This window comes from Anser cygnoides, chromosome 9 (genome assembly GCF_040182565.1).
Source record: "Anser cygnoides isolate HZ-2024a breed goose chromosome 9, Taihu_goose_T2T_genome, whole genome shotgun sequence".
In the NCBI taxonomy this organism is placed as follows: Eukaryota; Metazoa; Chordata; class Aves; order Anseriformes; family Anatidae; genus Anser; species Anser cygnoides.
In genome coordinates this window covers 8,967,960-9,040,048 of record NC_089881.1, presented here as the reverse complement: position 1 = coordinate 9,040,048, position 72,089 = coordinate 8,967,960, and the positions used below count along the sequence as shown (strand labels likewise).

General features: G+C 38.8%; 1 long non-coding RNA gene across 1 annotated transcript; it reads right to left on the bottom strand.

Annotated features, from left to right (window-relative positions):
• Positions 1 to 13,554: 13,554 nt before the first annotated feature.
• Positions 13,555 to 49,626, bottom strand: LOC106040276 (uncharacterized). Its single transcript, XR_007163092.2, has 4 exons — positions 49,488 to 49,626; positions 48,005 to 48,112; positions 16,872 to 17,000; positions 13,555 to 13,899 (listed from the first exon to the last, which is right to left on the bottom strand). It is a non-coding gene; the product is annotated as an uncharacterized lncRNA (long non-coding RNA).
• Between the last annotated feature and the right edge of the window lie 22,463 nt (positions 49,627 to 72,089).

Sequence of the window (72,089 nt, the reverse complement as noted above, 5' to 3'; positions counted from 1 at the left end):
CCTGCTGCATTCTTACAATGTTTGCAATAATATCCTACCTCATCTAGCATCCTTTTTATTCCTTACACTTGGATTCTACAGAACTTTTTTTTTTTTCTAAAACAAAATAGTAAAAATAGGTTTTAAGTATTCTGTTTTGGCTGATTCTATATTCCTGATACAAGTCCCACCAGCTAAGTTGATTATTCTCCTTCTCCCCAACTGTTATAAGTAAAACATGTATCTAAGCCTTTCCTGCCTTTGTCTTTTATTTCCATTTTAGTTATGCTTAGGTACTTCTAACTCCAACAAGAAACTCATTATTTAACATAAAGTCATGTTAATGTCAATGAGCTTTAGATCAAACATCTAATATTAACAAAACAATCAAAAAATGATAATTTTACCCTGATTTTTTAAAAGTTAAATGTCAAATAATTTTTAGCTGATTTAAAAAGTCAAAATTTTGGTGTAGTGCCAAGTGTATCATACCATTTGATTTAAGCATCTATGAAAACATGCTCTTTTAAAGAAGAACTCCCCACTGAAACCCCAAAACCAAATCCATAGACTTCAGTGAAAACTTTCCCACTGACTTTAATAGTCTTTGGAAAAAGGCCTTATAGTTTACAGAAGCTCTGTTGCAAGTGGTTCTAGCCAGGGCTATCTGCTGACATAATTCAGGTGTGAAAGAGGCTGCAGCCTAAGAAAACTGACCTTGTTCATTGGCTAAGCCTGAGAGGATGTAGTGGGTTTATGTGGAAAGGTTTTGGTAGCCAGGGGCCATAGGGGCGGTTTCTGTGAGAAGAATCCAGAAGCTGCCCCATGTTAGGTAAGGGTCCTGCTGCTGACCAGAGCTGAGCCAGTAAGCGATGTTGGTTGCGCCTCTGTGAGAGCAGATTTACAAAAGGGAGAGAAAAAACAAACAAACAAACAAAAAACCAACAAAAACTGCTGTAACACACAGCAGCCAGGAGAGAGAGGAGTGAGAAACAGCCTTGCAAGCACCAAGGTCAGTGAAGAAGGAGGGGGAGAGGTGCTCCAGGTGCTGGAGCACAAGTCCCCTGCGGCCTGTGGAGAGGCCCCTGGTGGAGCAGGCTGTCCCCCTGCAGCCCATGGAGTACCACGGTGGAGCAGGGTTCCACGCTGCAGCCCGCGGAGGAGCCCCCGGTGGAGCAGGTGGACCTGCACTGATGGGGGCTGCAGCCTGTGGAAGACCCCTGCTGGAGCAGATTCTGGGCTGGAGCTGTAGCCTGTGGAGAGGAGCCCAGGAGCAGGGGATCTGGGGGAGCTGCTGCCTGTGGGGGACCCAGGTTGGAGCAGTTTGCTCCTGAGGGATGGACCCTGTGGTACGGAGCCATGTGGGAGCAGTTCTTGAGGAGCTGCTGCCTGTGAGAAGCCCACACAGGATCAGTTTGGGAAGGACGGCATCCCGTGGGAGGGACCCCACGTGGAGCAGGGGATGAGAGTGACCGAGAAGGAGCGGTGGAGACGAAGTGCTGTAAACTGACCACAGCTCCCATTCCCCTGTACCACTTGGGGGGAGGAGGTGGAAGAGGGTAGATGGGGGGAAGGTGCTTTTGGTTTCTTTCCTTTGTTCCTCACTTCTCTAGCTTGTTACTAATCGGCAACAAATCTTACTATCTCCCTACTCTGAGTCTGTTTTGCCTGTTATGATAATTGTTGAGCAATCTCCCCATGCTTATCTCAACTCTTGAGCCCGTTGCATCGTATTTTCTCCCCCTTCCCCTTTGAGGAGAGGGAGTGAGAGAGCAGCCATGGTGGAACTCGGCTGCCCACCCGAGTAAAACCACCACAGAGGAATTGCTCTAAAGAAGGAAAATAGTAGTGTTTTGTGCCTTTAGTCTTGCTTCTTGCAGGAGAACGAAAAGTAGACATTGGTAAGAGGAATTTGGTTGGCCCAAATCCAGCTAATTCCTTTTATTTTTTGTCTGATGTACAATTTAAATGCAACTTCCTCCGCTTTTTGAAAGGCTCTAGGTCAATGTTTGTGTGTATGTAGTAACAGGCTACTCCGATCTATTTCCTAATTATACCTGAGACTAGTGGATGCAAACAGGTATGAAAAATTAACATGCTGCCAAGGCTAATAAAAGAAAGTCCTATTACTTTCTGCCTAGAGCCCACGGTTGCATAGAACACGAGCTCAACTCACTTATGTGGAATAGTCAAAATTCAGAAGACATACATACTGTTTTTAGTGTACTATTACTGCCTCATTATGGTAGCAGCCCTATAAACAATACACCTGGAAAAAGATTTCTTCAAGGTGAGTACTAAGGATAGAGCAGTAGAAACAGAAATATTTAGCCCATTTTGTACAAGCTGGAAATCATTTGCAGTTCATCTAGGTCTTGTCTTCATCCAGAACTTTACAGAACCGTATGATTTGTTTTTAAAAAACAAACTGGTGCATCCTTTTTCCTTCCTTTTTTTTTATTTAAGTCAGACTGGGTTAGATTGATTTTGACATAATCTTTATGAGGCATGGGAAATTGAGGGGCATTAGTTACTGACCACAGTATACCATGTTATAAACATAACAAAACCAGGTTATATTCTTGGTACTTCAGTGATACTACAGAGTTTAATGTTCCAACACTTGTTGCCAAAATTACTTGCAGTTAGAGTTTCTGGTGGTGACAGTTACATCCCTAGGGATATTTCAGCATGAATATAAATCTCAGGTTGAAGAGCTGGATATATGACAAGTTAATACTATTACTCTGAAAATACAGTTTTATATCAGTAATTTTAATACAGTGGTATGTAAGTTGCATTTGACTTGCAACGGTCTCATCAGCAAGGAAAGTTTTCAGTCTGCGTGCACAGCCTCTTTCTGTAAATACTGGAAATTACACATTATTTGTATCATCACTTCTTTTCCCTGATGTGTTGAGTATGCGACAACAATTCTTTCCAGTTCACATGCACCATTCAACCTAGCTTTTCTTGGCCTTTCAGACCTCTGCTTAGCAGCAATGTTGCATTAAAATAGTTCAGTTGCTTAAAATAGTTCAGTTGCTTAAAAATGGCCACAGTTATTTTTGTGGGCCTTTCCAGGTGTTTTTTCTTTCATAAAGGAGGAAAACAGAGAATCTAGCATATAGTTCAAGCATGTTTGTTCTAGTAGTTGGCTGATGCAATGAGCTTTTAGGAAATTCACTGGTGAGCATTTCAGGGTGGTCAAGTAGATTTTCTGTAGCTGCCTGCTAGAATATGGAAAAGGACAGATCTTCACCCATGCAACTGGTAAAGCAATGGCTGACACCTCAGATTGAATTTCACAAAAATTAGCTAGTTACATCCATTGTTTTTAAAACAAATTGCTACTCATCTTGTGTTTGAAGGCAACTCATTCCAGAGATTGCAGTATGGACAAAAGGCTTATTCTGGAAGATTTTCTACGGTTTAACTTCCCTTTTAACATCTCCTTCTCTGCTATAACAGTCTGCAAACCTCCATTTTTTCCTCTTGTGAGAATAGATGCTTGCCTTTCGCAGTATTTGGGAGTGTAAAAAATATTTCAGCTACTCATTTGTACTGTGGAAGACTTGATACTTTATTCTACTAAAGGCTGAGATGCAATGAGAGCAAGTCTGGTGGATAACCTGGTGGTAAGACCCTTCTGTCATCCATGCTTGAAAGTAAAGGTCAAATATCATCCATCTGAATGCAAAACTTGCCTGCAAGTATGTTTTCTGTACTTCCCCCCCCCTAATAAACAGGTCCAACAAAACACCCAATATAAGACAATGTCATCTACAAACTGTAATCGATGCATCATCATTATCAGTGTTTCACAGCATTTCCCTTAAACCTGCAACAAGCAGCTCTCCGCCAGCCCCTGGTTGCCACTACACCAGGAGTCACTTGGACTTAAGTATTTTCTTGGAGATTGGTTAAAGACTAATTGTTCTAAAAAATTTATCTCCTCATTTGATGGCACAGAATGAGAAAAGCAGTAATAATAGTTATACAGGAAACAACTCCTAAGAGCACTCAAATTATATCATTAATTAACAGTATTTGGTCCATTTCAATTTCCTAATTCTGCTTCTGCTTACATCACCTTCCTAATTCTGCTTACATAACCTAAAATGATGAGGTACCTACCAAAAAACATTGAAAGGTTTCGGTAACGTTGGCCAAATTATCTAAAAGGTTTGAAGGAAATAGCTCAGACGTGAAGCACTAAATACATATTGCTTATTATAGAGTTTTGTGAAATACGATATAGTGTTGTACCACAAGAGAAAAGGAAGTCCTCAGGATCTACAACGTGAGAGAAGCAATGCATGGTTATTGCCATAGCCTATTCCAGATATCTCCTAATATTCAGAAAGAAAGGTAAAATACTGAAACCTAGGGTATTATATGTTAAACCTTGAAAACTGCTGCTTGCATGGCTTCCTTTCCCGAGTCAGATTTCTACTTAAAAAGTCATTTCATAATTAAAATGTTCCCTGTCTATTTTTGACCAAGTCAAAATTCCTACAGAAATTTATTTTTAGTGAAAACTGGACATAAAGTTGCCATTACACATTTATTAGACTAGGACTCCAAAATGGGTGTTCCAAAAGGGGCTGTTCTAGGGAATACTGTAAAACCTAACATAAATGTAATTAAAATACAAATATTTTGAATTAAACACCTTCCAATTATTCTTCCTAAAGGATAAAAAGCCTGACTGCAAAAGCAGTTCAAATATGCTGTAATTACAAGCCCTTCCATTAAAAGAAAAAACTCTAAACATATGCAGAGTATTGCATTTGATCCAGCAACTCAGTTCCTGGAGTTATGCTTATTTAGCCAGCAACCAGAAGCTTTTCTGATCTTTCCTGTGGATTTGTGGGCATAGGATATTTAGTACAGCAGCTTAAAGAATGAAATTGAGAAATTAGGACATGCCATTTTATTACATAGGATGAAACATTTGTAAGTGATCTAAATTCTTCTGCTTGAGCATATAAAGCAAATATTAACAGCCTGTGGGTTAGAGAAAGTCTATCCTGTGGCAAGACATTCAGTAATGCGTGAATAGACATTCACTTACCTGCCTCTCAAAAGACTAACTTTGGCTTCTGAGCACTATCTTTAAATGGGCACGCAGGCTGACTGTATACATCAAGGTGTTCCATATCCAGCTTCATGTACTCACCATAATTCTAAAAGCAAAAAAAAAAAAAAAAAAAAAAAAAAACCAACAAAACAGCAGAAATCTCTTTTCAACTTTTAAAATAATAATATTAAAAAAATTACTTCCACTTGACGCTATTTGCAACAAGAACTGGGCAGTCAGAGTGCAGTGAATATCTGTTCCCTGGACTAATTGTGATTGGTATGCCCTTTTCCTTTTGTCCTTAGCCTTGTTCATCCCGTTTTAAGCTGTAGCCTTCTGCAGTTCTTTGCAATGTCTGAATACCTCCTGATATAAGAGGAAATACCCACTGAATGCTATCTAGGTGTTACTACAGACCATAACACACTCGGCATTCAGATCACATACAAGAGAACAGGCAACGATTCTCTTCTCTAATGTGCAAGTCATTTTTAAGAACACTGGTTTAGCTTTCTGCTAGTTTCAGTGGAAGCTAAATTCCACTTGCCAAACTTCTCACAGCTACGTCTTTTAACAACAGCATCAAGACAACCTTCAAGAAGAACATTCATCCTGGATCACAGCACTCAAGATCATAGCTTCTACAGTTAGCCAGCACAAACTTTGCCTTGTTATTCAGTTAGAAGATACTATTACAAATAGTGAGCAATAGCTAAGACAGATGGCAAATAACAGCTGTGCAGTTGTGGTATAGTCATTTTGTTAGAACGTAATCATCTAAGCTGTCAATTTAGCACTATAAATTAAAATGGCTGGTCAGCCAATAGCACCAGTGCTACTAGGGTGACTGAAGAGGACCAGAGGTTTTGAAACAGGAGATGCTGCTGCTTGTTTTGGACTCCAATCTTTGTGAGACTAATGACTGGTTTACAGCAAAAGCTGTGCATAGTTGCATTCCAAAAGGAATTATCTTCTAGATATCACTCATGTTGCAGATACTATTTGATACGAATAGTCATGTGATAACATCAGACCTGGAATGTCTCTTCTATGCCAAAGAGGACACTAAGATAAAGAGAAGGAAATGCTATCATCTCCAACAGCATCCGCCTTACCCTGATTCACTGCAGAACTTCAGCTGGAATTCTTCTGGCTTCCAGTTAAGTATTGTAAACCTGTCTCAAGGAGGGAGTTGCCTAAAAAGTCTAAGGATACAATTCTAAAACCCAAGGAAAAAATAGTTCTTCACAGAACATACAAGTCTTCAGACAAGACTAGTCCTCTAATATCTATCAGTTGCAACTGCCTTGCATCTTGCAGTCCTGGTAAGAGTCCAAGCGCTAGGCCCCAGCTTCCACTTTTTTTCAATGACATCATGAAGCAAGACATGATCCTCAGAAATGCTGAGAGCAGACGGATGTCTTCACAACCCACTGCTACAAACTTACCTATTCATAGAAACAGAAGTGAAGCACAGTAAGTTGCCTTTGCAGACAGAGACTAAGAACTTGGTCTGGTAGATGCACGCAGCGGTAGGGAACGGGTAAAGGCCCTTATAAAACTGTAAGAACATTAAATTCAAAAGAGCAAAGAATACTAAAATCAGACTAGGTGGAGCAAGAAAAGCAAAAAAGATTACTTATAAACCAAGATTCTAAGAACATACATTCCATGTTTTGCAGCTGGGAAATATCCAATTCCATGAGTCTTAATAAATCACATACCAGGATTGTAGTCCAAGTCCCAAAGGTATCAGTGGAACCTCAGCCATTTCACAGGTGCTACTCACAGAAGTAACGCTGAAGAATCAAGATTTAAGATACACCAAGACTATGGAAATAACACCTGTGATACCATTCTCCTAAAGTTATACTAGTACCACAACTTCAGTGTTCTACTCAATTTCAGGAGTATGGGCCTTTAACTAAACAAGCGGAAAGTGTCTGGTGTCTGTCTTCTTAGTTACTACAGATAATTCTATTCTATTACCTTTTTATTAGTATTTATAATTCAGTTAATAAATACCGTATTTCTTAACCACTTTCCTTTTTTTTTTTTTTTTTTTTTTGTATCTGAATAAAGTCATAATCTTTGGGAAGAGTAGAAGTAAACATAGTTTCTACTTATGCATTCTACTTTCCTCCTCTGTACTGTCCCCACATAAAGGCATATTAAACAAGATCTGTCCCTATCAAAAATATTCTCGAAGCATGGTTAAAACAAAACTATCCCAGAATGAAAACAGCTCTGACAAATCTACATTACAGTTGCAGCAAAGTCCTTTGGGCATGCTTTACTGCACATTGTGCTGCTTGGATGGTTGAAGGCATGAGAATCGAAACACCCCTGAAGTAGTCTATTATGGAGTAATACGTGCCTTATTGTGTTTTTGTACTCAGATGAACCACACAATTATCAAACTAACACTTCATTCACTTCATCTCATTGAACTTAACCTATACCATTTTACAATTCTACACTTACTTGAGCTACTTCAGCTTAATAGTAAATTAAAAACAGCAGTTTTATGAACTCCTATTTATGCTAAGAACATAACTTGTTTTTGCCTGCTGTAAGATTTGCAGGTTAAACAATCTCATTAATTTTGTGTATGATGTCAGCAGGACCTGTTGAGTTAATTTAAGGATTCAGTATGTAGAGAACAAATCTCCACAATTGTTTCTGGAGCAGTGAAATAACTTTTTTATGACTTTTCTTCCCTTTGTACATGGATCCACTGGATCCTTTATAGCTAATCTTATAAAGGACTGAAACCTAAAAATATAGTGACTTGCAGAATTAAATGCAAAGTTTGGAAAAAGCCTAATTAGGAATAACAACTACACCTAGGAAAATTGAAGTGCTAAATATTTTGACAAAACAGTATTTGGTACCACTGCTTATTTTTAAACTAAAGTTTCTGTAGCTCAAAAGGCTTAATTAACTGGTTAAGAACAGCAACAGCCTTGAAAATCTCCACAAGCAAAATAAACTGTTATAGCTCATTTCAATGAAATTCATGGCATACTAGTCAAGGCAAACACTTTATAAACGCATTGTTTTTACATCCATACGTGAATCACAATCAGTCTTAGCTGCTACTAGGGATTTTGCTCAATTGTGAAGCTGTAATATATTGCATGGCTTTGAGATTTCCCTTTACGTTTTGACTCTTCACTCTTCTTTGTTCAAGTAATAAGTTTTCTTGTCAAAGGGACACAGGAATATCTTGCTGGACATTCCAGTAGATAGTTTTACTTTCTTCAGATAATGAGGAATAAAAAACTATTTGCTAAAACATTTTACTAACACAAATGCTTCTGCATCTGTGCCCAGATAGTCATATAAATCAGAATGACGTCTTTTCCTGGAAAGCATGGCACACTGGACACTTGACAAGACACTTTACATGCTACTTTAAATTTATTAGCTACTTTCCTACTACTGCTGAAAGAGAAAGTCACTGTCCAAAGGTCTGTGTTCTCTCCATATATGCCAAATAGACCTTTTTTTCCTTCCAAAGTGTACCATCCCCAAGGATTAGCTGTTTCCTTATGCAATTGTACAGTAGAAAGCATTTATACTTTATAGTAACCAGAAATTGTTACGATCTTCAGGCAAACACTAACTAAAGGGGGTAACTTCCCAACTATAACAATTTCTGGAAGTGAGTTGTCATCAGCTGAAGCCTTGAATCCAGAGACGGACAAATCCAGAAAGAAAGTGTCTTTAAACAGATGTGTTCTACCTTTCAAATACTTACAATTCATAAAATATTTCCTTAATGTATAAAAATGAATATTTACTGCTTAGATATCAAGTCTGCTGCAAGATCTATGAGCATCATTAGTAACTGTAAATACATCCTCCTGAAAAATAAAGGATTTATTCTTTTAACAAGAGAAGTAGTTATTTGCCCTTGACTTTGGCATATGCAAAAGTTGATTTCCCTTTATGGGTAAAAATTACCGAGGAAAAAAGAAATATAACTGGTTGCACATGCTAAATTTCTCAAGTTTCATCCAGGCTTTGATTCTTCTTCCATACACTGAATGAAGTCCTGAATATACTAGCTGTCAAGCTTACATTAATGATAAAGCCTAATTAGAAGGGAAGACCAAACTGACTGACTTCATTCAAAAACTTACCACCTAATGCTCCAGTAGCACCACTAACTGTATGTGCAAGGACAACCCAATTCACAATCATCAGGTAAGTCAGTAACCACGTTGGAGTCTGCCAATGTCAGTTCTGGTGCCTACACATCCCTGCTGACTCTTCCTTTTTCTTCCATTCGCATATCTGACTTGGTGCCATGCTGCACAAGAGAAGCTTTATCCTTTTCTTCCCAATGTCCAAACTAGAAAGATTTTTAGCTATGAATTTTTGAAAGTTAACAAAGATATTTACTTAGTGAAGATTTTATCAGCTTTACCTTAATTGCTAGAAGGGAATAACTAGCGATAAAAATCATATGCCTTATTAATATATAAATAAATTATGATAGCAGCCTTTCTATCTCTCAGAAGTTGGCTGAAAAGCAGATTGTCATGGCTGGATGGCATTTACTTTTCTATTTGTCAATATTTGTAGAATTTTATTACTTGCCGTGCCAAGTTTAAAATGACTAATGGAAATATTAAAATGGAATTAACCTAACTAAATAAAACTGGTTTAGTGTTATTTCCCTGGAAGTGACTTACTGTGCTTTACGAAACAAAGCACGGGGGAAAAAATGGGTTATATTCAAGCTTACAAGTTGTTCATTTACTTATTCACTTTCAGAAACTTTCTTTTCCAAGCAGAGGCCAGCCATGGTGCTTTATAAGAACTGTACCTCAAATATTTACATTTTTATTTACACAGAAGAGAAGGTTAAAAATGGCCAGAGGGTTCCCAGCCCCACTAACTTATCAAATGTTCTACTTCAATTGCCACTGTAGTACTGCTCTTTTCCTAATGGCCCATGCCAGTAACATCACTGCACTGAAATAAGTCACTGCTACAAAGTTTTGCCAGCCTAACAGTGTTAGCCTTACATGAAAAACACACACCTCTAGTTGATACGAAGGTGCTAACAAAACTCCAGCAGTCAAGAGAAGACCTCTGTCAAAAGAGGAAACCTCTCGTCAAGTTGGTTTTGCTGCCTGCAGTGACAGCATAAGTCATCACAAAAGTCAACACACAAGTCATCTGTGGAATGAATACAGCTCGCATTTCCTATACGGCATTCCACCATCACAGCCACAACAGTTGCTGTTCAGAGACATTAGTAGCTGTAATATTGTTGGGCAATCCATAAAAGAATCAGAATAAAATGATTAATCTCCCTTTACACTTTTCATGCACTAATTTTTAACTTTTTCAAAAGACAGAAACCAGCATATGAAGTAATTCGTTGAGTTACTTGCAATAAAGTGGAAATAAATTCACTTAGGCAAAGAAACAAAGCTTTGAAAGCCCTATAAGAATTGATTGCTGGAAGAAGATAGCCTAACTGAAAAATCAGAAAGGAACCAGAAGCCAGAAAACAAAACACGATCTCACCTTCAAAGAAGTAGCTCTCTAGCCAAAAATATTTAGGGAGCTGTGGGAGGTACAGAGCCAGACACACATCAGGTATCTGCATTACATCTGTTCTATACAGACAACATAGCAGTGCTCTAGCAGATCCCGCAGTCGCTACCAGCAAAGCTCTCTTGTAGCTGTTATCACATGTGCTTAAGTTGTTTCCACGGGGAGCCCAGGCAGAAACATTGACAAGCCAATAACGTACTCAGAACCTGAATAATAGAAACCACCTTTCCTTTTCAGATATCAAAATGTACTGTTAAAACACCTACTCTATATTAAGAGAAAAGGGAGCAGGAAGACAGTATGACTTTAGTTCACTCCTCTTACTCTTGCATTGCTTTGTCCATACAGACAGTTAATTCCAACTCCACTGCCACTTACTTTTGACTTATAGATTCTATATTAGAAGCATGTCATCTTTTTCATTAAACACAGACTCGGTCCTAGGGAAAGCACACCATGGATGTGGGAGTTTTTGGCACCTTAGATTTATGACCCTTGTATTCCTCCTTCTCTTCCAACAGCCTACATGCAATCATATTCACACTTCTTCACTCCAATCTCTTAAGTCACCACTACCAGTATTAACATCTCAAAGTCTTCATTATCACTGCAGGGAGGCTCCTGCAACTATGAAGACACATTTTTAGTCCACATGTGATAGACGCAATCCATCTATTTCTAATTTAACACAGTGAGCCATGTTTAAGTCACTGGAAGAAATTTTCTTGAGGCTGAAGGCAGAGTTTATGAGCCACTCCTCACCTCTTGGCTTCTTTACCTGTTTTTCTTTTATTCTTCCAAATACTTTAAAGATCAAGAGAATAAACGGGAGTTGCAGTACTATACCATAGAAAAGGTGTTCACTGCTGCATTCTGCAGGTTTCCAAGTGCTGGAATAAGAGAACAATTGCTGACATAGAACTTAATGCATTTCTTAATTCACTTTTACCTGGTTAAATAATAAGCTGTTATTCTCACTTCATAGATAGGAATACGAACAGACTAACATGGCTTTATCCAAGGTCCTTTGACGCTCACTGGTAGAGCTACCATTAAAACAAGTTGCAACTTTTCCTCGTTTGCTGATTATAGGGCCATATTTCTTCCTGCCTTCATTACCTTCAGTGGCACCCTTCATTCTTTCTTTAGAACCTTCTAAGCACCAGGTCAACTGAAAAACTCAGACTGACTTACTGGAAGATGAGTTGTGTTCTGCAGGCAGTTGTGGTGCCAGTACATTGCCACGAGTTGAAATCCATATAGTTTGTGGTTACTTCACTGTGAAGCAGTGACTAAGATGACTGGCTTTTTCTCATTGTCATCTACGGCAAACACCAGTATTGGCTTTAAGGTCTATAGTATAAATGAGTCAACTTAAGCACAGTAAAAAGATTTGCAGAACATGGATGCAAAAAGCCAAGATGCTCATGCATATCCAAAAACCTGAATCTTTTAATGTCAACTTACATTATATAAGGGTAATAGGATAACATGACCCTTAGTCTAATTCTGCTTTGCAATTGCTTGCAAAATTATGCAGCTCATGACAAATAAAGTTTAGCCATAAACAGTTTTTCTGATTAAATCTCATTGTTAGCAGTGCAGCACTAGCTGGGCAATCTGCTAGCACTGAACACGTTAATGCAGCAGTCTTCCTCTTCATTCCAACTTCATTTTTTCATTTTTTGTACCTTTAATTGGTACGTAAAACATCTCATGCCTACATCGTTCAACAGACTCAACATTCAAGACCGCATAACACAACTGCTCAAAAGTTAAACAAAGGCACTTGAACTTAGAATGAAATGCAATGGTTGGTTTTAGTTTGTCACCACTCTCCCTTGCACATTTCCTTGAACCATCAGCTCTTCCTTATCAGGGATGTTTGGTCAGTCTACTTGCGAAAACACTTGCCACACTACTGTCACAACAAAGGTCACCTCCAAAAATACACATGGCTCTAGGATTAAAACCTTGAATCCCAGCCCTTGTATCAAAGGTATTAGACTGATACATTGCCAAAAATGTAATAGCGTGCAATGATATACTATCTGCAATTAAATGTTATCATTACATGGTCACTGCAAGAGAAAGATCTCAAGTTAACAGAGCCATGCCTCCTGCAGTCTGCAGTTACAAGAAATTACAGGAGTGTTGAGCTTACACTAAGATTTATGTACTGGGTGTGGCTTTCCGTTCAAGAGTAATTCTTCCCAGAAATTTATGAAATGTGTTGACAATAAGTACTTAAACACTTCAATAAACTACAGTTTTGCCTACAGTCTCATAGGCTGTAATTAACTTGTTCATTCTCAATGCTCTGATCTTGCCAACTGCAATGTGGATCTTGGTGTTGTGGTACAGCTTAGGTACGTGCAGGAATAGTTTTGTGTGGATTATCTTCTTCCATAGAAAAAAATATTCAAGTTCCTGCTCTGGACTGGAGGGCTTTTCCCAGATTGTGGCCAAACTAGATGAAAAAAACTCTTCAATCTTACTTTCTATATGCCAGTTCAATATTATAATGGCCTGAAGAAAATACCATGATCTCTTTGAAAAATATTCTGTGGAGTAGGTTTTAATTCTGATGGGACAGCATAATTATCTTTTTGGCTAAACAGTCCATACAATTAGAAAATCTTTAAGTTGATTTCTTTAAATCAGAATCACAGAATCTCTTCACTTAGGAATATTTTCTAATGCTAAAATGATTTTATTACATTTATACATACTGTATCCAAGTAAGATAAACATTAAACTGTACAAGCCAGTGAATTTGCTCCAGGAATTCAAAAGATTAGCTGAACCTTGACATCCATACTGCTGCCAGTGTGGTGGCCCAGGGTCCATGTGTTTTCTCCTTCCAGAAACTGTTCCAAGTACTGAGTTTTTTTGTTTGTTTCTTTTTAAGCATGTAGGCATGTAGGTACCATCAAGATGATTTTGTGGCCTTCATATTTCCTGGGGATTTGATTCGGTGCAGCGCATAGCCTGGAACACTTCTCAAGCTTGTCATTATGAGCCTTCAGGTCTTCCTCCCTCTCATCAACACGGAGGAGATATACTGACAGCAGCTCATTGTCATTCCCATGTGCTTTTCTGATTGCCTGAAGTGATGCTTATGCACTTCCATTATCAAGTCATCCTTATTCATTCTGTTGCTTTGCCATCAAATTCAGAATCTTGTCACTGACACTGATGAGTGATCTCCTTGTTTGCCTGGCCATTCCTTGACAGCTCTAATACTGTTGCACTTGTTCCTGACAGATTGAGGAGGGAAAAAACTGGCTAGTGCCCTTGAAAATTCATCAATTGTTTTCTGTCCACAGGCTTTCACATAATACCATTGTGCACTGTTCCTTTTTCTTACTACTGTGCCAAACTTTATTTTACACTTTTGTAAAGTTATCATCCCAGCCAAGGAAATGGCAAGTGAACTTCACCTTCCAACTATCCAAACATTTTGGTGGTTTGGGAGGGAGATGAGGAAGCAATGAGCAAAGACACCCAATAGAAAGACAGCACAGCAATAAGTGGTATTCTCTGGCCATCTTTCAGCCTGATGCCATGCCACAATACATTATAAAGGTCCAGGTATCAGAATCAGAATGTCTACTTCAGGCACCTAAAATGGAATCCTCTATGACAGAAGTATCTGCATCTTCCTGCAGACTCAAAAAAGAGCAATGGCTGAAGTTCAAAACACTGGCCAAGGGATGTTTGCCTCAATAGAAAATTTCAAAGATTAGATGAAACTGTTATTTACATTTTATGTGATATTCCATCTCAACACCCCAGAAACAGGTAACTCACATAAATAACAAAACCCCTCCTGCATTTGTGATAGGGTAGCTCAAGGAAAGGGTAGTTTGACACGGTGATGAGTGCCCTGAAGTGCGGTTCTACAGTAGCCAAGGCTGGACACGATTACCATTTTCTGAGATGATCTTTTACGTTAATTCCTTAAGCTACCACTTTTACCCTAGAAAAGTTATTTCCCACAGGCCAAAATTTTGCTGTTTCATACATGAAAATGGGAAAGCCAGAAAGACTGCCAAGTGCATGTGGAAGACTCACACAGACAAATAGAGCAGTATGCAGTAACACGTTTGTCTGTGGTTCTTCCAGGTCTACACAAGTGCAAAGTTGCAACACCTAATGTGTGATGACAAATACTGCAATACTTAAACCAGGATAAGTCATTAGACATTCTGATTAAAAAATATAAAAGTAGTCACAAATCACAACTAGTAACTAAGTCTGTCTAATCACAGTATTAAAAAGATCACATTGATAATATTGTTGACATTCATTTCAGAAAGTGGCACTGCAATTCCATCTCTAACAACTTAGCCTTTGCTCACGTGTCAAGGTGAACTGCTACTTTTGATGTAGGTGCTTTAAGTCTACCATGTGTTAATTCTATTTTGCAGTTCATCAGTAAGTAATTTTGCTAATTTCATGTCAATCCAAAGACAGCAACTATATATAAGTTAGCACAAATATGGAAAATGATCTTAACATGAGAATGAGGTGCCCTGCATGCTCAAAGTTTACTGCCAAGAGCTTTTTGTAAGAGGTACCTCAAATACCTGAAGAATCATATATGCTGTTGAATTATGCTTAGCCATGTTGTTCTGCTTACATACTGCAGACATTGCTGTTGAACTCTCCTCTAGGTGTGGAAGATATCTTGACATTTCAAAGGCAAAAGTAATGTGTGTAGCTTGCAAAACGTTTTTAATTATCGTGCAGTTGGTTGGCAAGATTGATACTGAAAGTAAGACAGCTAAGTTATAATCATTTCTGTGCGCATGCAAGACATTCAATGAAAGAAAAATAAAATATGGTTGATTCAAAGAAGACAATCAGGGCATTTTTAAAGAAAACTGAGGCCATAGTTTCTATAAGTACTCAGGCAATGAACTGGTCATATATATTCAAGACTAACTTTAATAGTTAGACTATATTCAATTATTTTATGTCCTGAAAGGGTCTTTTTTTTTTTCCTTCCTATTCTTTAGATTGAGAAACATATCTTGGATTCGCTGTTTTATAGTAAGTAGTGGGGAGGAAGACTGAGCAGCTGACTTGTTGCTGCAAAACTGACACATCAGATCTTTGGGAAAGGTACTTGCTCATCTCATCAGGTATCTCGCGTACTAATTAAATTGATGGATTATTGGACAGGGAGAAATCTTCAAAGCTGTTTTAGGAACGCTGGAGGCATTCTGTAGAAACAGAAATGCAAACAGCTTGATGGTTAATGGGATACAACTAAATGCACAAGTAGTATGTTACAATACTGCCTATGGGCTGTTAGAGAACCTTCGCTCTCCCCTAAAACACGTGTATTAATGGTGATACATTAAGGAACCTTTCAGCACTTCAACGTGCAGCTAGCTTATTCTTTAGGAAAGTCTGTTCTTTAATCACATTTATTTACCATATATTCGCTTGTAAGCAGCACTGACATGACATCTCAGCCAAGTGTTACTTGCATATAGGATCAAATACCAAGTCAGGTATAGTGCAATATATACACAGACAGCAATTATTGTCTCTAGTATTCTATTAAAAAAAGAGAGAGAGAGAGAGAGAGAGAGAGAGAGAGAGAGAGAGATGTATGATTTAACTGAAAAAGAAAAATCCTAGCCAAAATGTTACTTCTGTTCAAGCACACATGCAGTTTGATACCATGGTGCCCAAAAAGCATTTAGTAATACTAGAACTTTATTTTAAGTGTGTGGGAGAATAGAGACCTGTGCATTCTGGCAGGATGCAACTATCTGACGATTTCATCTTTACCACTAATTATTGATTTCATATTTAAAGGCTCCACACAGTTCAGATAAAATAAAACACTTCCAAGTTCTCACAGTGCTTTAGAGCATGAAGTCAGATTTCAGTGTTGACCACCATAGAATGGAATGGGACACCATGCCCTCCCTTCCACCCCCATCCCTCAAACAGGGCCTCAGGTTCTGGGAGGCTTAACCACACCAGCCACTTAGTCCCTAACTTCAGTCTTGCTAACTCTTAGCAAGGAGAACTAAAACAAGAAAATTTTCTGAAGTTGTTATGCAAGAGACTTATTCTGAAATCACAATTCCTACATGAAATCTACAGTCACAAAACTTATGGTATGTAGGGTTACTAAACATCTTCATATTGATGGAAAGAAGTTAGAGGAATGCATAGTATACTTGAGTCTCAAAAGATCATGACTTACTGAATGGTTTTGAATTCACTGACCATAATTGGACATCAGCTTTCTGGTTACCCACATGATACAGAAACTGTTCCTTGCAGCTATGACCTTATGGTGGAGGGGGAGCACTGACCATCAGGATTCTGTTACCTGGGGAAAAAACAGAAGCTAAACTTCACACGTGGCAGTAGAAAAGGGATAAAAGTTGCCAACCCTGCTTTATCTCTGAATGCTGCTAGGACAGACCACCTTCACAGATTCTGAGCAAGGCAGAGGCATGACCAGGTAAGCCAGTGCAGGACACAACTCACATCCCTGCAGAACAATTTCAGTTTATACCACTTAGCAGTTCACCCTTAAAAACTTTACCGCGATGCCACTTGTCACTCATCACTAAAACATTTATTTCTCAAGGATGTAAGCCTTGACACCACAGTGATTTAGACTGAACCGAGAAGCAGCCTAAGGCTACACAGCATTTATGTCACACGACCTCCAACAAACACGTGCTAGGAATGCATTAAGAACAATCATTTCACTAGTATTTTGAAGTTTCTTGCTAGTTTGCGATTGTGATACAACACAGCCACTAGATGATGATAACTGAAAACAAATTTGCTAAACATGCTTTTGCTATCAGTCCTCCTCAGAGGAGAACTAAATGACAAAGACTTAGCTGTCAGCAGATATGCACAGACAAAAAGTTGCAATGGTGTTAGAAATTACATACAATGAAGCTGAGACCTACTTCATGCTTTTGGCTAAAAGCAAAACAATTTCAGATGGTGCTGGCAATTTATTTGAAGTCACTTATTCTCCAGAACAAATTTGAGCCAAATATTTGATGGTATTCAGCAGCTTAGTCTGATTTTTCCAACCTTGTTTATGAACAATGGCAGCACTCCAGTTTTATGAAATAAAGAAAAATGACAAAAAAGCTGCTATATTGGATTCTGCCATTTGTAGGAAATAAAGATAATGTGATTACTCTTAATGGGTTTAAAGTTTGGCAAGTCAGCCCTGTTAAAAAATACACCCATCTAAAATATCAGATCAGCACAGAACCTGTAACTGATCACTGTTCTAGGAACTGAACATATTTCAGAGTTGTTTTTAAAAAACAGAAGGGGAAATATTGCAGAGTATGTTTTTCACTACAATAATTCTTGTAAAGAAAATGTGACAAAGTCTTGGTGTTCCTTGAGTCACTAACACTGATTTTATTCACATACATGAGGCAATACCAGTGCCTGGCTAAATAAGAATGCTCTTAGGTGAAATTCACTTTCCATTTTATAGTGTACAGGAGCAGAAATGATTACAGGAGAGAAAAAATAGCTGCTTCCCAAATGCCTGACCAGCATGACTTCCCTCTGGATGGCTGTAGAGTCCTTGCTACCAGGAAGTTAGAAGTATGCATTGGTGCTTTACCTACATGAAGGGAAACTGCATTCTTCAGGAAAGGCTCATATGACTACACCGGCAATGACCCCAGCAGAGAAAGAACTTATCTGGCAGAAACATTACTTTGACAGTATAGTTAAACTGTGATTTAGAGACCACATGCCTAGCTCTTACTGCTAAAATTTACTGCTCCAAGTGGAAAGGTAGCCTGCTGCTACAGTATTACAGTACTGTGTACTGTAATTGTGCCTATTCCAGCAGGACACAGGCTGGTGACCCTACCGGAGAAAGCTTACATTCGAAGCCTCTGGCTGGCTAGAGAATGGACCTGATATGTTTGCTTTAAAGCAGTATCTAGAACAGCCGAAGGATGATGTTGAACAAATGATTCAGAAAAAGCTTAGATTGCTCTTGGCACCTTGCTTTGGAAATGCGTTTCACACAAACTGTCAGCGCAGGGCTGTGCTGACTTGGGTACCTATATGTAAAGAGGCCCAAGCAGGTATCATCTTCCCTGCTCAGGCCTCTAAAGCAATATAGGTGTTCACAAACCATTGCTGGTGTTTGGCACTTTCTCATTGATCAGAAAGATAGATGACAGGCAGGAACAAAATCAGGACTATTTATGGTCAGGAAACTGTTTAATATTAAACATTTTTTCCCCTTCTCCCCTTGGTAAGGACAAACATTTCTGCTAAAATAACTTCTGGGGGAACCTCGTTCTTTTTAGGCCACTAACAAACTTCCTCCTAGACAGGTGAAATTCTCATTCACAAGGAAACCTTCTTCATGTTCTCCAACAGTATCGAACAAGTAGTCAGGGCCACTCTCAGACAAATACAATATAGAAACTGCTGACGGCATGCTGGAAGAGGAGCTTTCAGCAAAAGGCAGTATGCAGCATCATGCTTCTTCCAAAGTTAAAATCTTCAGCCAAGCAAATTATATTTCTTTAACCCTGTTATTTGATAAATTCTTAAACTGGGTATACATTACAGGACAGCCTGGTGCCTAGAATGAAACCAAAAGGTATCCTTCCTGATTGCTTTTATTTTTAGTTTAATTTGTGATTACATCAATTCCAAGCAGTTTTAACATAAATCATAAAGACATAGAAGTCATTCCATTCACACTGGAAAGAACTGGTCTCTAATACCATCTACTTCAGGATACCGCTTATTAAGAAAAACAAGCTACTGAGGACTTCTCTTGCATTAGTAGTTTTATCACTCTCCTACAAGTAGTAGCAATGGATTTTTACAAAGCCAGATCCTTAAGAACCAGTCCTTAAGAAGTTGGCTTAATTTATAAAGACATTGGTTTTTTTTTTCATGATCTAGAACCTACAAAGCCATCCCAGTGCTTTATGACCCTTATATATGCATTTTGTTACCCTTTACATAGGAGACTACTTTGCATTGACTGTAAGGTAAAAATATACAGTGAAGCAGGTACTGAGAAACAATGAATCCTGCAGTACAAGACACCCAAATGTTAGTTACTTGTTCCTGCTTATCTGAGCCAGCTGAGGCTTTAGGAGAGAAAGTACCCATATTCCATTATCTAGGTACTTCCTTCTTACTATTTTCTGCTAGAGCCTTCTGAAGAATATTTTGCTATTTTTGACCAGGCCCTGGAACCAAGAAAGTTAATATTCCACAAGAAAGTTGGACTGGAGTTTTATTTGTTGATTCTCAATAGGCTTTGCTTATCAAATATTCTCATTTCAGCAACTTCTACAGTTTATGGCAACACAGTTCTGTATTACAATAAACCACTCTTCATGGTTTAAGAGAATATAAAATTAAGGATTAGCCAGTAAATATTACTACAGCTACCAGACAACTGTCAGTACCACATGACTCAGTTTGGAATAATCTTTCCCCCTTCTCCCACCTCCCTGATTTTCATGGAGATTTTGATTTTCAACTCACATTGGAGTTACTTTTTATTAAGTTCTGGGACCTACAGATAAGCAAACTGGGAAATTTCTTTTTACATGTAGCCCTCAGCATGCTTTAACCCATTTTGGACACAAATTATGTTCCTAATGCAGAGTGCTCTGCTGGCTAAATTTATCTGCCATTGTTCACAGAATCAAATACTCAAATGTAGCAGTCTTGCTTTCTCAGCCCTGCACTATTGTACATACCCACTCAGCTTTCACAGGCATCCCACTGAAATGACAAGTAGGGTTGGCTTGTTTGGAGCACAAGGAAACACTTGCCAAGTCATTAGACATCTTCCTTGATACATTTAGCTTTTTTGATCTCACAGGTAATCTGAAAAGTTTTAGAGGATTTTTTTGTGGTTATGTAGAAATTGTGTTACTTAGAGCAAAGAAAGCCCCAGGTAAGCTGAACTGAAATGAAAAACTGAATTGAAACACCTTTTAAAAGACCTCCATCAATCCAAATGTTGTGGATGATGAATCAATTATTTCCACTAATCTATACAGATATATACTGTAAAGGTTAGTAAAATTTCATTTAAGTTTTCTGCAAAATACAAGATAGCTGTTGCTGAAAGTAACTCAGCAACAGAAGATTTTCTTGACTTCATAAACTCTAGTAACTTAAAATTATCTACTTGTTGAATTCATGGCTCAGTCCTTTGTGACCATCTACCTTTTCCAGGGGAACTTCACTAAAGATTTTCTGAATATTTGCCTTATTGTTGGTTTATAAAGCAACTATAGCACATACGTGTCTTTCCAAACCACTCAGCTCCCCCTTTCTCCCTCGAATAGTCTTCCTCTTTGATTTATTCCCATAAGTAGTATTCTCATATGTATATGTACTCTCATAAGTAGTTCAGATTCCTAAAGGTATGCAGGAGACCAAGCACTGAAGAATGCAGCTACACATACCTCATTGAGACAGTTACCTAATATCCTGGTCATCCTTTAAGATCTCTTTAAGGATATACACATTAAAAGATGCTTGTTGCTTTTGTATGACATTTTGGGTAGGGTTGTTGCAGTATGAGATTATGGGAGAGCCTTCTGTGGTTTCTGAACCAGAAAGGTTTGGTAGGTGTGGCTTACCCCTAGTTTAGCCCCCTTGAATTCCCTGCTTTTGATTCTCACAGGGGACTTGCTGAGGCAAGAAAATGAAGTCCTTATTAAAGCACCAGGTATATTTTTTACTTGCTGTTCTTCAAACAAAAAAGTCAGAGGCTCTAATTTTACAGTCTCATTACTCTATCATAAAACAGTATCTGGAATTCATGTGTTGGGAAGTAGGAGAATAGGTGGGAAGATACAGGTATGAATGATTTCTCTAAATCAGAAGAAGTGTCTCAAAGATCTATTACAAGATGCAGCACTCAATAGATTCTTATTCATTATATTGATACTGCATCTGTGGCTATAAGAGCAAACAGTACTTTAAAAAAACTTTTTTCTGACGGCTAGTATTTAAGTCTATATTTGACCAGTAATTCTATATGTTTGCCAAAATATAGTCGATTTACAAGAAAAGTATTGAATTTTAGTATCTTATTAGCAGAGTAGCCTATTCAAAAAAATTACAGCTTGGATTTTTTTTTTTTTTTTAAATATTGAATAACAGTAACTTGTAATATTGACTGTTTTTACAGTATACGTTAGAGAGGTCTTTGTGGACTTCCATAATCCTTCATTAAGTAAGTATATATGTTCAAAATCACTTTGGCATTTCTCATACACTATCATACAGAATCAGGCAAAGAGGTATGAGCTTCATTAAAGAGTTACTAAAAACTGCGAGTATTCACACTCAAAACAGGGACAGTACAGTTACTCAGTTCTTACCGCATTTATCCTGGTTTATGTAACTAACTTGAAGGAATACAGTTTGTCAACAACAAATAGTATGGTCTACACAAAGTCATCTCTCCACTCCTGTCACTGAAGCACTCTCTAGAACAGCCCTGCTCACTGACTGTATGTTGTCTGCTATTAACATTCTGCCCCATCTGTGCCCAAAATTACTTTGCCTCCTACTTTTGAGTATTAAACCAAAAACCACAGTAATAAACATTGTAGCTCAAGCATTAAGACCTTCTATAATTACAATTAGAGCGCTGATTCTTTACAGAGAGGTCTATTGCACAGCTGTGAAGTACAGAAGATACTAACTACAGAATCTTAAGTTTCCGGGTGACAGAGTAGGGATTTCTCAATTATAAGACACTTAGAACTGATTTGTTCAAGTCTTCACAGTGCACAGCTCTTCCTCGTAAGATTGATGCAGACTTGCTGGATAAATGCACAGCTGAAGTCATCTAGCTAGTATTTTTTCCTCATTAGTTTTTCTAATCCTCTCATCCTGAATTACTTTTAACACCGAGTTGAGCCATTTAGGACTAAGCTGGCATCATGCTTTTCTAGGGTAAAATACTACTTTTCCAAGAAGGTCGTAGGCCTTCATTGTGTTAGAGCAGAGGCTCTAGACCACACACAGTCTTCCCTTTCACATAAATGAAAATACCTGCCTTTTTCACAGACCCTCCAGTCTGAAGGTTGTCTTTTTATTGCAGTTATTAAACCTACCCATGGACCAGGCAAGGCAAATATGTTCCATCCGCCTTGTCCACCAGTACATGCACACCCCTCTGCTAAAGTCAGCAGTGAAAGGGGGAAGAACAGGGCTGTTTGTCTTCGGTTGATGTCCTCAAGATGTCATTAAGCCACAGGCCACTGCAGAAGAGAACTGATGGCATGCTGGTTCCTACATGACAAAGCTTTCTGAGAGTGGGGGGGATGTGGAAGTTTACAAGTTCTAACAAGCAAGGCTTTGCTACTGCCCCTTTGCAGTGGTCTCATGGTTGGCCTCCACCGTCATGACTGGAAAAAGGGCAGGAAAAGGGAAAGGCAGAGAAGCCAGCCAGAACTTTGGCCAAAGACACTGAACAAGAGACAGAAACCAAGGCCACAACAGTGTTCTCAAGCTTATAGCCAAAGACCCCACACAGGGTTCCTTCTGCCTTCCAGAAAATTTCAATTTTATGTCAGGGAGTATCACTTAGCTTCATATTAACAGCTCAATAGGATTTTACAGAAGTCAGGAATTTCACTTTCCCATTTGGCATCACTCTGACATTTCAGGGCCAGCTTAACTTGGTTGATTCCGGTCTGACAATACGGAGCCTTTTCCAGCAGTTACTGAAAGGATTGCTATTTTAAAATGCAAAAAACATCAATATTTAAGCAAGCAGAATATATATATGATATAGATTTTAAAATCCAATTTAATTGCCAGTATTCTGCAACACTTCATTATCAAAAAGTGGGAAGATACAGTTCCCAGCAAAAGGTACTATGCTGCACTTAACCTAAAACAAAACCCAAGAAGCTCAACTTTCACATGGATCTAAAATAGCTCCTCCAGAATGGCAAGGGGCAGCATTAACATTTTTGTACTTATGCAACTTAAACTTGTTTCTGTAAACCTACTACAGGTGAAATTAAATGACCAGCCTTTATAACCCAAGCCCATCCTACTAAAGTACAGTAAGTTATATCATCTCAGCATCCAACCTATATCAACTATAGCACTACAGATGCAAAGACAAATGTGATCTCCATAAGAGCCCTGAAGAGTCTGTACATACCTTTCATGCAAGGTATGCAACACTAATGTGTTTAATTTAGGATTTTCTGTTTGTTCTTAAGGAAGTTTTTAACTTATCCCAAGTTACTGGCAAACTCCTGACACTAGACAGTCACTGGGAACTTGCATGGAGTTATACTTTTAATGCATATGTCCTTGAAAAATAAATTTTCTTTGTGGGGTTCCAGCCTTTAAGTTTACTACCTTTGTTAAAGCATTCCCAAATAGCAGCTCTAACTTCAAAGGCCAGTGCTCCCTGAAGGGACTTGGCTCTGTACGTCACCCATCTAAACTACATGGAGTTCTACTAGCTGTGGGAAGCAGAAAACTGAACTTGAGTTTCAAGAAAAACCTTTCCAGCACATGAAGCACAGACCTCTCAAATATCTGACCACAAATCTGATGTGAAGGTATCAAGTCTATTCACATTGCCCAGCTACAAAAGAGTTGGAGGCTTACAATTTTGACTAAAAACAAATTAAATATATTTTAGGGGGCCTGCTTTCTTCAATTCTAATACAGTAAGTAGATACTTTGAGAAAGGAAGAAACTGGAAAAGTCATCTGTAAAACAATAGTAGGTTGAAACAGGAAACAAGTGTTCACTCTTTTCCCCTTTCTCACGCACAGGTAGACAAGGAATGCAGTTACTTCACTGCATAGCATTACTTGGGACAGTTCTCTAATGGGAAAAAAGATCTTATTTCAGTCTCCCAGGAGAGATGGATGCAAACATCTGGTTATGATGTTGGAATCTATATATAATGCTTAATTTTCAATACCTCCAGGCAAACAGCATCCCAATTTTAAGAGTAGTATTTATATTCCATCTTCTTTCATTCTACTTGGTAAACCACTTTTTCACAAATTTTCCTACACTTCACTTTGCAAGTAGATGAGTTTAGGTAATCTTCCTGTCTTTTGGGAATTGTGGTATGTAGTGAAGTGGCAACCAGCCACTTCATATGGTTTTCATCGCCTTCAGTCCAAACGACCCTTCTCCATTCTATTATGTGAACTAAAAGAGCTAGAAGAGAATTTACATAGCACGGATATGAAGATATCACATAAAGTGTAAAAGAGGAAAAAAATTTAAGAGCCATACATTTTTTTTTTTTAAGAGTCCTTATTTGTTTCTTTTAGGTTCCATATAAGGTAGTTATTTATCGTTATGCAGTGACTATTTTTGGTCTGATGAGAAGAGCCCTTGCCAGCCCTCCTGGGTTCTCATTCCGTCTGGGTAGCCTCCCCAGCCAAGTTCTCTGAAACCATGAGTTCATAATAAATATTTTTTCCTAGCTGCTTTACAAATATCATCATCGCTATAATCCCATAGAAACACAAGGTTGGAAAGGACCTACAAGATCATCTAGTCCATAAGACTTCTGAAAAAGCTTCTAACAGTACCATTTGGCATATTACCCATCAATAGAATTTTTCCAAAGCTTCCTGATTATTCATGAGTGGACCCTATGTTTTAACAGTTATGGAGATGTGTACACCAAAAATCTGGGCTGCTGTTTACCTCATAGCACAACTAGGGATAAAAAAACAACCTGCAGCTCTTCCCCAGCTTTTCTATTACTTGACCAGATTATGCACTGCATTCCCAAAAGCTACACTAAGCAAAGGCAAAAGTATGCATGCTTGCATTTGCCATGAATGCTCCCGTAACAATGCTAAAGAAGCAGCACCACTATAGCAATTCTGCAAAGCTGCTACACAGCCAGTGTAATCTTCCTTCCACAGAAGGAAGAGCTCTTCTGCAATACAGAGAATAGTAGTAGATAATAGCATCCAAATGCAAATTAAGATATTTAGTACTATTAACTTTGTCTCTTGGATTTTAAGCAGCAATCTATTAATATAGAGACAGAAAATTCATGCTTGCTTGTTTGCCAAAAACTGGTTTATCCTGATTTTTCTCATTCTTAAAAAGTCTATTAAAGTTAAGGACTTATCTAAAGAGATGGATACTGTAGCTGATGAAGTCTAGTTAAATTGTTCACCAGTAGACATAACTTTGCTGCCTCCAGTTTGATTGAACCAACCCCAATTGCATCCAAAATTCAACTCAGATTTGAGAAGATGCTCCTCCCTTCTATGAATAATGCCTTGAATAAGCTTTCCAAGATATCTTTCAGGCTGTCAGCAGTCGTTATACTTGTCATTTAGTAGCTGTACTGCGAACATGCCGTCAGCTAGAAATGCATTCATCTTATTAACTCACTTCTGAAAGCCCATGGTCCGTTTTCCATTCCAACAGATTCAGAAAATTCAATTAAAAATTACATTCACAACAGAACCATCAAGACATTGACATACCCCCTTCTGCTATGAGTAATAGCCAGTGTTTCAATTTTTCAACTTCAATAGGGACTGGAGTTTTTCAATTTCAGTGAACTCCACTGAGATACAGAAGCCCTTTGCAGCAGATTGGAGATGAAATAATCAAGCCCATATATTTTGCTGATAACACTTCACTTCAGAAGTCTCAGGTGAGTATTAGTTATTTACTAGAAGTCAATCCATTATTTAAGTAAGGCTTTTTCTAGCTATATCGTGTGGTCCTGTAGTTGGAAACATGTAAGTGAAGATTTAAACATTCAGAAAGCCAATCCTCTGAGAGAAATGAGAATCCCAGTTTCCAAGCTCTTAAGGTGACAGCCTAAAAATATATTTCTTTTTAAGTACTAAGAGGAAGATTGCCATGACCTTGTTCTTGTCAGCATGCTATTTAGAAATAAAATCCTGATTTGCAAAGTGTCAGATAAACACAGCTGTGCACATGTGCTCACTTGATTGCAGACTGCATGCACAGCTTTGTTTACATGGGCCAAATCAGCCTCAAATTGCATTTGCAATCTTCCATCTCACCAAGTCAGCAGAGGCTTCACAGGGTCTGCTGGCTATAAACTGCCATCATGGACACATTTAGCTTATTTTTTTATACTTGAATATCCATACTTCTCTTGTGTTGATACTATCCTAATGGTTTCTAACAAAGTTATAAGGGCCATAAATAAAATATTTGAACAGAGATCTAGAAAATGACCCTATAAAAGGCCGGCTGTTGCATCATTGAGAGTTGGTCACAGTTGTGTAGCAAGTCTGTTGCTAAGTTTCTGGTCCAGTTCCCCTTCCACAAAAAAGCCTGTCCAAAGTCAGTTTTTTTTTCTCCTTTCATAGTTTTCATCATTTCAGAACGGGAAACTCAGTAGTAAAAGGATTGCCTCAATAAGTTTATATAAAGCTTCATAACCTACCTTGAGTCTATTTTAACAGGTATTCTTAATTAAATTGATGTGCAGAAGAAACTCATGCAAGCTTAGCTATGTCTGCACAGTGTTCTTTAAAGGGTACAATATGCTTTTGAGCTAAACAGTCACCATACAGCACAGAAATTTCCCTTCTAACGTATGCAACCCCAAATCTATAACAGAAGCAAAGAGCTTCTTCATCATTTAAAACACCTAAAAGCTTTATGACAGTTCAGGTTTTTGCACAGAGTAAAGTTTCCCAGCAAGGTGATGTTCTACTCCAGAAGAATTACAGCTGTTTTATCGTATCATTTTTACAGGAAGAAACAGATCGGATACATAATTTTAGGAAGTGCTACTTGCTGCTATGACTGAAATAACTTTCAGTTAAAAGTATATGCGGGTTTGAGTGAGAAACTTAAGTATCATAAGATTTCAGCTTCAATTTCAAATTTCTTTTGCTTAGCTAGAATTGATCAGATCCCAAGGGAAGGTGAAGACTAGTACACTGGAAAACACTTTCGCTCCCCCAGGAAGGGTGGTAGCAGCAGATACAGCCTAATGAAGACATGGGATTAACTTTGCTTTTACCTCAGAGGCAGTTTGACCAAGTCAAACACGGCTGAGAAGACTGTCAGATAAAGCATTTTGATGCAGAATTTTTAATCAAAGATGCATGTGATAATTTCTTAAGTTTTAAGGCCAACATGAGCCAATAAATCTAACAAGACCACTGAAGCACAGGTCATTAAGGTTTCTGCACACTCCTGCATTCAGTACAGAAATTCAATATATTCAGCCAGTCCTCAGTAGACAGCTTCTGCCACAAGGAAGGATCAAGACAGGCCAATGCTGGGCACAGCCAGGGGAGATTCTACACAGCATCCATATCCTTCTAGCAAGTTAGCCTCCTTATAGCTTATAGAATATATCCTATTTTAATCTGGGCAAAGTTTTCTTCCTGATTGCAAGTTGAATAAAAGGTATGATCTTAAGGATTCATAAAGACAAACCAAACAGACATGTAAGAACAATTAATACTTAAGATCCCTGTCTGATCCATTTTTACCATGTCTTATTGTGCACAGCTATTCCGAATTAAAAGGCAGGCAACTTTCTTGCTTGTGCATAAGCAGTTATATTCAAAACAATCTACTCCAGCCATTGGAGTTGAGGACACCCTGGCACCAGCAGTGATTTCCTAGTTCTCTTCTGCTCAAAAGGTAGTTGTTCACAAGGGTCTGGAATTAAATGAAAACAGGTTTCACAGAAGAATGAGACTAGGAGAGACAACTGAATTTACCAATTGCCAAGGAAGTCTGCTAATTTTATCATGATGCTAAGATGCTTCCCTAAGTTCTCTGAAGGTTACGTGCCCAGTTTCCAACCTGCCTGATAACTCTTGGACAAAGTTACCAAGGAATTTAAGACACAGCACAGAAAAAAGAACATTCAGCCAACTGCTGCGCCCACCTGCCTGGCAGCAAGTCTGCATTCAGCAACATGCACACAAAACTGCTCCTTTTTTCCATGGAAAGGGGTGGGACTATAGCCTTTCTTCATGTTTCATCTTAATTGTGCATCATGCCTGATTTTCAATAGTTTCTGTAAGATGACTCAGTGAGGTCCACAGTCAGGAAGCTACAGCAAAAAGCTTTTATGCATCAAGAGAAACAGATTCTTCAAGATACTTATAATCAAAGGATACTAAAGAAGGTTGTCTCATTTTTATCCTTCCCAAAGTATCTACTTTGGCAAGTTACTGAAGGATTATAGCTGCAGGTCAGCTAGAGACTCCTCGATGTCTGAGAAAGGTCTCTTGTGTAAAAAAAAAATACTACCAAGCTGGGCAAGTGGTCTCAGTAGGTCAAGAAAAATATTGACCTTCTCTTCAAATTCCAGAGACATGAGGGATCTGAGAAGAAATGCAAGTTTTTTCTTCTAATAAAAGTTACACGAAGGCTCCCTTCCTGCAGTGGCCTACACCAGAGATTCCCCAAAGCAACTTCACACTTGGCTGTGGCTCTGTGGAGAACTGTCAGGGCAAAGGAGGCCTACACTAGCTGGTTAGCTTTCAGCTGTTCTGATACATAACTTCTTCTAATACATTTCCATACACACAGCTTTAAATGTATCCAGAAATTACCACTTGAACAAACAAGTCTCAGAGCCAGGGACTCAGTACTGCGAAGGCAGCAGCAGTTTAATCAGCTCAAGCACAGAATGAAATTTGGCTCCCATCCCTTTCACAGCTGCACGACCTTTCCTGCCCAGCTCTTGAGCATGGAGCCTGGGAATGGGGAGAAATGTTGTACGTGAGCAGAACACAATAGGAACATTGTTGTAGCTCCCATGAGGCAACAGCATTTCGGAGTATGCTTATATGCACACTTTGAGCAGACATTAGTGCTCACTACTCTATTTTTTACCATGCTTTTTTCTTTGGAAGATTTTAAGCTAATAACTAGCAATAAAGACAGATTTTGGAGTTAAGATGTGGCAGCTCCCACTTTCAAACAGTAAATTACTCAAATGAGAGTTCACATCAAGAATATTTACTTTTATCCAAGGTACTCATTACAGTGCAGAAATAAGTGAAAGCTTGAGTTATTAATAGAACAGCGAGCTTTCAAGACCCTTCTTCAGCAGGAGGAATAGAAGTTTCAGCACCTTAGTTATTTCAGGAACTGTAAGACCATATATCAATTGAATACCAATAGGTTCACAAGTATTCCAATCTCAGTTTGGAGTATATGGAAGAAGCTGTGTTTAGGGGCAGCTATAGAAGTGATCATTTGCAGTGAATTTACAGCTACAGCAGAAGCCGGTCACCTTTTGCAGAGGATCTCTGCAACACAGTCAGATTGGATATTCACACTTACTGAAGTAGACCCAGTGGTTAACAATCCACTTCAGAAGATATTTTAAAGCAATAGTTATTTTAACGTACTAGTTCACTTAGTTTCCAAGCAGGTTTTTAAGTGAAGCAGCTCCATCTTTTTCCTTCAAAATTTAGGTGAAAACAGAGCATTTCAACCTTTTTCACATTTATGCCCTAGCTCTACCTGAAGGATGCTAACCATTGCTGACAGCAGGATCTAGAACCTAACAGATCAAAGTACTCGGGAAGAAAAAATTAGTATCACAAGCTGAGATGAACAACAGCCCCCCCCCCAATTAAGAATGACAAGACTATTTTACTTTTGTAGCAAGGGAGCAAGGGGAACTGTCTTTTAGACCAGAAATTGACTAGATATTCAGAAAGATGTTTTTACAAGAACGATTAATAGCTGTATGTTCTTGCCCAGTTACAATAAATACTGCCAGCTGGATTTGGAGACTTGAAATAACATGAACTTTAAAGTTCACACACTGGACTAGGATTTTTTGTGCCATACAATTGGTAGCTGATGGATTCCAGTTGATAGATTCTCACTGGTCACTAGTCCTATTTAGAACTATAATCAGATTGAAGAAGGTAGAAATCCCCCCAGACCAAAGTTCTACAGAAAAAAAAAGGCCTTCAGGAGAAAGTCTGATTCTATTTGTTTAGTCTACAAGAATGACCAGATTTTCTGAACTGATCACATTGTTTTTTCATTGGCACTTAATAGCCCTATTATGTCCAAAAATAAGGGTTGCCATTTTAGGTGTTTACACAATTACAGAAATTCTTATCACTGAAGAGATACTCTGGAGTTCATACCATAATGAGAAAGGCTATGCTAGGCGGCTATATCTTTACTGCTCAAGACTCCTCCATTTCTCCAGTGAAACTACTGGTCCACTCCTGGAATGAATTTTTTAACTATGCAATGCTACAGACATGTATTGAGATGCTTAATCCATCATTTATTTTTTTTAAACTGCTGATCAAAACCTATTTCACAGATCCCAGGATAACATTCCATAAATTTCTGGCCAAATGCCCTTAATACAGATCCAGCACTTTCTTCGCATTTTGGTTCTTGAACTGCACATCCACACTGGTATAATTAAAGCTGATTGGAAGAGGAAGCTGGATGGGGACAGGAATGCCTGCTCTACTTGCTTTGTGCAAGCAAGGAATCACACATCCAGGAAAAGCAGTTGATTGTTTCAGTCAGTGGGTGGCTCCTGCTAAATCTGTATTCCTTAGCGAAGATACTAAATCCCTATCCAGGACAGTGGCAGGTGGTGGAGCCGCATTGTTTCAAGATGAACTTACACGGGGAATGTTGCAGACTTTGGCTTCTGCAATCCTTTTCTGTAACCTGCTTCCTGGAGCTGTTCCAAGCTTAGCTACTGTATATTTAGCTATGGGCATGACCAAAGGTAGGCAGCTCAAACTACGAATTGTTGCAAGTCTTCAGACAGGTCACAGCAGAGCGGGTGCAGACTTGAGGATGCTGCAGTATCATGACAAAGCAGCCATCAAGACCCAATTCTACCTTTACACAGAAATCTCAGGAAATGCAGTGGAAGTGACCTGTGCCAACGACTTGTACCCTGCATAAAAGGCTGAGACAACAGAACGAGTTACAAAGATTGAAACTACTTTTTCTGTACATGTACAGGTTGATTTACAACACAAAACTCAAACTGGACACAGAGGGAGAGCAGACAACAATTCAGATACTTCATAAAGATATCCTACCTCTGAGAAGAGGCTCAAAGCCAGGTAAACTGCCCCAGAGTACAGTCGCATCATAATATATCAAACTTATCATTATTGCTGCAGGTGTTAAAGGTAGCATCACTTCAATTGTGATTAGTTTCTGTTTCAGACAACTCGTGCAGAACCCAAAACAGCCTGAGATGACAGTGACATAAGGACCGCTGCAGAACAACTGTGTTCCAGGACCACAGAACAGAGAAGGCCTTGAGTCACCTTTAGACCCTCTCAGCTACAGTTACTGGCTGGAGATGTTACAGCTCATATTCAAAACAGGATCTGGTCATACTGTCAGAGTGCCAGGCTGCAAGCTGCGGGAAAATCTAACATGTTCAACTGGAATACAGCTTTGACAAAAGCAAGATGAACTCCTAACCCTGCAGGTCAGATTTACTTCCACACAAGACTTCTCTGAAGTAGTGCAACACACTAATACGTTAACAGGGTTAACAGGAGATCCAGAAACCTAATACTGTAATGGTTTTTATTCCATTGATGATTTATTCTGTCCATGATTTCAAGCTTGTTCCATAGCCCTGATACTTTTTTTTTTTTTTTTTTTTTAAACAGAGTTAAGGAACTTATGCTCCAGAAGGCCTACAAAAACAGTTTTTGTGGTGGAACACAACTCAGTTGTTGCCATTTGTCACAGCTGAGCACTGGGACAACTGAAAACCAAAGCACAAGGAAATTGCTCAATTTTGTTGTAATTTTGAAGGTCACTCATCTAAACTGAAGACTTGAACAGCGCAATGAACTTGCTGTATTTCTGCTCCAATGCCCGGAACAAATACAGGGCTCTACTAATACATCTTTAACTCTCAAGTCGATGGGTCTCCACTTAGATACCCCACTACAAAAATGAAGTCTCAACTATTTTAATAAAACCTGTTTCCACAATTTCCTTAGAATTAAGGGAGAGATACTACTACTGAGAGATAGCTGTAACACAGCTAATTAACTAGGATTTTCTGCCAGCACAAATGTCAAAACATCTGATACCTCAATTTTTGTCTGTCCTCCACAGCTATTCAGTAGATAATAAATTTAGAGAACTGAATTTTAAGAAGGTAGAAGTATATAATATTTTGTATTCCACAACTTAATGCATCTTCATGCTGTTATTGCTTTTAGTGATGAACTACTATTGCAATAGTTACACACTGTGCACCTTAAATATATATATGCCTATTAAAAACAAATGTTTTTATAACTTCTTAGTATTTGGAAAATGTCTATGTAGCTCATATTACTGATGCTTTTTGTTTCAGCGCTATAACACAGGTTTGGACACCAGAACTATGTCGCCGAAGCAGTACTAGAACACCCTTTAAAAGTAAATGGGCAAGCAGCTACCTATCTCTGTTCTCTATACCTTTCACATCCTAAAGCAGGATGTTACTTTTCAATTTATCCTAAGTTATTCAGAAATGCATGTTTTTAAATATTTTGAATTAACATTTAGTTGCACACTTCCAGCTGGGCATGTCCATCAGTACTCTCCTGAGTAGAGGTCTACTTATCCCACTACAGAAAAAAATAATAAAAATCTGCATGGTTTACAGAATCACAGAATCATCTAGGTTGGAAGAGACCTCCAAGATCACCCAGTCCAGCCTCTGACCTAACACTAACAAGTCCCCCACTAAACCATACCCCTAAGCTCTACATTTAAACATCTTTTAAAGACCTCCAGGGATGGTGACTCAACCACTTCCCTGCGCAGCCCATTCCAATGCCTAACAACCCTTTCGGTGAAGAATTTCTTCCTAATATCCAACCTAAATGTTCCCATTACACAATTTAATAGGAATTACCTCGTCAGCTTTGGGTTACAGATTTCCATTTTCTCTACTTTTCCAGTGGGCTGACTGAACTTGACCATAGTTACATATGGAAAATCTAAACCCAAATTTCTAAACTCCATAAAGGGGTACAGTCAAAAGGCTGCCCTCCTTGTTCTTCCAGAACACGCACTAAATTTATTATCAAATTTTTTAATCAGCACATTGATATGCAATGTAGGGAAAAACAGACTTCTATATATACTGCAAGCAGTTGTGGTTAAATAAAATCACAGGAAGGAAAAGTCACAGAACCTTTCTTCCCACAAAGTACTAGATATCACCACCTCTTATTTACAATTTCTTTTCAGACAAAGGTAAACAGAACAGAACACTGAAATAGCTCTTTTCAGCCAGAGAAGGCATACAACACTTTTTGGACTGAGTGTGATGCAGCTATAGATAGATATAGGGGACAAATGAGGCATTAATTCTGAGTGCTCCACTGGTGACCTGTCCATTTTGTGCTATGTGTTACGAGGTTAGCATGAGGCTAAACAGAGGTTAACCTCTGATGTGCACACAGCATACAGGGTCTTCTTCCTAACATCACTAAATCTGCACGGACAGGCAAATGTTTCATTTCAAGCCAGAACATTTTCAGGACTCCTTTGCACTGCCACGTTGACTTATCCATTAAGATAAAGCAGAACTCCAGCTATACTTGCTTCACCTTGCTTTGAAAAGTCCACTTTGCTTTTTCCCTGTTCTTGTCTTTTATCTTAACTCTGCATAGTATTAGATGAAAGAGGGTTGGTAAAGAGAAAGAAAAAGTACAAATGTCTTGCTAGGGTATTTTATGGTTCCTTTTGGCTAACAGAACACCACAAAGGAGCTTGATCACAGCTCAAGATCAAACCATGCACCTATTTAGGCAAATTTACCCAGAATCTCCACAATATATATTAATCATTAGAATTCAACTCATAATCTGATCCCACAAGAAAGCCTATCCTGAACTAAAAAAGCAACATAGGAGAAGAGAAACAACTTGTTCACGCAGGTCACTTCCATCAGTTTTGCTTTTTCTATTTAAGTTTTCAAGTAAGCTTTAAGTAAAATACGCAGTTTAAAATGAGCACCTACTGCTATTACCTAGGTGCATGGAATATTAAGCTGCTTCAACATTAAGAATCTCCAGTGTTTTGCTTTCTTCAGGATATAACTTTTATATTCAACAACAGTCAGCTAGTACAAGGGTTTGGGGGTACATGACATGTATCTTAATTCCCCTAATTAAAATCAAGGAAGCTGCCCTACTATAAACCTTTGCCATCAGATGGCAAACTGTCCCTATTCCTAACAATATTAAAGCTTTTAAGCCATTCCACCCTGGAAAAATCTTTCCAAGTGAATAGTTAGGTTTTTGTTCACGCTTTAGTCAAGATAAATCATACATCCCTTCACAGAAAACAGATTCTGTAGTTTTCTGGTTTCACAGAAAGATAACAATGCTTTAGCTGCCAAACTAGGTTTTTAATCCAGTGACGCTCATTTCTAGATAAATCCTACTTCTGAAGAGTGATAATTCTCCCATTTACACAAATATAATGACAATCTCTGTAATCATTCTTACATCACACTGCATTAAGCAAGCAGAACCTTGCCCAATACATTAGTTCTGTACTTTGTGCAGTCACTTATACTTTTAAAAGTGAGTGACGTATTGCCCTATTAAAATCCCCCGATCTTTTCCCCAGCAGAGGTGTTTTACACATTTATATACAGAACATCATGGAAGCTAAAAGCCATAGGATACAAAATCCCAGGGGCTAAGTCATCCCCCTCATACCTATTAAGCAGTATTTTGGCATAACTGAATAGCTCGCTGCCACTGATGGAATCCCATCTGACTTATTTTGAAATGCACATCTGACAGACAGGTACTAGGATGTTACATCATTTTAACCAAAACTTGGATTAAGTGGTCAAGGATAACATCTACTTCATGCACGTATGTTTAGTTTCAGCTCAGAGGATTCTTCGCAGATCTTTCAACAACTCTGACTGTAATGCAAACAAATTTGGAATAAATCAAAACTTTTATCGGATAATACTTAAATACCTAACACCCAACACCAACCACCTTATCTGATTTCTCCACACATGCTGAGTATAGTGAATCTCAGTAATTACAGAGTGAAAAGACAGGAGTGTCGAAAGATTTACAGCTCTATTTTTCACTTGCTTTCCCATTCTGATATTATGATCAGATTTGTGGATATTTCATTCTTAATCTCAGAAAGCAAGCCAGCTCCTGGTGTATCCCCTTTCATTATTACCATCTGCAGGAGTTTGTCTGAACTAATGCTCAGGGGGGCAAATCCTCACCCAGAATAAAAGTAAGCTGCTGTTTAATGCTGTCTGGTCTGAATGACTAATCTCATACTGGAAACAAAATATGAAGATATGCAAAATCATGACATTCAATTCCATCTACTGCTGCATGATAAAGTAACATTCTACATAGCAATAGTGATTTCACAGTGATTTCAGTCTCCTTATTTCCTCCCAGGCAATCTTTGTGCCTTGTTAGAGTATGACAATTTTCATTCCAGTTATGCAGTGTCATTTCTGTACTTTACCTTACCTGTTCCCACTTGTAAAATATGCAACTTAGCTTTGATGTTATTTCAGCTTTGCAATAAAGTTGCAAAAGCTACCTTAAATTGCAGGATGCAACTGTTAGGTAATACCTTTAACACTATGTAGCCTTTTTGGTTATCCCCTTTATTCTTCAAAAACTCTTATTTCCCTAGTAGCCACAATGTCTTGTGTCAGCCTTAGAAGCCTTATACCTTATCACAATGCCAAATAAGATACTAGCGCTAAGGACTCAGCATCACTGCCTTATAGGAGCTCCCAAAAGCTATTTTCTGATTCAAGCTTCATGCATGAGGTTTTTTTTTTTTTTTTCCAGCTCATCACTGACTGTAGATTCAATCTGCTCGAGGGAATCATTTATCACCATACTTGATTCCCAGGTGCATAAGACATGCTAGTAATTCTCCATCTTGGCCATTTACTTCATTGCAATGAGACCAAAATTTTTATTTGTGGTGAATTCTGGTATGTAAAAGATCATTTTACACAGAAATGCTCAAGCTGCTAGCTGTATATCTCTACCCTTCACTTTAGCTTTTTTCTTTAGCCAATTCATCTGACTTAAGTAGCAGCACATGTATGCTGGTGCCACCTCATTAACTCACTAGTAGTAGACCAATTTAACCCCACCGAAGATTTGGCACACTAACTTCTATATTGCATCAACATGCATTTTCTCAGGCTGTAATGAATATATTGTGATTCACACAAACACAAGGAAAAAGCCAAGACAAATTTAGCCTGATCCTCACAAACAACACTAAGCTGTATTCAGGACAAAGCTACAAATATGGGTTGAAAACTGTCAGTTGCTTCCAGTGAAAACAGCTGGTAACAATCCTCCAGCATCTCTGAAAGTAGTAAAACCTAGAGCATCATCACAGCCAGCTGTTCACCATCTGGGATTTCTCTCACATTGGAAGAAACCTTTGGCTCTATCTGAGGTAGCTTTGCAGCTCCTTCAAGCAGATGTGCACAATCTAAAGCAAAACTAAGTTGCAGAACTCAAAGCAGATTTGTTTTTGTTTTCGGTCCACAGCTTAGCTTGCCCAGGTCTGTATAAGTAGCTCAGTGACAGGTCTAGTGTGCTGGGTCTGGCGGGGATGGAGTTAACTTTCCCTGCAGCTTCCCATGCAGTGCTGAGCTCCGCACTCGTAGCTAGAACAGCAGTGGTATCACACCAGTGTCGTGTCTATTGCTGCACAATACTGGCACTGCATCAGGACCCCTCCAACCCCCCAAGAGCCAGCAGGCTGGGGGTGGGCAGGGGGTGGGGAGGGGACATCACCAGGGCGGCTGCCCTAAATCCACCAAAGGGATATTCCATACCGTATGGTGTCACACTCAGCAATAAAACGTGGGAAAGGGGAAGGAGGGGGGGACTCTCGTTGTGGAAGCGTCTGTCCTCCCAAACAACCGCTATGCGTACTGAGGCCCTGCTTCCCAGGTCGTGGCCGAACATCGCTACTTGATGGGAAGTAGAGAGTAACTGCTTTTCTCTCTCTGTGCTCCCGCGTGGCCTTTTTTTTTTTTTTTTCCCTTTTCCCTTTAATTAAATCATCCTTATCTCGACCCTTGAGCTCTTTGTGTCGTATTTTCTTCCCCTTCCTCTTTGAGGAGGGGGAGTGAGAGTGGCCGTGGTGGAACTCGGCTGCCCACCCGAGTAAAACCACCACATCTAGACTCTGCTCCACTAGCTCTTTCTATCTGCTCACCTTTTATCCTGTCACCTGCATCCCTCCCCTCCTCTGCACTACTCTACATGACCAGAACAGTAAGGTTGTCAAGTTTAGCCTCACGGAATCTTTCTCAAGCAGACAGTCAGATATGAAAAACCGAGTGCTGTTACATTTTAGCCAAACCCTATCTTCCGTTGCTCACAAGAGAAGTATCAGCAGTAATAACCAATTATCAGCATCAAGAATAATAAGTACACTACTGATGTGCATATACATACATATCTTCCTACTGTGTATAAATTTCCTGCACAATACATTAATTTCAGTTTTCCTATGCTTTACTGTTTGTTTTTAACAGTTGCAGAGAAGTGGATAAAATACCAGTGTTGAGTATTTGCCTGATAACTTATTTAATTTCAGTGGTTAAGGAGAATAGTGCATGGCTTCCTAGACAATACTTCCATCAAATTGCTTCTGAATCAGTCTGATGTCACCCTGAGTTAACGTGTTCATAATGAATAATGCACTAGGAAAGGTTGATTTTCCAGATACAACAAGGATACAATTTTAACTTGGTATCAGCACTGTTTTACTTTTCAGTATCTTCACACAGTTATTTCTGCTGCTGCAGCATCACTAAGCCAAAAGAAAAATATTTGTCGCAAGACAATATATTCAGCTGAATTACATCATCGCCTTTGAAAGTTTGCGGCTTGAAAACTAGATACACAAGGCCATGTGAGCTAAGAATTGACTGGAGATGCTTCTAGTCATGGACTTTATGCATGGAAGCCTGTACCACCAGACCACCTAATGCAAATCACACCTGTTCCTCCACACTGCTGCAAACCCAAAACACAACTTGGCCTGTTTACAGTTTCCCTATTCATCAGTTAAGTCTGACCTGAAACTAACACATTGCAGGCTAATCATCTTCAAAGGTGCTCCTCAGAACCCAACATTTCATTCATCAGTGCCTGGAATTAAGCACTTTTTATTCAGACTGGCTTTGTATCAGTGCAATGCGTTACAACAAGGGGCAGTAGCTAATGCTTTAAGCACTAGCTTGAATAAAGGTAGGTGTTTTTTCTATCACAAGTTCTAAGCAGTTAGGAAAATTTAACAGCAAATTCCACTACAACCTAAACCGAAGTGGAGCTTCCATGATCTGATAGCTTTGGGGTCAAAATTCTTGATGCGTGTGCACTAGGAGTAGACTGGAATAAATTCATATCCTACTTCATTATCTATTCATATCTTACTGAACAAATTTCTAACAAGTATCTTCTAACAAAGATAATTGTAAAACCCAGACATCTGCTATTTGCCTATGGAAGTACATTGGTTTTGGAAAGAACAGCAGCATGACAGAATTGTCTTTACTATGGAAATTGTTTAGCACACAACTCAAGCAGCAAATTTCCAAACAGTGTTCCGAGATTAGGAAGAGCTTGTCAAGAAAGCACTTCAGTCCGCCTTTGAACCAAGCTATTTCTGGCTAAAAATACTATTTATGAAAAAGCATAAAAAACCAGCATCACTAATAAGGTACCATAGAAAGCAAGTTGAGACCATGTGTGTCTTGAAGTTTTATTAACAGCAGTCACGGCTGTCTTAAGAAAATGTTGTAATTGTCGTTGATGGCTAGCTCTTAGTACCTCAGCTTTAGGGAATAGGTAGGTGGTAAAAAGACTGCATGAGTGCCTGAGCATCCAGGATACGTGATTCTAGCTAAATACTACTTGGTAAGGATGTGGGAGGAACGACAGTCCCAAACACAAGCCTTGTAATCAAGCGGACAGGAAAGCATTCCTGTGGTGCAATAGCCCAGCCCCAAGTTTCCAGTAATTGATAAATCCTTCACTTCCCTCAAAGTAAGAGTCTTCCTGCTGCCCTCCATTTCCTCTGCAACTCTAGAGGAGATTCAGCTTCTTGCCATTCGTTAGCATGCTGAGCTTCTCAACTCAAATGAGAAGTTAACTGACAGAAGGAATCGTGTTAAGCCATTCTAGGCAAGGTTTTCATTACAAAACCCAAACTGCCCCACAGAAGTTAAATCCTTCCCCAAAACAATTCCTCTGTGCCTCAGAAAGGCGCAAATCAGTATATGGACTTCATAACTTGGTACAGACTGTCTACAGGTACACTCCTTATCACTCAGTTTTGAGTCTGGTCTTTTAGCAACTTACTCTGATATATTAAAAAGAGACTTGCTCCAGAAAGAAGCGAAAGCATTAATTTCACATATATCTGGCTGCCATAAATAACTGAATAAACGAGATTTTAGAGGACACTACCCTAACCAAGTACTGCACACCCCAAAATAAACTTGTATACTTTCTGCATTTCAATGAAGAATGGAATTATTTACAGCCATGCAGCAGCAGGAAGTCTAACGGGGCTGTGATCCCACATTTATGATGCAGGCTTTCAAATGGTTATTTCCCTTTGAAACAAAGACCATTCACGGAGGCCCAAACAACAATACAGTTCTATTCTATACTCCACTATGATTTTTACTTAAACCTTTTACCTTAGACATCTCCAATCTGTTTTTCACAAAGGGGGAAGCATCTATAGCTTTTATTCTGACCCAAGGCCAATCAGGGCCTCGTTAATTCTCTGAATACTCAGAAACGCTATTTATCAGGTGTAGTGTACCTCCTAGAATACTAGCTACATAACACAAGGCAGAAGACAAATCTAGTATTTCCATAATAAAGCAATCAAGCCATTTAAGCAAATGGAAATAGCTGCAGAAGAACTGTGTAGCATAGGCTACAGCATCAAGCAGAATACAGAAGAAACCCTAATTTATATGCTAATTAACCCATGTGCAAGAATTACAGGGTTAATTAAGCATCTCATCCCTCCCACAAATTTATCTGCAGCAGACAGGTAAGACAAGAAAGAAATCTTACTATTTGATTAAATTATCCATAAGCCATAGTCATTCTGGGGCCTCTTCTCTAAACAAACCCAAGTTAACAGTATTTACTTCAAAACATCAGGATATACCAAGTTCTGGTAAAGATTTTGGAAAACATTTAATCTCAGATTGAAAACAGGATGGATTCTGCATTTAGATTACATCCATTTTTAGTACCAAACATGAAATATCATTTGATAAAGAAAAGTCACTTCAATAGTCACACAGTAAATACTTCTCTCACAAACACAAACTCCTAATCAATTTAGAAATAACTAGCATGCAAGAAACCCATTAAGTTTAAATTAAATTCTTATTTTCAAGCACAGTGTGACCATGTCTCAGCACAGAGGCTTTTTACCTCATAATTCTTTTTAGCTCTATTGTTAATTATCCTGTGCATTGTCTGTGACACCACCCCACCTACTTCAAAAGCAATATTCTCTACTTAGAGTCAAGCAACTACATTGCAAATGTTAAGAGGAACCCATATGTAGATGAGATTCTTGGCTATCCCAATTTTTTTCTTTGAAAACTGGAAAAAATCCTTACAGTTAAATTTACTATTGTCTTTATACAAGTATTGACTTGAAGAAACATCAACAGCTGCTTTAACCTTAAGACGTAAAGACTACAGAATGGCTTCTTAGGGAAGCACACAGAAGCCTTTGTGTTGGGAGCAGCTCTCAGGCACACCTCTAGCTGGCAGGGCCAGTGAGTAGCTCAAAGCCTCCAGTATAAAGGCTATCTTGGCAAGTTGGCCAAGGCCCTGGCTTTAAAAAGCTAGAGACAAAAGTTAGTTTTCCAAAGACTGTCCTGCAGAAGAAGAGAAAGTGGTGCTGGTCTTTCATGGATTCCAAATCCACACATTCAGGAGGATATTTTTGACCTTGCTAGAATCCTGCACCAGAGCAGGAGGAGAAAACTGATTTTTTCTGCTGAGATGAAACAGGCTATCACTTTAGAGACTGCAAGAAATCACATTTCGGTATTTCCTTCAGATGTAGAAATGACTCTTCCATGCTAATTGGGATTAAATATTTCAACTTTCATCTTTAAGAGAATCATGCTGAGAACACACACACACATAAAAAAAAAAGATCAGTTTTAAAAGGCATAACAGTTCATCAGACATCTTTCCAATGATTTAGTAAACTCTGAATGTAGCTTCCAGCATCAAATACATATTGGAAATGCAGGAGCATCTAACACAGAAAGACAACACAACAGAATCTTCCATAACTGCTTGTGCAGAACAGTCCTGGCACAGGTTATTTCCCTATTGTTACAGGCAGTAATAAAATATATTTGAACTGTTCTTATAAACCTGTCCTCACAAGTAGGATGTAGAAAAATACACAAAGCATGCATGAAATAAGTTGTATTTTAACAATAAACAGTGATTTGTTCAGAGCTAACATACAAAATATTGCATGGCAGTTAGAAGTTACTATTTCATAATATATTGTATTAAGTTGCATGAGTTTTAAGATGCTCAATACATCAATATAGTTGGTCAGCACTGTCACCTATGACATCAAATAGAGATGCATAGTAGAATGTTCTATTAAAAGCTTGAGAAATTAAGGGCTTCATTGGGATCTGGTGATACTGAAGTAAGGAAGTTTTTTGTTACCTTTTCTGCCATTATCTAGTCCCAGTGGCTACATTATGTATTGATTCTCATTTTTGAATGTTTGCTTTGTTAACTGTCAGTTTTGTAGAGTCCAGCTGAGATATCTCCTCGTTTGCTATCTGAAATAATCACTATCTTTAAGCTATGTTAAATGATTTTTCAAATTAGGCTTTGTAAATCCTTACTTACTATCAGTCCATGTTTCTGAGCCAAGTGTAACACTAGCTGTTCTTGTATACTCTGTCACAGGCACATACTAAAGGATTCATCTTGGCACAGACTAGGTCGTATGCTTCTATGAAGCCAGTTTGCTACTTTTACATGGTTCTCTTCATATTGGGGGCTGGCAACCCACTTTCTTCAGACTTAGAATCAGTCTATTGAAAGAGCAAGAGACAGAACCATCCGACTGGAACACCTGTGTGATTTAACCTCAACATAATGAGGTCAGCAATAGTTGCTCAGCAAGCTCAAGATTCCTTTCTGCATTCTGTCATCCATTTAATTTTCCAAATGTGCTATGTATTTCCCTACGCTGCGTCCTCACCAGCTACTCATCACAGTTGATTTAATCCAAAAGGTGTTATGACGTTAGAAATCCTTGTTAGGTTTCTTGTATTTTCTCTAAGAATTATGCTCTGTAGTAAGGAATCAAATATTTTCCACTGCTGCCCAGTGGAACAGTTCCTTAAATAATTTGCCCTGAGCTTTAATCCTCAATCAATGCTGTCTCCAGAGAACAGCCTTATTTGAGAGAGTTCACCCTGCAGCTACTGGCTCCCAAAGTGACTCAGAGATCAGTATCCTCAGAATCTAACACTCAAACTATACCATGAACTGTGACACCTGACAAACTCACTGCCTCCAAAAGAGTTAATGACAGAAAAATACTGAATTGAAAATCCCTATCCTTTGGACTAAGCCTGATGGAGAGATAAGACTTATTTTAGGAGCAAAAGAGTCAAGACACAGCAGGCTAAACCTCTCATAGTATTTTTCTGTCAGCACTTCAGAATTCGCTAACATTTATCTACCCATTTTATAGGGCTCAGCCACTTCTCAGAGCTCCCCCATAAGCCAGCCACTTTAATGTTAACCAAATATTGAACTTCCTGCAAGTCAGTAAAAACATTTATTGACTAAGTTTCAGTCTATAAACACATACAATTAGAGGACTTCTGTTATAAATGAGTGACAAAGTAGAAAGAAATACAGTAGTTAAGTGATTTGTTTGGCAGTTAACTTAAAAATCATAAATAATCCTCTAGCATTACTGTTGCATGCACACTTCCTAGCAAGGAGACCCAGGAACATTAAGTAGCACATATGCCCACTGAAATAAATTTTATATGGTATTAAAATACAGAAAAATGCATTTACAAGGCCACACCAAGTTCTACTCTGCAAACTTTAGCAAGTACTCTTACATTCTTACTAGCATACTCACTAGTAAGCATACTTACTAGCCCACCTAAGCCTTTATCATTTATATTACATGAACAGATTTCTCAGATTAGAACTCCACTAGTCTATACCAGCAGCAAGATTCTCCATCTCTTGATGTTCAACCTCAATGTGAAATTTGAGAAATCCGTGAAGGGTCCTACCTCAGTTTAACAGGTAAGAAACAGATGTGGAAAACCACATAATCTAAGGTCATAGAAGGCACATCTAACAGAACCACTACCATATCTGTTATGTTTAGGCAAGGGTTAACATGGCTTCCTTCCCCACCATGAAACCCCAGATATCACATTCCCAACTGATCCTCTCTATCAGTATTTGTTAAAGCAAGTTTTTCTCTACAGCTGAAAGCATCTCTACAAATATAAACCAAAGCCCTCTATTAAAAATGAAAAATGAAGTTATCTTCTGTTGAAGCGGATTTTGTGCTGTGAAATCAATCAGGAGTGAAGTTGCATTTGATCAATTCAAGAAGATACAGCATGCTTGTAAAACCATAGGGAAGCATTGCTCCTTAAAGCATGAGCACACGTATCTACGCTCAGATATTTTTAATGACTAGAAAACCATCTCTAATAATTTTAGATTTCTTCCCCTCTGAAGCCACAGGTATCCTCATGGCCCTACTCCAGACCTGCTCTAACAGGTCCATGTCTGTCTTAAGCAGGGAGCCCCAGAGCTGAACGCAGCACTCCACGTAAAACCAAACAACACAAACTGCTATATATCCCAGTTTTTAAAGCTTCATATTAGACTTAACATTTCAAATTAAGATTCTGAGAAGCAACCCGTACTGTGAAAGTCTACTAGAACAAATGAGTTCTCGCTACAGACTCAGGAGTTTAGATTGTTCTATAATGCATCTGTTTCAGCTTGGCTGTAAAGGTAAAAGAAAGTACATTCCCTCCCGTTGCCACTTAGTTATATCATCGCTCAACCACTACCCCCAGCCAGCTGAAACTAAGCTTGGCTTACACAACATTTCATTAAACTCTTCTGCAGTTACTTATTATGTTTAGCTACAGTCTTTGAGAAGCATTATGCTAGCATGATGCTGCTGAACTACACCAGAAACCTCACTTGTCAGAATAAAGGTACAAAATTGTATCTGACCTACAACAAGGGTCAGACTTCGGAGGGGCCAATCTACAACCAGTTACTGCCTCCTCATTGTGAGCTTCACAGCATTTGCGTGCATGAAGGTGAACTATAAACTGAAATATTTTTAGGGCATACAGCCAGAAAGTACTTCTTTGGGTAAGGAAGCATTACACTGAACTTCTGGAGCAGTACAGTAGAGAAATCAGAATGGGATCAGTACATTCTTAAGGCTGTAAAGCATAGGATTTTATTTCTTGAAAAACAAACTGGTTTCTTCTACTGATAAGCATGTGTTACCTGCCTTTCCTTATGGAATTGATGAAGTTTAATGTCAAAAGAATGATTACATATAACAACTACAGGAAAACTATAGTTCTATATTCCTGATGATTATAAGGTTCATAATGCATCTTGATGATTAATTTTTAAATTGTATACATGATTAAAATAGCTCTAGCTTTAAAATCCCGATGAAATAATTGAAGTAATTAAAAATTACACCTACTTGAAGACTCAGTCAGTAAAAGCATCTTTAATCATAATCAAAACATTTTCTTCCCTGAAGAAATAGTCTGTTCTCCATTTTACAGCGTTCTTTGGTAGCCTCCCATTCATTTTCTTCAGACAAAGATTTAGAATAAACCTTGTCAGTGGCTGGATAGAACACATTAAGAATGATTTTACATAGTTAATAAAAAGCAGTATCCCATTCCTGGTATTCAGAACTCTTTTCAGTTGACCTTATTCCTTAAGCCTGCTTTTTTCCTTGTTTCTTAAAAGGCCTTCTTCTAAAAATAACTGTATCAAGACACTTGTACGCTTAGAAAAAAGGCACAAATTTCATCATACAGTGTACTACAAGCCAGTCTATCAGAATGTTTGCTCTGGAACTGTCAAAGACTGATTAACAGTGTTGAAAATCAAGATCTTGAACACCTTCTCAAGCATAATCTCCTTCTGACAAAGACACAAATGGAATAATATCATTTAAGACAAACACAAAATTCTGGCCTTTGGTAATTGTTAGAAAAACTTCAGAAAGATTACCACAATCAAGACAGATGGCATGAAAAAGCAGACCAGAGAAATGTAGTTTTCATACGGAAGACCAATATTTCGTGTTACACTTTGAAGTTCAAAAGCTTCCATACCTCCATTTTTCAATTTCATCCTTCCTAAAGATGTCAGCTTCTTGCAGGTTTTCTAAATTGTACTAGAATATAAGGGTGCTGGCCAAATCACCATGTATTTATACTGGATGCAAATGTCCTATCCCAATGTTTAATCAAAAATTGCAACAAGACAATATACGAAGTGTTTTAATGTATTCAACTTCAGAGCACTCAGTCTAGCTCTCCTACGCTCAAATTTAGAATTATCTCTGGAAGACTTAAGTTGGCCAACATTTCTGAATAAAACCCAAACCACAAAAAAAAAGTGGCACCCTCACACAAAGTCACTTCTGCGTCAGGTTGCATTTTTCATGCCTCAGGTATACCATTCAACTCCAAAGCTATCGTGATTTTTCTAGAAGTCCGAGTAACCATCTCTTGAATACTGATAAATGCCAACTGCAGGCATTTCCATTGGTCCTTAAAGCAAGTTTTCCCAGATTTTAATGCTGTACCTAAATCCCCTCCCACAAATCCCTTATGGAAAGTCATCATTAAGCTACACCAGAGTCATGCTGCCCCATCCTCTCAGACTGGCATTTCTCCTGTTAATATGTAGAAAGTCTTCAGTAACAGGCTTCAAGAACTGGGAAAGTCTCTGAAACCAAATATACAGGCTGTAATGCAATCAATCACTTGCTTTTCATAAAACTTACAAGGCTGTCAGAAAAGCAGCTTTAGTTCTCAGGCAAGAATATTTGCTATATGATCTTGCTGGAAAAACTGTTTATAAACACAGAAGCCTTAAGTCCTTCACATTTCAAGTTCAGTTCTTACATTACATGTGTTCTGGCTCAAACTTCCCAATTCCTGAAATACATGATCATCCATTGGTACCCTCTCTTCAGGGGCCTTAACAAGCATCAAGAGAAGAACTTAACCCAGCAATAACTCATGGTACTGTTAACACTAAACCACTTTTATAGTTGGAGATACAGAACGGAGTAGTACATGTTACTCACTCATATGAGACTGAAATCACATTGGAGGACCTGGATATCTGGTAGTTCTCCAAAAGAATAAGTTAAAAGTAGAAACATATATCATTAATAACATCAAATGCCTAAGGCCCCACTCAGGGCCTGTGAGAATTTCAAAGTATTTTTCTTCAGACTTGCACACGAGGTTAAACAATGCCCTAGGCACTTCCTTTTCAAGGATATGATATCCTTACTATGAAAAGTTAACTCCCATGAATGTCGTTACTATTACTTAGAACTAAATCAGAGAAGCTGAAATCCTCACTTACGTTATACACCAGTAGATTTGTGGTCTGAAGACAAGGGATTCAGAACCTCCAATCCCATCAGGGATAAGCAGTTATGCACTTATACCCAATAGTTTCAAGCTGAGTTTAAGCTATCATAGCATACATTAGAATAAGACGACACATTCTTTAATTGAGGCAACTGTTTTAAGACAGATTAAACGCAGCTAAATAAAGATTCACCAAACCCAACTTTAGCTTTTTTTTTTTTTTTTAGACATGCTAGACAGCCCTTTCTAAGGAATACCTTTACAAACCAAGACACCCCCCTAGAATAGGTCATGCCAAAAACACTCAAGTTGCATTTACATTAATGTTTCAATAGCAATGATTTTTCAGGCTGGATCTACAATTTATGGTTTTTTTTTTTTTTTTTTTCTTTTTTCCCAGGCTTGTGAATGAAGTCATTCACCAGACCTGTGTGGAGATTTCAACAGTTTTGAGGAAACATTACGGATGATGCGTAAGCCTGTTTAGTTTTTCTCATTGGATCCCTTTCCTCCCCACCATAGTGACATTTAGAGAAGCAAAAGAAAAATACGCTTACTATTTTGTGCACAACACATTAGTTTTTGCTCCCTGGAGTCTAATGCTTTTGTCCCTCATTGACAGGTTTTTCATTCAATTCTTTTAGGTGCAAATGAGGCACGGCAGTCTGCCAATAGATACAGAAGTGCTATCAAATTATGCAATCCTATATCACTTAAGACAAACAAAATCGCTGCGAGATTTCAGTTGTGTCATGCAAGTTATAGTAGTAGGGGCCTAACTAGTCTCTAATTGCAAAAGCTCTTGATTATTTCCTCAACTGTGCCATGGCTGGATGCTGAGTTTGATTACAAGAGGGTAAGTGAGAAGGAAATTAATTTACACAGAAGTAACTATTATACCAAATAGAAGCATTTATTGAACAGATACTGAAGGAGGGATCTTCAGCTCATGCTTAACAATGCTAAATTGTCACTGAGAAGTAACAATTTAGTGTACAAGTTTAGCAAGATGAGATTCTTCTGTATTTCCTTTTGAAGGAATGGGAAAAGGAAAAGCTTTTCATAGAAGGTTTGGTCTGAACCTTTCCCTGCTCCCCACTCTTTTCTTCCAGGCAGGATGCTGCACAGGGCAGATGCATGTTCTAACAGCTAGAAAACACCAGAGATGAGCTCCACAAACCATGCAAGTTTTGAAGTCGGACAGTAGCCCCCAGCCATGCAGTGATGTACTGCTTGCTGCATAAGTAAGTTGCTGTCAGTAAGAAGTCTCCAGACAATCCTTCCAATTTCCCACTTAAGGAAGACTTAAATATTAGGATAGGTTTTTAGATGCAAGTCATGGTTAAGAGGGGTCAGTTATTCCTTATGACATTAGTTTGCTATAAGTAGTATTGAATTACAAGTAGAGAAGCACTGTGTGAGGCAGATCTGAGTAAGAAACTTGACCTTAACCAAACAGAATGGATGTAGATGGATGTAGATTCTGTAGAATCATCCACATACTGTTTTCCCTTGCTTATTTCTGACTCTAAAGAGCTGCTGTTCTTCACTCAAAAATATAAATAATTAAGCAGATCTAAAACATACAGAACAAGCAAAGTAGGTAAGTTGATATTGCCAGAGCAACTTTAACTTCTGAGCTGCAGGGAATACCAGTACCTGACCTTATCGTCTGACTTCATATTGAATAACTACTAACAAAACCACAATTTTAAACAAGTACATAATTTGATAGTTAAGCTATAACCAGCAATATAACAGCAAAAATATACAATAACAGTTCATTTAATTTAGAAGCCTAGCTATTTTTTGTAAGATTTTCATATGATTATATTAAAATATATATATATACAAACAGTTATTTAACAATAAACCTTAATCTGTCCTGATTTTTATTTATTCCAATGTTGCAGACAGCGAGAAGAAGCTCGTTTACCTTTACTGAGAGCTGGTATTACTTTTGAGAAACCTCTCTAATAGCTCTAGCTTCCCTAATGAGGAGAAACAACTCAGTAACTTCTGCTAAGAACTTTTAATTACCTTTTAAGAGTATTTCTCAATATTTTAACATAGCTGTAGAATAAGAATGAAGAAACCGCGTAGGAGCTTGTATTATCTTTGAGAAACCTCTCGGACGTGGTTGCAGCTTGCCGAGGCCTGGCTCGGAGCTCCCCCCAGCCCAGGCCCGAGCCCAGGCCCAGCGCCTCACGCGCCACCGTGTGCTCTGCAGGCCGGGCGCGGTGCTCGCTGCCCGGGTGCTGTTGCCTCGTGAGGAGGTCGGTGGTGTCTCCTGCTGGCTGTCACTGTTTCTAACCGTGGGTGTTGGGGGGCTCTGCTGCTGCTGAGGTAAGCTGTATCAGGGTTGGGGTGTTGCAGAAGGCTGCTCTGTCTGGGCCTTCGTCATGGTCGCCCCAGCGGCAGCCTCCTGTTACCCTGAGGGAGCTGCGTGCTGTGGTCACAGTTCTGTGTGGGGGTCTTGTGCTTTTATTAACTGTGGTTATCAAGGAGAGGGTTCAGATTTACAGTTCTAGAGGGGTTATAGCTGGGGAGGAGGTGGTAATAGAGGAGATAGCACTATAAACCAGTATTTAATTTAAGGTACTTTGTGAGCTACCCCTGAGAGCTGCACGGCCAAGATGCAGAGCAGTCACTTTCTGTGGTCACATGTGGCTTTTTCCGAGGTAGGTGGGGGGTTTTCTCTGCTGCTGAGGTAAGTTCCAATGTTCTTTGTTTTGGATGATGGAATGGGGTTTAATTAGTGTTATTTACTTTACCTTGAGCTGCTATATTGCGGGCAACGTAACAAGGAGCAGTGGCTGAAACACTATAATGTGAGGGCATTTTAGTTAGTATTTTCTGCCTCTTACCTTTTCCTGTTACAGTATTTGATGCTTTTTCAATTTTAGTGGGTAGCATAGTAGGGTAATTCTTTACACCTAGCTTTGTAAAATGTTGTCATAATGTAGAAGTAACTATTTCTTTTCCCCATACAGAAAGTTACAGTGATTAAGAGCTTCTGTTTCTTTAATATTTTTTTTTTCAGGTTTAGGCCGTTAGGTTGTACTTGGATCAGAATTTCCAAGCTTCTCTTGGGTTATGAAGAGCTGCAGGTGACAATGCTGCAGTTATCTGGCTAAAAGAGTATGGAACTTGCAGTGTATTTTAGCTAACCTCTTCTGTGAAAGGAGGTGGGCCAAAGGGAAGAAATAAAACATTAAAATAATAATAATTTAAATCAAACTAGTAACAGGAATGTTTTTCCTTAGCACTATACTTAGCTTCTTTGTGTGGATTAGATGGTCTTCTGAGGTGCCTTTATTAAATGTAGGTTGACTAACCGCAGTTGCTGCCACATGATTTGAATACATTTCAGCGTGTCACTCAAATTAGAGCACTCATAATTTTCCACTTACTGTTGTGTAACTTTTCTGCTTTTCTTCTATCCAGTTACACAGTATAAAGCATATCTATAATTCTCTATTGTACTGACTAGTTAGATGGTCTACACATCTAATTCTTGGTCTTACAAACTACTGAGCATGCCAGATTTAATAAACCATGCGTTTTGTATTACTTGTTTACCCACTATAGTTACATATGCATATGAATAATCTGCTAAACTGAAATCACATTACTAGGTAATCCGTGTGTAAACACCTTTTCAAAAAGCAGTAGATGTTGTTTGCTACTATTAATTTGTGGACGAGTTACTGAACACTTTTGATTAGATCAGCTAAGTAATTTTAATATCTTTGTTAATACCAAATGATGTAGTTTTGCTATGGTAAGCAATATGTTTTAAATGAATGTTTGGGAGATCTTTACTCCCTCTGCACTAAAACATACAGCAATCATATCCAAACTTATGCATCTTTTTATCTTCTAGTTCATGGGTGTTCTGCTTGTAAAATTGATAGTGGTTTCCGCAGTGCAGCTGCATGTTTCTGGCAAGTTATAATTTCTGCACTGACAAAACTTGAAAACAACGATGTGTGCTCAGTAATGTTAGCCACATAAGTATTCAAAATACACAAATGATCTAAAACATAATAGAAATGGGGTGAAGGGGGTTGGAGGGAAAAGTCTGCTCTTTTTCTGTGTATTACATTTTCAAATGTCTGTAATAAGGAGGGCAAAAACCAAGTCTGCATCAGATGAGTTATCTTAAATGAAATTGTAAATGATACTCTTTTTTGAATTAGCGAATGACTATAGAATGTGTACATGACTGCCAGGTGTCTGAAATGCTTGTTTAGTACCTAGCAAAGATGATTTTCTACCTTATTATAATACATTTGTGTAACTTCAGGAACTCAATCTTTTTCATAAATATCAGTAATATCAGTTAATATCTTAAAATACTTTAAGCGGTGGTTGGGTTACCTCCCTTTGAAAAATGTAGTTGTGTTGATTTTGAAGTCCTAGGCATCTAGAGAGTCCTAATGCTGCAGAAGCTATGAAAACTATTTGATTCTATTGGATGGAGCAGAATTGTCTCAAGTTTTGACCTATTCTGTTGTTAAGCTTGTGAGCAGTGTCTGTTATATGATGTACCAGTAATAGTGTGAAAATTGCATTTTAAAGCTTCATACAAACAGATGAAACTTTAAAAAAAAGGGGGGGTGTAGTCTTAATGTCACTCTTTTCCAGATTATAACAAATATTCATTCAGTTTAACTTTTAAAGGGAAAAATGAATTGAAAAAATGTTTAACAGACATTTGTTGCATACCTATGGTATGAGTGAAGGAATTCAGCCAAATATGAGGGAATTTCCTTTTATAATGTCATGTTAGTAGTTAATTCACTCAAATGTGAGAATTAATGGCAACTCAGCTGCAGTCGTAATGGCCTAATCATTAATTTATATGGGAGTTACTCTAATAATAATTAGAGAACTCATTTGTTGTTAATGGAGGGGGGGGGGGAGCAGTGAGCATGTTTTCAAAATAATAATCCAATTAATATGCATTAAGTAGAAATTTCAGGGTTTTGCCTGGCAGTAGTGGCTGCTGCTGTCATTTGGAAACAGTATTTCATTGCTTCAGGTGGCAGATACCTAGTAGCTACTGCCTAGTTAGCCTGGGCTCTGTCAGGACTACTTGTGAAGTTGTCAGTGTAATTTGAGGCTGGGCATACCTTCTGTGGAGATGCTGCTCTTTGTAACCCTGTGATTCAGCATAAACAAGTGCTTTGCAAGTTTGCCTTGGTTTACTTAGGCATCCGTATTGATGGATCTCTGTAACCTGTTCCCGTTTTTAGGGAAAGCTCTTCTTCGATTGAAAAGAGAAATTAAATGAATGTTTTTCTAAAATTGCCTTGTGAACAAGTTACAGTTGCAAGAGCTGCTGCAGTGAGTGCAGCAAGAGCTAACCTGTTTTATGTTTAGTTGCTGATTTCACATGGCTCCTCAAGGAGGGGGGAGGTATGGTGTACATTGTGTTTTATAATAGGTAAGTAACCAACTGTGGAGTTCTCATGTAGCCCATACCTTAGTAGGAAATGATCTTTTTTTCAGATCTGGACATATCTTAGAAGATAGTTTTTTGCAGCAGTCACTCTGCCGTGAGCAGGAGGTGTTCACTGAATCCCTCTATCTTCACTTAGGATGCCTTTAGTCAAGAAGTCACAGCTTTGTTCTACCAGTGGACACGTGGCAGTTGTGAGGAGAAAGGTAGCTTAAAGTCATTTAAATTTTCTACTAGGACTACTATACTTCCGGAGAAACGTACTTGAGAGAAGAGGCTCATCTGCACCAATGCCACGTGTGCTTTATTAGGCTGAGCAGAGATGTAAGATCCTGCTTAGCTAGAAAAGGTAAGAACAGTATTTTTCTTGTTATTTGGTACTTTAAGAGTCTTTGAGGACTTGACACAACTTCTGGAAAATGAGTTTATTTTCTCCATTGTCTACATGCTGACTCTTTGGAGAGGAAAAAACAAACAACTGTTTCCTTCCTTTAGCAGAAATATGCCTCTTTCAAAGCTGGTTTAGTGAAGATATCAAATTTAATGCAGAATTAATATACAAGGCTTCATGGAGTATGTTATGCCAGCATTCAGAATAGGTGGTGGGTACTATGGCTGTTACCCTTCTTTGGTTTGTATCTGGTCAAAGTCTGTACAAAAGCAGCCAGACCTCAACTCATCAACTCGTATAGAAAGAAGGATTTCTTGTGTGTTTTACAAGTATTGATACTGACAGATGTTTATCTGCAGAACAATTAACAAAACCTCTTTCTGCAGGAAAAATACTTGCTTACATGCGAAACCAGCATTTTCATTTGCCCTTGGAGGCAAATAAGGAACCAACCTCTTAGACACAGAGCTATTTTTGTCTTCCTTTGAGCAGTGCTTATCACGCGTTATGCATGTTTTTTAAAAAACGCTGTCAGCAGACACAGCCAGCCATTAACCTTAAGTACTTCCTATTTAAAGATTGCACCTGTAGTCAGCTCATTCAGTTGTGAGGGACAGAGGCCTTAAGTCACTTGTTGATGGCCTGCTCTTGAAATGGCCTGTCAGTGTTTTATATCCTGCTCTATTTGGAACAGTATGGCTGCATACATCTGGAATCTGTTTTGGTCAGGGCCTTCCTGTTCATGGTGCTGCAGTGAGTTTTTGCAGTTCAATCATTTCCAAAAATGAGGATAGGAAAAGAGGACTTGTGTGTGAAGGACTAGATTGAGCCATAGGAGGTAGGAATAGACTTGCAGGTCTCAAGCCAAGTGCCCTTTGCAGAGAGAGGATGGTGCTCCTAATTGATGTGGTATGTTTGCCACTGCTACCCCAGGATGATGGAAATACCTTCGTAGCATAACTGTCTCTTCCAACAACAAGATCTGTGTTGTGGCTTTCTGGCCTGCTATGTAAAGCTAGTAGACTAATGGAGCTGGATTCCTACTGATTATAGCCTCTGTCAGGTGAGAAAGGCAACTGCTAGCGCAGTACTGGTTGAATATTTGTAAAGTGGTCAAGTTGAGTTCATAATTATTTAGAAAGATGTGTCTAGAGGTGGATAGCCACATCACAGCTCAGTATCAGTCAGCAGGAGAAGTCAGTGGCACAGATGAAAGGGTGAGCAGTTACAATTCTATCTACGTAAGCCTTTGCCTAATATTTGAAAATGCTGTTAGGTTCAATTACAGTGGTCTATTCAATTGTTTCCCAGCATTGTTTTACCTTGTGCTAACTACATTCACAGTCTAGACAGACAAGATGTTTAGCAGTCCTGGCAGAATGTGAACATTTCTTGCCAGCAGATGTTGAATACCTTCAAGTCAATCCATGCTGGTCTTTTTTGTCTGGTCCAGCACCAGAGCTGGTGTCTACTAGCAGGAAGGAACAGCTAATCATTTTGTGGGAACTGTTATTTACTGCTTCCCTTCTACTTTATTTAAAGTGTGCCCTTGTAAATTTTAGGGGGAGGGAACTCCTTTAATGATTTAGAGGTGTTTGGTGTATTTTTGGTATTACACATTTTGTTTGGTGCAGTTTTTGGCATATGAGTGGTGTATGTAGCCAATTTGTTTGGTGGCACACTAAATTTTGCATCTACTGGGAACATCTACTCAATGATTAACAGACATCTGTTTGTACAGAAATGTCTTTCTCTAAACTACTCGTATAAAAAATTCAAAAAGGGATGAAATGGTTTTGTCCTTGCAGATACTGTACCTATGCTTGTAAAATATGAACAATATGAACTTTAATCTGGTTGAGAATAGGCATTTCATTAAATTCATTGCACTAGATTTTCAGCCAGTATAACATGAAAGTCCTACCAACTTGGATCAGGTTTCCTCATCCTTGCTTAATCTACTTAAAGCTGTCTAGATTTCATTTTAAGGAGAAGCTCCTTCTGAAGTGGACCACTTCAGAGGTACTGATAACTTATTTCCAAGGTAATATGCTTTGAGTCTTTGCTTCGTGAAGTGGATGTTACTTTATTTCCATTCGCCAGCTGCCTTGACTTCTAGGATTACTTTGAAGTCAATGCATGTATGTTGTGGGGTGTCAAACTTAGGGCATCCAGAGTGAAGAAACAGCTGGTAGTCTTGTGGTCCTCTGCCTTGTCTGTGTAGGAATTTCTTACTTCTTCCTGAGGTCCTTTCAGATAGACGGGATGCAGCCATGCTATGCTCTGACAAAAGATTAGCAGGGTGAATGTCATCTCGAATTGTGTCAAAAATATCTTGTCTGTTGTTTATTACATTGCTGTTGTTAAGTGAGTGAACACATGCTGGAAATTGGGTCTTTTGTTGCTATTTAGCATCTCCTACATGTTTAAAAAAAACAACTGGCAGAATGCGGTAGTATCTGCTTATGACTTGTCAACAATTGGATATTTCTTTGGGGAACTGTATTCCAAATGTTAATGCTCTGGTTTGTGTTTTGCCTTTGTCATTGGAAGATTTTTTTTTTTTTCCTGGCCAGCCTGCTATAAGGAACCTGCTTTGGCAGGGGGGTTGGATCCAATGGTCTTTCGAGGTCCCTTCCTACCCCTACAATTCTGTGATTTTTGTAGACCTATTTGGCTACGCCATCCCTAATTTATCTTGTGATTTGTAGAAACATGGTACTCAAACATGCATACGTGAATTCATCCTAGCTGAATTAAATAAGCATTTTCGCTGTTGCTGGAAAGCGGTGGTAACTATTCTCAGGACAGGAAAAGTTTTTTGTCTTGTGGTACCGGTTTTGCTGAACTGGCTGCAACCCTGCTGGTCACAGGTAATACAGCCTTTGCCTGGTGGGAACCTTTTGCTTGGCTAAGGATTCTCTGTGGTGCCTAAACTATTTAACGAGGGGTACAGGTTGATTTTGGTTCTTTATAGATATTTATACATGACATGAATGCTGTGTGTGCTTATTGATTGTTCCAATATTGCACCTTTCCCTGAAGCTGAGAATTTCACGTTTGGAATTCTTGTTGGTGAATGACTTAGAACTTCCCTAACTCTTTAGCACAGCAGTTGGAGTACCTGTCTCATATATTCCCTTCTTCCCCAGTAAAAGTGCATACAATTTATATCAATTGTTCTTAAATAGTGTGAAGCTGACAAACTTGCTGAATGATACAAATGTAAGCTGACAAGAGCCAATTAAAACAATTGCATGATTAGAAATGCATCTGTTATTGTCACCAGTAATTGTGTCCCTGACACTGCTTGTATAACTAGGTTTGATTGCATGTATTGAAATAAAAAGGCTGACTATTGCTTATTTTGTGGTACAACTTTATTGCATTTTCAAAGCTTCAACATCCATGTTCCAAAAAATTAAAAGGGATATTGGTAAGAGTTCACCTGATGACTTGCAGTTTTTTATTGTTGTCATCCATTGTGTAAAGGCAGAAGAGTAAATGCAGTCTCTCTAGGTCTTTGGAGGAATTTAAAATGTGCATTTGAATGTGCACAGGAATGAAAAGATGCAACCGAGAAAGACACCTTTGCATGTCAGGCACTCATTTGGAGTTCATGGTACTGGTTTTGAATGGATATGTACTTTCTCCTATGCACAAATGATTTAAACTTTGCTGTAAGTACATGGGTCCAGTTCTCTTTTCCTTAGCTGTAGCGTGATAGGAGCTGGAAACAGCTGTGACTAACATGCTGCTCAGTCTTAGACTGGAGAATGATCAGGGCAGATGGTAACTTGAGCACTTGGAGCTGCCAGATTCTAACCTGTTGGTTCAGAGCATGGGCAAACTGCAACTTTATAGAGGCTTAACACTGTCAAACTTGAAAGATTTTTATAGGGCTGAAAAACAAACATACATGACAGCTTGATAATTTCCAGTCTCCACTAAAAAGCAGATTGGTATAAAAGCTTTTTGACTGAACAATTGTTTAAAATTTTGACAAATCAGTATTTTTTCCATTGAGCAAATAAGCTTTCTGCATGGCTTGAAGAAAAGCGCAAAGTCTAATGCAGTCTTGCGGGAAGTGTCACCCAAAAGGACATTGGAAAGGGACAAGTGGTTGAGTAAATAGGATCTTAAACATGGAAAATGTTGAATAGCTTTGCCTATTAGCACTGACAGTTTTGGCACGATAGTCAGTCTAGCATAGGGAACCTTATGTGGCAAGACTTGGATGCCCATCTCTTGCTGTCAGATGTGATTTGTAAGTCAGCTTGCTTTGCATATGACTTGGATACTGCGGACACCTGCCTTGGCAAGATTCCTCAGTGTATGTATTGCATCTGCTGTGTCCAAAGGGAGTTTCTTAAAGACTAAGCAACAAGTGAGACTTACACAAAGAGGACGATGACATGTAAGATTCCTGCAACAGCAGAGGTTCACGTAGATGAGATCACTAAACATCTGTAGCTGAGCTCTGAAAAAGCACAAATTGTACAGCTGTACACATAACATGCTGATGGCAGAAATACAGCAGAGAGACCCAGCTCTGGTTCAGACACTGCCTATGAGGCTAGAAGAAAGTTAAGGGTTAATTTGGAGCTGCCTGCAGAGCGGGAGCTTGGGGATTCATGGGAATTGTTTTGGAAGTGGACTTCAAAGAATGCATGAGAGAAATGGTGGCTGTTGAAATGGGGCTGGTGGTGGGGACCTAGCACTAAGTGTAACATAGCAGAGGGACACTGAGACTGGAGTTGAAGCTTGTTTGTTCTTGGTGATATTTCTTACTTGCTTTTTCTGTAGGATTAGAAGGGGTGCAGCTAATTATAAGATTAGTGCAGGTATGAGGGTTTAGTTGGAAGATGTGAGTTTGAGCCTTGTCTGAGTTTGAACCTCTGCAGTTTCAAATCCTGGTGCTCTTTGTGAGGCATGGTCCCCGGTGTATTCCATAGTGACTTTGATATGGAAAGTTCTGGCCTGGGGCATGCCTTCTGATGTTTTAGTATCAGGTCAATTTACACAGGAAAACCAAAGATAAGCTACAGGGTGAAATAGTTTCTAGCTATTAAATCATGCATTACTGCATTTTATTTCTGATGCTGTATTTTTATTTATCTTTAATTTGCAGTTTATTCTGTGGGTATGTTTATACATTGTCATAAAAGTCATTGTGCTTAAAGATCTATGTGCAAAGCAGAATGTAAATGGTTTGCTTACTAACATCAAAGTCCAAAGAAAAATTCAGGTTATTAGATTTCTTGGTATAGAGTTCTGTCTGCATATTCTTACATGCTTATCCTTCTATTGCTAAAGGCACAGACCAGAAAGTATTCCACCTAAAAGCCTTTTTAGCATTAAATAGGGTAAACTTTTGTAAGACAGTAACATTCAGGAGACTTTTCTAATGTTTTAAATTGTTGTCGGCAAGTTTCAGTCCTTTCTGTAGCTCACTTGTTGACTGCTTTGTCCCTGGAATTTTGAAAGTTTATAGTGGAAATGTGGCAAACAGTATTTTGCAGGCTTCAAGGATTCAAGGAAATCTATCTAGTCTATGTAGTCATGAAAAACCATGAGTATTGTGTAGTGCTTTACACATCTGAAGTTCTCTTGCAGTTGCTTGATACACAGCTTTGTGTGCATCTCACTACCAAGCAGCTGCCAGGATCCAGCTCTTGGCTACTGAGTTGTCAGAGCATTTGTGAAGTCTTGGGCTGAGCTTATCTATTGGTGAACTGCAGCAACCGGGAAGAAACGGAACCCTCACATGAGAGAGAGTGGAAAGTTAACCTAAGACTTACCTGTCCCCGAGCTGGCTAGCCAGTGGTGCCTCCCCCCCCACCCCACTCCTTGCTGCCACAGTGGAATGAGGTGTTTGGTGAGTCGCATGCTAGGTCTGAGGGGGAAAAGTGGAAGAAAAACCGTTGGAGAGCTCTGTTGTTAAATTGGCTGCAGAGGAGGCTCCAGAAGGGACGGGTTGTCTTGGCTCGCTGATGTGTTTCATATGACTTCACACAAGTCACCGGGTTTCTGTCTCATGTCTTCCATCTTACAAGGTTTCCAGGGCAGTAATCAATGCTTAGCAGTGGGACTGATCTGCTGTGGGCTTCTACAGTGCAGTGGATCCTGGAGAAGCTACTGTTACAGCTTGTGTTTTTGGGAAGAAATTGTGTGCATTGCATCCCCTTCATTTCTTTTTGTCACTGCGCATTGTGTACAATGGCTTAAGCAATACTTTGATGCAGCAGCAGTGTTGTGAGATGACTAGTTGATGTTACAGCACGGTTTAATTTCATATTGTGTTGTGTAGCTTGTACTGTTAACATTCTAGGATTGCTTGGAATGGCACCTCAGCATTTGGGTTTGTATACTGTTCAGTGGTGTGTAGAGTTCAAGATCCAAAGAATCTAGGGATCAAATTGGTTCAGACTTGCTTAGTGGGGACTTGTGATACTGGCAGACTTATTATCAAGAAGTTCTATTGTCAGAGAACATACCTTTGCATAGTTCCTGTTTCTAATCACAGCACATGCACTGTTTCCTCAGAGCAAATGAAGGTAACTCTGTTGGAGAGTGCAGGGAGTATATTCTTTGTAGCTTCTCTGAAGTCTTTGGCAGCATCCTTCTAGTGCAGGTGGGAAGCTTTAGCAGAGACAGTTCAATAGCTTAAAATACTAAGAGCTAACAGGCTATTCCTGAAATTGCTGTTAAGGACTGAAAACTGAATGCAAATCTCATGCCTAACATTGTCCAGTGAACTGATAAAAGTAGCTAGATTTGTGAGAGGTGTGAAAATTAAAAATGATTCCTGTAACCTGTAGTGTAAACTTGTAATTTTTTGTTTTGTGCTTACAAATAGTTATAGAAAGTCTTACTCCTTTCCTTTCTGTCATGGGCATTTTCCATGACGAAATGGCAAATACAGTCAAAATATCAATTTTCATATTAAGTTGTACCCTGAGAGCTGCTCTAACTAAAAATCATTCAGTTGTCTGTAGTTGTCACTTTAACTGTTTGGAATGCATGTCAGTGAAGTCTATTTTACCTCTGGCTTCTGTAACTCCTGATGGGAAGGATGGATGTGTTTGTGGGTTAGAGGAATAAGAAGTCAGAAATACTTGGCTCGGTTTCATGTTGGGAGTATACTTCAAGTAAGATATGGCTGCACTCTGAAACAAATTCAGCTCTTTGGTTAAATCTGTTCAATGGCTGGCATGTGCAATGAACATGTGGCGTAGAATCAGCGATGCAGCTAACTGGGCAGCGCTCATCCCAGCTCAGAGGGCATTAGTGCCTTGTGTTGGCTGGGAAGAGATCTGCTGATGGGGAGCTGGAAGTTGCTGCAGTGGGGCATCGAGACTGGGACCTGTAAGGGGAAGGTTGTGCTGACACCATTACCTTAACTCAGGCTATGTTGCCTGGAGTAGTTGAGGGTACAAACTCTAGTCAGTCTGTGACGGACCCCCTTTATGGCCTTTGCTCTTTGCTGTCTTGCAGTATGAGTCCTTTTTGTTGAGTGTATTAAGGCCTGTGGGAGCTGGCGTGGCTAATAGTGAGATCCCATTCAGTACTCTTACCTAAAACAGTTAAATGAGCTCCTGAAGATGGCTTCATGCCGAAAGAATTCTGCAACTCGTGTTTGCAGAGGTGTTTTTGCTGCTTTTACAAACTTCTGCTTGTCCTGTGCTGGCAGCAGATGTACGTGTGGTGCTGGCAGGCTTATTTGCTGGTGTGAGGTGTGAGAGGTGCTCCTGGTATGGGTGAGAGAAGAACGTCAAGCCATACTGTGAATGTCACCTTGGTTTCTGCCAACATGTATGATACCGACATGACACCTGACAAGCAAAGCACTGCATCTACAATACTACCTAGCTGCTTGAACACAAGGATAGTGCTTTCCAGCTCTAAGTAGGGAGATGAAGAGGATAGCCATTCAGGGACTAGGCAGTTTCTCCTTCCCTTAAGGTAGATCTGCAGCTGCTCTTAGTGTCCTAGCTCCACTGAAGATAGTGACCTATACCTTTAAACAAAGACGGGAAAACGTTTCACCAACCATAACTAAGATATGCTTGACTAGAGTCTCTCAAGCTCCACCTGAAAGATAGAAAATAATATTAATTGGCTTAAGAGAAAGGGAATGTTAGAGAAGATACCATCGTCAGGGGAGATACCATCACGAGGGAATACACCATCACGACGACCTCCTGACTGCTGGGATCAGTCGACGGGCTGAGCTTCTCTCTGCCCCCACTTCCCCCCCACCCCGCACTGGGACATCTTTGGGTGAGATTTGAACACTTGGTTATACTGGGTGTCTCTGCAGAAACTTAGAAATGTCTATAGAGTCTTTGTGCCTTTTAACGCATTAATAGCCAGGAATCCTCTTTGAAATTAAAAGATCAGACCTGTGGGTTAATGCTGCCCCCTCTCCCATCATTTAGATGTGTTGAGGTTGCAGATTAGCTGGTTATCTGAAGAAAAGCTAGTGTCTGAGAACTTAATTCTTAAGCAGTTTTAGAAATGTACTGCATAGCCTTGGGAGCTTGCAATGAGTTACTGTGCTGCAAGCAAGTATGGGTTGTATGAATGGCCATGGTGTTATAAGGGTGCTAGAACTTGGGCTAATATTTGCCAGCAATCAAAATGAATTCCTTCTAGGTCTGGTGGTTTTGTGGATTTGTCGTTAGACAAATGTAAAGCTTTTAACTGCTGATACTTTTCAGATTCTCCCATTTTGGCTGAGACTGAGATTTCTCATAGGCCTAATGATGGATGAATTCATTTCACTTTCAAGTAGTTTCTTGGTTTCAAAACCATAATGTTCAAAAGTCTTGAGCTTTTGTTCTTGCAAATCCAGGTTGGTCTTATCAGAGGATAAACCATAATGATTGGTATGGGAGTATGTTGGATGTAATTATTTATTAAAGCAGCCTAAATTGAGTTAGTCTAAGGAAGTATCTGTTCAATGTAGTCTTAACTTCTAATCTCTGCTTCGATGTGAGTGAAAAATTAAGTTCAATGAATTTAATTCATCTCCTTAAACTTCAGGGAGTTTATTTTGTAGATTCTTTGGAGAGGTAACCAGAGAGAGTGGTGCTGAAAGAAATAGCTGCCACAAAACGGGAGCAAGAAGTTGGGCTTAGCTCTCAGACGACAGAAAAGCTTAGCCTTTGTATTAGTTCAAGGAAAAGGTTGAAGGTTTGGCTAGACAGTATTTTATCTGAATTGGTTCTCTCAACCTAGCTATAAATCAAGACATGAGTAGTGTACTAGTGAGTATAAAATACTGAGATATAAATCAAGACTTGAACACTACCTGTGAGTATAAAACACTTGATGTACAAGTCAAGGCTCAAACTGTCTGTATGAAAAGCTTGGAGAGACAAATGGTAGTGCTTGAACACAGGCTGTTTGGAATATAAACCACTAGGGTTATGTGTCTCATTTCTACATTAGTTCTTGAACACATGTACATCATAGTTGCCAACTCAAAGTGAAATACTCCTGTCTCATACGTCCCTGCTGAGATGGCAAACATTCCAGAAATTATTTCCTGCATGCAGTCTTCTTATAAATGAATTTCTCAGTGTGTACTTTGCATGGAAGAAAAAGAATGTTCTTTTGATACCAGGGCAGCTTGTATATTTTGGTTTCAAATACAATGAGCATATTTCTTGTTTAAACATGTATTACATTTTTAAAGGAAAGGGTCTTCTTTTCATCTACTTTCAAGGTGACAAATTTTCAGTTGGGGAATGTGTTGACCTAGGCTTTCTAAACAAAAAATCTGTTTCAAGTTGGGGATTGCCAACTTGGTTGTCAAGCAGTTTTCTTGGGCTAATAGTTCTTTTAACTTGCCTTTCTGTGAGAGGCATTGTTTGCCTATTCTGCTGAAGAATACCGGTCAGAAATTTTAGTTTTGGGTCCCCCTTAACCAGAATAAGTCAACTGCTTGTAAGGACCCATATCAAATTAGTATGGCATTATAAATTCTAGGCAGAATCTGAATGTGTAGGGTCACAGAACAAATGTAAACATCCCTTAATTACTTGGCCTGTTTCATGGCCTTGTGATTCAGGCATTGTTAAAGTTGTCAGTCTCCTTTAGGTGCCTGAAGAGTCAATAGAGGAGGCATCATAATTTGTTTGTTTTTAATTCATTTTTTTTCTCTTCCTGGTCTAAGCTTTAAGTGATCAACCAATGACTTTTTCTTTTTTCCATAGTTTTTTTTTTTTTTTTAATCCAAATGCTTGTGCTGGCAGTTTTCCTGAATGATTTCTGTCTTTAGGTATTAAAACTAGTTTTATTCCCATATTTGGAAGATGCTAGTAATGGCAAAGTTTTGGTAGTTCCTCGCAACATTGTTGGTAAGCCAAAGTCTTCCATCTTTCCAGTACAAACAAGATGCTTACTGTGGTGTGCCATTTGAGATGTAGCAGACGTGCTTGTTTTTCTACCCTAACTTGAATCCAAGGTGAATTACACTTCTATTTTAAGTGTAACAAATATACGTAAGTCTTTGCACTGAAGAGCAAAGGGAGAATAAGATAACATTAGTCAGGATGAATAATCTATCTTTAGTTTCCTGATTCTTTGAAGAAGAGTGCAAATATTAGGCAAGCCTAACAAAATTACCAAGCAGCAGTGTGAAAACCACAGTACCTCGTCATGTGTAAGTACATTTTCAATTATAATTCTCAAAAGTATAAGTGTTTTCCTTAAAGGAACTTCTAATCTTTCCTGAAAGTGCAGAATGAAAATGTAGGGGTGATCAGTGGTTTGCAACAAAATAGGTTAGTAGCAATCTTTTTAAATTGATAAACATGGAACTTCTGTATCTGAAGTCTTAGGCTTATTGTGTCTCAGTTTATGGGTAAAACAAGTGTATCCCTTTGGGTCTTGAATAAGACTGTATATGTATATATGTATGTATATGTAATAAGTCTGTATAACTAATATTAACTGTATATATATATTAAAGTCTGTATAACTAATATTAACAATATTCATTTTGCAAGATGCCGATTAATTTCTAATGGTAGAGAAACGCTGAAATGACTTTGAGCTCCATCCCTATGTTAGGTAAATGGTTGGTTCTCTAAAATACTCCTTAATAGAAATAAGAACTCTCCATGGCCTAGGTAACCTCCTGCAGATAATTCTGAATTCTATTCCTGCTTCTGAGCACGAGATCTGTGTTTTTTTGGCAGCCTTTTGCATAAGTTGACTTTCAGAGACTGAACTTTCTGTAAACCAAGCTGTTGAAAGTGGTATAGAAAAAGTCAAGACATCTACTGTGCTGCAGGAATTAGGGAAGGGTTAGGTTAGAGAGAATCCCTCATATTGAGAAGAAAGGAGCTGTGCTTTATTACTGCTGAATGAGGCCAGAGCCACTGAAAACTGAGATGGAATGTAATCTGGGCTCATTCATATTCATTATGCAGAGTGAGCTTCTGCAAGGTGGAAAAAAAACAAGACTTATGTAGACTGTTTTTTACAAATGAGGGGTGATCGGTAGATGCATGTGTTAACTCACTTTGTTTTTTTTCTTTTTTTTCATATTTCTGAATTCTTGACTGATATTATTGATTCGAAGTTCTAGTATTGCATTGTAGATTTCATGTTACCTAGATGGATTCTTTCAGCAACCTGTTTGCATATTTTCAAGTTTTAACACTTCTGCTATTTCAGAATTCACTTTAAGTTCCAACATTTTTTCCTTTATTCTGTTAGTCTCAGTGGTGACCTTGTGCTGAGCAAGTAAATGTCAATCATAATTGGTTTCTCACTTTGTATCACGAATGCAATCAAGTTCTTTTTAGAAAATCTCATTAGTAAGAGTATATCTTATACCTATACTGAATTGCTTATGCATAGTAGGTATAACTTCATACCCTTTAGTTACTCCACCTCTCCTGTTGCGTATTTCTAAGTTGCAGGCATCCTACTGCCTGTTTGCATTAGTGTTTCTCTGACAGTGGGGATATGGCCAAGTTTTTGTGCCTTCTGATTCCCTGCGCTCTGTAAGTTGTTAGTAGCTGGCCTGAAGCAGAGGTCACAGTTGCAGACCATTTGGTGTAAACCCAGTATTTGTGCAACAGGTTTACACGTGGCTTTATGCTAAACAGTGATGACAGTTCAATCAGGATCGTATATTTGTATATGCTGTAGATACTGCTGAATTAAAATACCTCAAATAGGGAATAGAAACAAAAGTTGCAGCCAAGACTTAGACATATTTTAGCCTATGAATTTCTACAGATTGTTCGTCAATGAACTCAGGGTATTTGTGAAGTACCTTATAAAGAAAATGCTTGGCTCTGTCAATGGGGTTGGAAATATGCACTGTCAGAAATGAAGCTCTTCAGTTCCTCCTGGGTGTATGATGTGTCCTCAGATGTGAAAACTTATGTAACAGCTTTTAGAATGAGGTGTCCAAATACTTCCCTGCAATGAGGTGAACACTGGACTTGTATTTCACTACAGGAGGAAGCATCTTTCAGTGAGCAATTGAACTCAGAGGCAATTAATCATCAAGATGGCTGTTTAGATTAATTTGAGTACTAAGGGAAGAGCTTATCTGAAGAGGGCTGAGTAAGTGAATGTTGAAGCCTCAGCAGGAGGATGGAAGGGAAAATTCTTAAAGGGTTAACAGATCACTGTGCAGACTGGTGGTGGTCTAGAATCCCCGGGGTGATATTCTCTTGGTCACCACTGAGATGCAGACAATGGACTTCTTCATAAAAGGAGTAAAGTTCCTGTAGTTAAAAGAACTGATTGCTCTGTTTTGAAAAGGACAACTGTGGAAGTGCTTGTCGTCTTGCACTTTTCTCACAGGTACAGTTTTAGAAGCAGTAGTATGTCAGCTGCTGTTACAAACCTGAGAAAAAGAAGTTCTGAAATAAGAAAGTACACTACTTATTTGTAGATTGCTCAGAGCTGGAACTTCTGTGGTATTTTTGGAAATGTAGTTAATTAGTCTGCCAAGATCTGGCTTATTTTATGTTGTGAAATAGACTGCTACTTTAGCCATTGCTAAAGCATGTTTTTTGATTTTTTTCTTGTTCATTGCAAGTAGATGAATTGTCACTGTTTTCAGCAAGTATAGTATCATTCATGTTTCTGCTTTGGTTTCAGGCTTAGAATATTACGAAATTACATAGGGGATCTGAACTCCACTGCTAGGTTGGTTCAATTCCTGTAGACAATATTTATTCCTCCCCTAGGACTTGCACCTGATGGGTCACCTGCTGACATCCTTATGAGGGCACACATTTTCCTTGTTCTGGGTTTTACTTGCCTCGTCAGCATGTTACCTGAAAATTAGTTAAGTTCATGCATACGAATTAACAGCTGTCTCTAAACATAAGTGTAGTTCTTTTCTGTTTGAATATCTGAATCAACTCTTCTTTATTCCCATTGGGCTTATAGCATCCAAATTTGAGTCAGCTGGCTAAGCCTATGCTAATATCCTCTGGTATACATAGACTCACGTGAGTTCGTGCTGTATAGGTTAATTCAGATTAGCCCAACTGTTCCAGCCGTTGGTGTTCATTACTAGGAAAATCTCATTTAGCTGGCAGAGAATAGTTCTATTAGTGCAACTATTCAAGCATGAAATAACCCCCCAGCCCCAGTTAATAATGCAGTGGTAAAAAGACCTTCATCAGTTTTTGCTTTCAATGTAGCTTTAAGTATGCAAAGGCATCACTAGCTTTATCAACCTTATCCCTCCTCATTTTGTGGTTATTCTTAGTTATGCAGTGAAGCAGCACTCCTGATAGTGTTGTCTAAATGCTTTCAGGAGCTGGGATAGGATGATAACTGCATTTTGCTTTTTATTCAACTGTTAGGATGACATGTAGGTCTTACTGAGAACCTAGATCCTAAATCCGAAGCCCCTGTTTTATTTGGAGTCCTTAAATGCCCATCGTGCAACTACCAATGCATGGTTTAGATGCTTTGTAAGTGCAAGTCAAATAAGCTTCAATAGTTTTTCATGAAATGGCTTCTAACATACTGTTCATTATCACTTGTGAAAGTGAATCAGAAAATGAGTTGGCTGAATCTTCCACTATTGTGGGGGGTAAATATATGAAATGTCCAGTAAAAGATTAAACATCTTCTATTGCTGTAGCTAGTTGAAATGTGTCAAGGTGCTCTAGATGCAGGGGGTATATCAACCTTACATGATACAACCTGTAAAGATAGATGTCTGGCTGTCTCTGGAAGTTACAAAGCTGCAACTGGAGTGCTACTTTGGTTTTTTTAGCATGCAGTTGGGGCTGTCTTGGCTACCTTTTTGCAAGCACTGCTGAGAATGGTCTCGAAATATGAACATGTGAGGGGGTAACATCTGAACTTCATGAATTCCTTGTCTTTAGGGGGCTATAAAAGAGCAAAGAGCGCATCTGAACAACACTGCCCTCCTTTTATTCCTCAGGTCTCATGTAAACTTCTGAGTTACTCTCTTGAGCTTTCTGCTGCTGCAGGATACCTTTTAAAAAAAAAAAAAAAAAAAGTGGGTTCCTGGTCCCATCATCCCCCACCCAGAAGGCATATCCTGTCAGATAGGGAGCTGGTATTTTTTTTATGGTAGCTTTCTTCCTTACTGATGACCAGCTTTCATGTTGCCAACAAGCTCTGACCTGCACAAAGCTTAGGTAACTGCTCCATAAAGGTGTAGGATCTTTTAGGTAAGGAACACTTGCAGGATTTAGGTCTCATTGTACTTGGATGACATGATATAAATATTCTGCTCCTATTGTTCAGCTTTTTAACTCCGCTGAAAATGCGTGCTGTGTTAAGTTACTGTTTTTTTATGCCTTTCCTTTTCCTAAGCTAAAAATGGACTGATTGTCGAAACTTTGCAAATAAGATTCATGTATACTTCATGACAAGTTTCATCTGTGCATGTAATATCTGTCTTCAAGTAAAAGCTTGAGCCATATGCATGTAACCGAGGGCAAAATTTTGTCTTTGGGGACTTGTCCTTTACAGTTAGGAGTTGAACCTTTGTGTATGTAGGCTTGGAAAAAGCTGCAGGAGCCTTTTTCCATGGGAACAGTGAACTTCTTTTGCTGCCAGTACCAGAAGATGGAAAACTGCAGAGTCTAAGGATAGAAGTTGAAATAAAGATGAAGTTTTTGCAACACAATGCAAATGGTGCATAATTTCCATTAAGAGCTGTTGCCTTTAGAGTGCTGAGGCAAATAGAAATTGGCTATCTGAGATTAGCATTTTGATGCTTCTGTTAATACAGTCTGACCTGCAAGGAAGGGAAATAGTGTGCATCCAGTATTGGATTTGTTCTGCTCAAAATCCCATGGAATCTACTTTGCGTCTGCAAAGTAATCATTCGTAAAAATAAAGCTTACTTTTGCAAAAGAACTTTGGCCAAACTCAAAAAAAAAGATTAAAAATGAAATTTATCATGTAGTTGGTTTATTCTGCAAGTGCTCACTTTGTCTTTTGGATACAACTGGGTAGATTTTCTTGGAAGGTGTAGCTGGTGTACAGATTTTTCAGTTATTCCAGTCTTCTTGAACAGGGTATCTTAATTGCTCCAAGGCAGGAGAGAAGATGACTTAGTGATCTCCCATGTAAAAGCTTTAAAAGTTATTGGCCTTAAGCTTTAAGTTGCAATACAAGGAGCTCCCAGACAAGTGCTTTTGCTTCTAGAAGTTTCTGATTGCACTAAGTGAATACTGGGATTTTGTAAAGGTATAATTGTTTGCAAGAGCATGTAATCAAAATAGGAGAAGACAGGAAGGAAGGCAAGTGATGTCCTCAAGGCTGCAGAGGTTAGAGTTAAATGTCTGATAGATAAACTCCTGTTCTGTCCTTTCATTAGACATTCATTAGAATTAGAAGTCATTAGACATAAGTCTGGGGTCTGCAGTTTAGGGATGCTCTTCAAAAGTTTGAACCCTTGTTCTCCTACAGCTGTGGAACAGTTAGCTTCTTCAAAAAGACCTCACTGTTTGCTGATTGTACTGCCAACAAGCAGGAAAACAGAAAACGAGCACACCTTCTCTTAGCGTAAAGGATTTTGCTTTGAGCAAAGGAGGACTTGGGTTCCAGCAAGATAGGTTGGCAAATTAGCCTGAGGATATTAATACATTTTTTAAAAAAAAAAACAAAACACTTTGCTATAGCAGAACCAACCTGTTAATTTAGCCATTGATTTCAAAGTGATTAACTGGAGGAGCTACATGGAGAGAGGTGTCATGATGTATTGGCAGGAAGGAACTTGTATTAGTTGCTGCTTTTAGTGACTGTCTTCAAGCATGGGAACCAGGACTAGTACCACAGCGATGGACTGCAAGTCCAAATGAGCCCTTATGTGCCTGGATATGTTAAATGCATTAGACCTGTAAAGTCAGAGTTGATTGTCTGGCTGTTTGCCTGAAGCCGAAGATTGAGGTTCTCTTAGACCTGGGTCACTTTGAAGACAAGCTTAATACTTTTACGCTGTTTATTAGGACTGACATGGCTTTAAACATATGCATACACTCGCACCGTTTCATAAAATTCTTCTTTAAAGGACTAAAGTTTTAAACATGCTCACCATAATTAAGCATCAGTTGCTGGAAAGCTCTTTCTTCCTGAGCAGAATTAGCTGAATGTTAACGTTCTTGATAGTGGTAGGTCACTGACCACCAGCTACTGTCGGATACTGACTTGAAGTGACCTTTCCACAAAAGCTCTTACTGAAGCATAATAAATAGAGCAGGTGAATATGACAAACAGAAAAGCTGTATTCCATTCCCCCCACTGACTGACTCTATTCTAGTGTTCTACTTAGACATCAAAGGATTTATCAAGGAAGTGTGTTTTGTTGTTAAACCCGTGGTGTAATGGCTCTGAACTGATAGAGAAGTGATCTCTCTGCTTTTAATAAGTGCAAGTTTGCTTCAGCTGGGCTTTTGCAGCCCTCTTTTTCTAACCTGGTTTTTTTTTTTTGATGTTTGAGTATAAACTACTTGTCTGGAAGCTGTGGGTAATTTAAAAAGGCCAGAAACTCAAGTGTTTGCTGTAGTTATATATACAGTTCAGCTGCTAACAAATACAGAGACAAGATTTCTGTATGATACAACAAGAAAAATGGTTCAGTGATTTCTCTCCCTGTGTCTCCTCCCTTCCTGACAGTGTATCTGGCTTGTTGATGGCAGGTCTTTCCAGTCTGGCACTCACCTCTGTCAAGTCTGGTTCCTTCCATTTTTTGCCGTTCTCTCCCCTGATTTTTCCATTCTACTGAGTCGGTACATCTGGTCTTTCTGGAGAGTCCAGTGTAATTATCTCTTGCAGTATTCTGGAATGGTTAATCTCCAGCCTAATTACAAAAATGGCTTTACGGTCATATGTATGTGTATTGTAGTAAATATGTTGTAAGGTATCTGCATGTGCTCTGTGGAACGACTATGTACACTACTGTTTGGTGTGAAGTTTAGCATGTTTGAAGACGTGGAAAATAAGTTGTAAAACTCCACAGTGTGGGGTGGTACTGGCTCCAGCTATATAGAGAATGCTGACCAGCTGGGACATCACGAACATCATGAAAGAGCTGCAATGATGGCAAGAACCCTGAAGTAATTTGTGAAATTCAAAGCACAGTGTGGTTTCTAATGAAATATTAAGATTCCATGAGTGCAGCTCAAAGTCCTTTATAATAGCAAAATGCTGTTAATACAAGTGATCTCATTTTTGTTTCTGTAGCGAATGTCCCATTGACCTCAATTAAGTCCCAAAAGCAGGAAGCTGGTGACCAAAATAGGCATAGTTTGTATTCCCATCCCACTGAAACTCTTAGTGTTTCTGCCAAGCAGCTGACTGTACTGATTTCCCAGTACTATCCTGAATTTACTGTCATGAAGAAATTATTTCTCAGCATGTCAATGCATGACCCAGGTGCAGGACCTTGTGCTTGGCCTTGTTGAACTCAACGAGGATCAGAGGGGCCCAGCTCTCCAGCCTGTCCAGGTCCCTCCGGATGGCATCCCTTCCCTCCAGTGTGTCAATAACACCACAGCTTGGTGTCACCTACAAGCTTGTTGAGGGTACGCTCTTTCCCAAGGATTGAAGGGTGTTAAGGAATAACAAAGGACCTAAAACTTGAGAAAATATTTCCATTTGTACAGTCACACAGAGCAAGAAGGGGAAAGCAAGATACTCATGTCTGTCTTAGTCTTACTGCTGTTCTTCGTTGAATTTGTGTTTGCAGCTGATGAAGCCCAGTTGGCTTACTGGAATTTAGTCTTCTCTTTGAATGTTCCTTCTTAAAAAGTAGAAGCAAGTTTCTCTTGAGTACAAATGGAAAACCGTTTAACTTAGAGGCTTTCTAGCTTGCTTGACTGCCTTTTTAGTATTGCTCTTATGGTGAAGTTTTCAAGGGGGTGATATTCATTGGCTGTGCTAAGCTTCACTCATACTTTTATCAGATTCTTTCATTGTATCATATGGTCCAATGTTAAATTGAAGACTATTCCATTTGCTTCAATTTGTTTTCCTGAAAATGGCCAGTCTATAACCAGTAACCTGAAGCTGCTTTAGTAAAACAACTTGTGGAAAGGTGCAAGCCAAAAATATCTCAAACCTAAATGCATTGATTTTAAGGGAGATGTCTGGGTTCAGTGGACAGCAACTGGAGTTCATGGAAACATGCCTCTTTGAAAGGAGGTCTCATTTCCATATAAATATGATGGCTGGAATGCAATGCATACTACTTGCAGTAGTAATGTAGTTCACTGAAAGAATCTATTGTTTTTCAATACAGTTATATTTG